This window comes from Embiotoca jacksoni, unplaced genomic scaffold (genome assembly GCF_022577435.1).
Source record: "Embiotoca jacksoni isolate LCO1_2020_lvr unplaced genomic scaffold, fEmbJac1.0.p SCAF_5, whole genome shotgun sequence".
NCBI lineage: Eukaryota > Metazoa > Chordata > Actinopteri > Embiotocidae > Embiotoca > Embiotoca jacksoni.
Window position 1 is genome coordinate 6,286,376 of NW_027185403.1, and position 64,050 is coordinate 6,350,425.

Consider the following 64,050-nt stretch of genomic DNA (forward strand, 5'->3'; position numbering starts at 1 on the left):
CTATTCCCACTCTACGGCAGACACACACACACACACATACACACATACACATGCACACACAGCCAAGATACTAAAATGGCGCCTTAATCAGTGTCAAGTTCAAGTGACTCCTACTAGTCTGATACAAACAGCATGGCAAACAGTGTCAGCTGTATGCGTAACATGCAGGGTGCAGAACAACATGGTGATAATAATCAACGTCGCAGTCTGAAAGTCGCTTTTCATAATGTTTTTTTAATTTCAGTCAAAATTTCCGTTCACATTTCTTCATAAATAGTTGGTAAAACAAATCAACCAACATACAGTAGCCTAAAAAGTACAAGGAACGTTTGACTCTGGTAGCTAAATAGGCTATAACGCATAGGCCTGCTGTTGTAACATGGTTTGCCTCGATGTGGCACAGTGACACAGTTCATCAGTAAAACAGTTTTGCTCTTCAGGAATAACTTGGAGTGTGACCCATTTCTCCCAGAAAGTGTTACAACATCACATTCTAGCTGTGTTTATACATCAGATATTTTTCTCTGACCTCTGGACATGGGGCAGAAAGGTGGTGGGAATAAGAAAAAGTACTTCTTTTAAATTAAGGTATAGAAAATAGCATATAAAACATATATTCCTTAAATTATTTAAATAAACTTATTTCATATATCACTGTCAAGAGGTACCGTTTTTTTACATTTTATTTTAAAAGTAGTGCTGGTGGTCTGAAATTGTTCTCATATGAGTACAATATACTTTGTGTATGCATAATATTTAATTCTTGAGAATAGGTTACAATGCAATGCTGTAACTCTTTTTGCCACTGAACGTATTCTCCCCCCAACCCACATAGATCTAGAATTCCTTCCACTAAATTTTGTTAAACACAAAAATGTCATCTTGACAAGTTATTCACACAAAACAAGCAAATGTGTAATCAAACTGCTCTATATGCAACACCACAACAAATAACACGCTTAGTTTCACAGAAGAATTACATTTAAAACAATGCAAGCTGACAGACAAAAAACTTTTTTTTATTTTTGAAGATACTGTGTTGTGACAGTTCCATTGTTGCCGATGCACACATTTAAAACATACTTGCACAAAGACATTGCTGGAACTATAAAGGTTGCCATACTGGCGCATATATTTGGGTGCTTGACCCCAATTTGAAATACTCAAAATACTGTCACCTTGATTTGGAAATCATGAACTTCGCACACTCGTCTATGACCTGTATAGGAGTGCAGTAGGCTGATGGGTGTATTATTTTTTTCCAATACTGAGTTTATGCTAAGAATTGACATCTATTTCTGATTCTAGAAAAGTAAAATACACAAAAAGTTTAAATTTAACCAAAAATAAAGATATCAACAGAACCGTTTTATAGCTTCTCAGCTCAACTGAACTCAGTTCTACAAAGTCAATGATTTTACATGTCAATGGTCTCATAAACAAAATAAAAGTGACGGAAATATCTGCATTATATATAGACAAATCCATAATATTCATATAGATGATTTCTTCGATCCAAATAAGACACATGTAGGCCTATTGGTTAAAAAGGAGAAAAAAAACAGAAGGATACAATCGCGATGTTGGAGCTTTAGAGTTTATCATTTGTTCAATGTTAAGCTGGTTATGACCAAAACTGTACAGTTCTTGTTAAAAAAACATTTCCATAAATATCATTTAAGTTTCAGAACTTATACCCATAATTAAATTACAAATTGATAAATATGGCATCATGGATATGTATTTACAACGGTATTAACAAAAGGCAACGTTATATTCAACGGTAACAATCGTAACCTAATACCACATTTCTCCACCTGAAAACGGACGTTGACAACAGATTCGACCCCATCAAACAAGGAAATACATTCACGAGTATAATATTTATTTATGAGTTTTTTTTTTTTTCTGTGTTCAAGTTCATGACAAAGACTTTGGCACGTTTCTTAAGACTGTTTGAAGTTTCAACAATCAATTGAAGAGGCGACAATAGCGCGTCACCCTCATATAAAACAGCGTGAAATAATCTTCCTTTTTTATGCTTTTTTTTAAATAAAAATTTGAGAAAATACATAAAATGAAAAATAAAACAATTTTTTTTCTGAAATCTGTAAACTAAAAGATAAAAAAACATTTATTTATACTGAGAAAGTATTACGTTTATTTATTCGTGATTTATTTGATTCCCTCAAAACTGCGGAATAAAAGTCAAATTTCGTGATCCTGAGAACGGACGTGGCCTGCTTGGTGCTGGCTTTTGCTCTCATCTCCTGTTGTTGTTGTCGTCCCAATCCCATTTGTGTGTATGTGTTTGAATGCGTGTCTGACAGTGTGTGTGTGTGTGTGTGTGTGTGTGTGTGTGTGTGTGTGTGTGTGTATGAAGTGAGGGAATAGTTATTTAAGGTTTTATCCTCGTCCCCGTGGTCCACATTGAGAGAAGGTTTGTTCCTCTGACTTCAAACGTACCATTCATTAAAGTTGGGTGCCAGTCCTTCGCTATGGCCAGACGTGTTTTGTACGGCTGACGGCGGTGTTTTTGTCGGGTCCTCGGTGCTGGCTGAGACCAGCACCGGTGGCGTGGACGACTCGTATCCAGAGCTTGCTGCTGGAGACGATTCAGATCCTTGAGACTCGTGTACCTGACCAAAAAAAAAAAAAAAAAAAAAAAAAAAAAAAATGAAGACATGAGCAGTGAGTTTCTGCGTCTGACGTATAATATTCATTAACGCTCTCACAGTGCACTTCAAGTTTCTGTACTTAAGAATTTTGAATTTAAATGCGGATTAACTCTGGGATTTACAACAGTAAACATAAAGCAAACTTGAAACAGGCAAGCTAACTTCTATGCTGCAAAAAAAAAAAAACGTCAGCCTCTACACGTCATTAATCTGCATCTAAAAATGTAGTTTTTCCTCAAAAGTATAGGTTTAAAAAAAACAAAACCCAACAACAACAATTAATAGCTAGGAGGCAGGTAATGCCACAGCTACTTTAAAACAGGTTACTATACTTTAAACAATTAATAAAGGCAGAGAATGAATTATCAAACAATAACAAACAAGTGAAATTTTCACGTCTCCTTTACTATTACGATTGAAGTGTCACATACAGACTAATTAGCATCCTATAATTTTCTAACAATACAAACATTTAATATGTGCTGTAACAGCCTAAGAAATGCTCGAAGTTGTGATCGTCCCTGTCTGTGGCAGAGGAGGAAAGGGAGGGGGTTAGAGGAGTGTGTGTGTGTGTGTGTGTGTGTGTGTGTGTGTGTGTGTGTGTGTGTGTGTTAATGTGTTTAAGGAGTAATGAAGACGTTAATTACCTTCATGTGTTTCCTGAGAGAGCTGGGGTGTGTGTATGACTTGTCGCACACTTTGCAGATGTATGGCTTGTCTGATGTGTGCACATGCATGTGCTTTTTCCTGTCGCTGCTGTTGGCGAAGCGTCTGTCACAGCCATCAAATTCACACTTAAACGGCTTCTCACCTGCAGGATTAAACACACACACCGTGAATTACTCCGATGGCCCGCACAAACAAACTTCACACTTGTAACGCCACCTATGAGCGCCGCGCCCGGAGATGTAAATTGTCTGCAGCCTTATTATATAATAAGAGTAACCTACATTTTCGGGGCAGCATGGATACAGCTCGACTACTACACACTGCTCAGTCAGGCTTTATTTATTCAAGAGGCCTGCTCCGTCATGCTACTACTGGCCTGCTCTTTCATAGTAAACACTGAATCAACAGGGCATTCTGCAACATGCAATGGCTGAAACAGAGAATTATAAACATAGACAGAAATTGATGAGTTGTAATGGTGTTCAGAGAGCATGCGAGTCCCATGTTACTCTAAAACTTTGTCAAGTGGCTTTATAAGTCACAAACAAGCTTCTCAGCACAAAGTTAGAAGAAATAACGAGGCTTAACACCACCTCAGAGTTGGTCAGTGTAGTTTGTGCATTACCGAGTCAACATTAATTCACCAGTTTACTTAGAAATAATTCAGAACTTACTAACAACAATTTGGGAGCTGTTCAACATAATAAACGTGGGCCCGAGCTGTTAAATGATTCTTGTAAACAACAAAAACATTCTTGTATTTTGAAGAATTCAAGACACCATTTCTATCCAGAGTAGCCTCACTTTTCAAATGTTCTTTTACGCCACGATATTCTTAATGCTTACCTGTATGTGTTCTTTTGTGAATTTTCAAATTCTCCGACCTGGCGAATATTTTCCCACATCCGGGGAACGGGCATGGGAAAGGTTTCTCGCCTGTGTGCACACGGATGTGGTTGACGAGTTTGTACTTGGCCTTAAAAGATTTCCCCTCTCTCGGGCAGTCCTCCCAGTAGCAGACGTGGTTGCTCTGCTCGGGGCCGCCGACGTGCTCCATGGACACATGAGTGACCATCTCGTGCATGGTGCTGAAAGTCCTTTCGCAAGTCTTTTTGGGTCTGTTCATCTGGTTCTCGTCTATCCATTTGCAGGATAATTCTTGTTTAATCGGTTGCCTCATGTATCTAAAGAAGGCCCCTGGACCGTGATGTGTCGGCACATTCATCCCCATGTTCATATTGATAGGGTGGTTGTAGTTGTGGAGCTGAGCCCCGTAGGGGTCCGTCCGAGGGCTTGCCACCGGACGATACGGATCAGGTCTGCCGAAAATGTCCCCGCGTAAGCCAAGATGCATTTGGCTGTTGACTACATGTCCACTTGATGAAGCGTGGCTCACTCCCTGGTCGTGAAGTCCTGGAAACAACAAATGTCCGGGGTTATCGGTGATCCCGGGCGGCCCGTGGAGGCTCCCCGCCGAAGCTGCAAAGATCCCATGCTGGGCGCTCGGCGCTGAGGACTCAACACTCCGGTTCCGGAAGAGAAAGTCCCGCGTTGAATTGAACGCTCCTCCGCCGTACGAGCCCACCTGCCCGCCGTGCGAGTGTCCCAGGGCAGCTGCATATCCAGTGGCTTGCGGGGTGAACGCTGATGTCTGGCTGGAAGCGATATCGTGAGCCACGGGGCTGATTTTAAAAGCAGCGGAGTGGGAGGAATCAGTGAAGGGATTCAGTCCCAGACTCGGGTCTCTGTTCCCTATTTCGTGGTGCCGTGGTGTCCCGAAACCCCCCACTCCTAGCGATGCAAACTGCGGACCGCTATCAAGAAGCATAGTCATGAGCTTGAAGTAAATTTAGGATTTCGGGAGGAAAACAGAAAATAAAATTAAAATCCAGTTTAGCGGAGCGCGCAAGCTGCAGACACCGCGCCGAGATTTACCACGTTGTGCGAAAAAAAAAATCCTAAAATAAAAACCAAACCAAGCCAAGACGGGGAAAAAAAATCCTATGTAAAGAGTTGGGAGAAAAAACTCCCGTTGACTGCGATCCGTGAGAAAGAGGATCAAACTTCCCCCCCTTACCAGGCGGATGATGTCCTTGGACTGATAAAGTCAATCACTCACTCCCAGAACATAAATGAACTCGGGAGGCAGTGCTACGACAGCCAATCAGCGCTCGGCTACCCCTCTAACACGTGACTGCGATGAAGGGTGTTAATTGGCTAGATTTCTGGTGATTGGCACAGTTTGGTATTGAAGATGGCAGGTCGTCTCAATTGGTTTCATTTGATTGGTTCTTGTAGGCATTATTTTGCAGGTATAACGGAACACTCCAGTGCAGATCCTACATGTGTTACGTGGAGCGCCCGTGTATGCAGCCGTACACCATGCTCATCAAGAAACTCCCAAATAGTTTCATAAATTAAAAAAAATAAGGCAGTCTATAAAACCCTCTGCAGATTTTAAACTTTTAGTGGACCACTTTACTTGACTGAAATTGGTTTTAATGAAGTGATTCTGCAGCGGGAAATGTATTAAATTTGATTTCGTTTAAAAAAAAAAAACGTTTCAATACATTTGAATCTATCTATCTATCTATCTATCTATCTATCTATCTATCTATCTATCTATCTATCTATCTATCTATCTATCTATCTATCTATCTAATACAATCGTTATATCATATACTTATTTGTTATTTTTCTCTTTCATCTCACCAGTTTGGCTCTTATTAACTGAAAACTTGAATGTACTTGGCGCAGTTCCAAAATGTGGCTTTCTTGAAGCCGCTTGAAAGGGGAGGGGGTATTTTTTTTTTTTTTTTTTTTTTTTTTTTTTTTTAAAGCAAAAGCTCTATAGGGTGTAAGACGGAGGAATAAAAGACAGAAAGAAAGATGGCAGTAATTGTAATATCCTGAGATTTTTTTCGCTCAGCCAAAAATTCGTGCCATTGAGCAAGTTTCACAGGGCTGCCGCTGACTCGCTGCAGGACACATAAAATCTGATCAAGTTCAGAGACGCGCTGAGTGCTTCAAGCGGCGCTTTTTAACTCCAAGCCTTTCACATCCTTTCCCCCCTCAATCTGTCCCAGGAAGGAGCTCACATTCTTTATTTTAGGGGATCTGGACTCAAAAAAAAAAAAAAAAAAAAAAAAAAAAAAAAATCAAATCAGTCCTTCATTCTGCTCTCACCCTCAGCCCACCGCATTCACCAGAACATTTCGTCGAGAAAGAGTTATAGATTGAAAAGGTGAGTTTTCCTACTTATCCGTCGTCTCTGTGCTGGGAAGAGGGGGAGGCCTGTGTGAGCTGCATGCTGGGGAAGTGTGCAAATCTACAGTTTATTGGAGCGTTTAGCCATTGGAGATTGCATGGGATTTAGTTTTCTTAAAGTGAACCATGGCTGCTTAGTATTTAGGCCTGTTACTCATATGTTGATATAATTGTTGCAAGGACCCGCATACCTCTGTTTTTTTATGACCATCGTGCAAAGTAGCACAACACTTGCGCTTTTGTTGTTGTTGGACATAACAGCAGAAATCAACAACTTATCTGGAAGCAAAACGACGAATAAGATTCACTTCATCTTTTACCGTAAGCTTCTCTCTCTCTCTCTCTCTCTCTCTCTCTCTGCCTCTCCCTCCCTCCCTCCCTCTCTTTCTCCCTCTCTCACCACCGAGGCATAGCCTGTCACAGTTTACTCCCCCCTTCACTCTCACACACTCGTCTTCTCACAGTGTGCGCGTGCACGAGCACACACAAAAACACTTAGCCTATAGCGACACGCACGCACACACACACACACGCACACGCACGCACACACGCACGGAGGAGATTTATTGCGACCTTTGCGAACTTTAACAAGTGACAAGCAGACTGTTGAGTTTTCTTATATTGCCTCCATATTTGATTGGCTTGTTGAAGGCTCCATCCGCCACTTAAGGTTACGTGCCGTGTATTTGCAGCCATATTGCCACTATGAAATAATTAAGTGACATGGTTTAGATGAGTCACAAATGTTTGTGAGCGGCAGAGCAGCAGCGCAGGCACTGAGCTGTTGCTGAGAACAGGGTGGGGGGGGGGAGCTGTCATCAACGAGGCCTAACGTAAAGCAACTGTTGCTTCAGAGTTAAACTTAAAACTGCTGCTGAAGTCTTCTGGCAGTATAGCCCACTGGAATATATTGAAACATTTTATTATTTAATTAATTCTACAAATGTGGCATTTGACAAATGGGGAGTTCAAACACGCATTTTGCATTTCTTTCTGCTCTCATCAAAACAAACCAGGACAGTCGGTTTTTGTTTGCTTATTTATTTTTAAGTTCGGTTTTTGTTGTTATTCTTTTGTTTCTGTTTTTTGTTTTTGTTTTTTTTAATCTACCTGTTCTTGTCTGAAAGGAGCAGATGTACCTTGGCGCGTTAATAGCACTTTTTTTTAATTTATTTTTTTTACTGGACATTATAAAATGGGGGAAAACTTTAAAACACGGTGAAATACAACGTTTTAGACATTATTGGGCTGCAGTTTTGTTAACCGTCACTCGTCGAGCACGTCGACCTCCGCTCAATTACATTTTCACCTCAGTTTTTTTTACATATCCATTTAATTTGTATACATTTTGATAAAATTGCCAGACAGGTTTTGCGATCCCATTTTTTTTGTTTTTGTGTGTGTGTAATTTAATCTTTGGAGATGTTAATTTTAACTGCATAAAATAATGAAATGAACATACATACATGTGATTAGGTCTTTATTTCTTTCTGCAAAAGTTTAAAATCTTTAATCATAATTTTAATTTACTCAACAGGATGAATTATGGCAGGTTATTCTGCAAGACTGCAGTATACAATTTAATTATTTAGTTATATCTGCTGGGATTACCTCATTGGGCGTTGGGATACCCCATTGGTTATAACATAATCTTCTTCTAACTGAGCATGCGCATTACCTTAAAATATCAGAATATTTTGGTGTGCATACCTCTGTGACAGTAGACCCATGCTGTTGGAAAAGAGCAGAACATAACCATCAGCCTAAATGGTAAACAACTCACATTTATATGTTTATTCTAAGTAGATGTGATAGTCAGCAACTATAAAGGTTATTTCATTTGATAAATGACCTAGATGCATGAAAATTATTTTCTTATATAAACAAAGTGGCATATAGAAGCCCAGTGTTATTTTTTTCCTTGCAGCTAAGTTGAATAATTTTTTTAGTCCATGTTGTCTGGCCTGTAGCCCACTCTATGCTTGGCTGGCTCAGGCTGCTAGTGCTATAGACAAGTTTGTGGACTTGAAGTTAACTCAATAGTGACCAAACAAAAGGGAAATCTTGATTTTCCTGAAAAAACGGAAAAACCATAGCTTGATATAACTTTAATTTCTCAACTACCAATATATACGACTGTTTTCTGTATTTAAGTTTAAAATAGACAGAAAATGATCAACGTATCCCAGAGGCACAGTTACACGAATGATACTGTGATTCATTGTTTTGCTTAAATGGACGTTGTGCTCAATGAACTTGGAGCATTTGCTGTGGTTTAATGTGTTTCTTAATTTAATAAGAAAATGAATTGTTGTGCTCTTTGTGCTGAATGGGTTGCATTCTCACGTTCTTCAGTTCTCCTACATTCTGCAGAGCCCACAACAGTATAAAGGCTCAGGTTCTGGTCTCCATTCAAACCATCATCCAGTAGATTTCATGCACTCTCAGAATAAAGCCAGTCACCATTTCGTTTCATATTTGTTTCAGTAATAATGTTTATGCATGTAACACGTGCAACCGCTCATTTTCAAAATGCTAGTGTTTTCACAAAGCAACCATTATGCTTTGCGTTTCCAAATGGATGTAGCATATCAAACTATATTTTCGTTGTCTTTGCAAGTGTAGCTGCTGAGAATGGCCAGGGTTATTTCACCGCAGTGCTTTACATGACAAATGACAATTTAATTGCCTTTTAATTTAAAATTTCTAATGCTTGGCTGTATTGCATCGCTACTGGTCATATGTTTGTGCTGTGTGTGTTTTGTTATTTTGTTTATCATCCGATAAATGTTTTCTCGTTCCATATTTGCGTATTTAAAACAGGTTCTGAACTGTATATGGTTCAATAATAGCTGGACAGATCGCTATACATATTTCATAGATTATGTGGTCATTGGGCCTTGAGTGACTGCAGCACTTGGAGTTTGCATTCACATGGCTGATGGAGAGGACTAATTGACTTGCTGTGATTTACTGGAGCATCTGTCTCCAAATGGACTCATCCCAAACCTGTTAATTCATCTAAATTTCATAAAGTCATTGGAAGACTGTGCACTGCCATCCCTCGTCAATTATAATATCTCAGCACACTCCACTCTAATGCATACACTTGTTTAAACATACACACACACACACACACACACACACACACACACACACACACACACACACACACACACACACACACACACACATATTTAGGCAAACTGCAGGAAAACGTGAATACACATAACTCTGACATATAAATTTGGATTCTTAAAATAATTTTGTGCTTCCATATCTTCTTTCTTTATTATTATTATTACCATTTCTTTTCATAATGTCATGTGTTACACTGACAGTAACCCCCAGTAGTAACACCTGTGATTCTTAAACAGACTCAGTAGTTTATTATCGATAAACGTGTATTTTTACATGCACATTTAGATGTGTGTACAGATGTGTGCACTAATAAATTGTCATTTGCCATTGTGCGAATATAGTTTTCCTGAAAAGGGTTGTTATTTTAAATACATTCTTCATCCATATCCAAGGTTAAAGAAATTGAATTTGCTGATTTCACTTCCATTTTATCGCTTCATTGCACCTTTTGTAATTCATTCGGTGCACATTCACTGTACAAGGAGAGACTTGGACCCGATGGACGTAAAGAGTACTCCTTGACATGAATGTTTTGATTGTTGGGAATTATATTTTTATGCAACAGTCACTAAGATTCCCGTCTGGCTTGTCAAGCAACCAACATAAATGACCTGACTCATAAAGCTGCAGGATTGGAGATTTCAGATGTCAGGATTCTAAAATTTCTTACAACGCAGATATTTGAAACAAAGTCGTACACATTTATGTGTAGCTTCCAAATTTAAAATACTACTCGGTTTAACAAAATTTTGCTCAATTTATTTGGCAAATTTTAAGCATGTGAATTTACCAAATACAATACTTAATACTAGCTCATCATGCTTTTTTTTTTTTATTTATTTTTTTAAGCAGACATGTAGGGAAATGAGCTTGTAAAAGCGTATTAGGCCAAACTCTAATTAAGCACTAATTGAGCACATCAAGGGTCATTTCAACATTTTAGCAAATTCAGCTGCTGTTAGCATTTTATAATCTCAGTCCAGTATAACGTTGCTGTACAGGTGAGATTCATATAAAATCATCATAAAAGTGCAGCTATTCTAAACTGTCGTCTTCTTTTGCCTTTTTTTTGTTGCTCATGCGGACCTGAAATGTTTTTGGGCCACAGGTCTGTCACTCCTTTATGCTCTCTGAATGACAGATTGAAAACTTTCGGTTTATTGGCCTTCAACCCTCAATCATTTTCGGAAATGCATCAGGTTAAAGGTTGACAAACATGAGCGTCCATTACAATCATGACGGAATTAGGCCAGTTCTGGGCCTGTCTGCTATTTTGCAGCACTTAATGTCAAGTGGGCCCCTTGCTTTGTCTCTGCCTAGCACCCACTGCAGGTGACGTCAGCATATCAATGTAGAAAAGGATTTATTTTTTTATTTTTTTAAATTTATTTTCTGAAAAAATGTTGAAAAATCCGCCAATTGCAGTCTTTGGAAATAAAAGGGGGTTTCACCTTAAATCTATATAAAGTGCAGTCCGGAGTCCACGGCGCGTCCTGTAGATTTAAATAAAAGTAACGAGATAAAAAGAATAGTGCCTAAACTGGTCAAGGTAGAAGAAAGTGCGCTGATAAAGCCAGAGCCACGTCAAAGCGAGGAGACGTGCAGGGATATGTGCTGCACTAATACAGCGTGGAGAGCTGGGAGCTGCTGTCCTCACAGTACCCCAAAGTTGATCTGAGTTTCCAAGGAACAGTGAAGCCCCTCCACTGCTGTTTGTCACGTTTCATCATTTCCATTTTACGTAACTATTTTTTACATTTGTGCCAGCCTGCAAGACGCATATGGTGCACGTTTGAAGATTAATAATTTATTTCGGCTTAATGAGAAATGGTAAATGGTTTACATTAGGCTCAAAGTTAAAGTAGTACACTGTCATGCTGCACTCCTCCCTATGACTGTGCTGGAAAATGTCTGTTTGAAACAACATATTCTCTTTTTTTTTCTTCCCCCCATTAACTCGAGGTGGTTTATGAAAATGTGGTCCTGTGCCTCGCTACTTGTTGCTTTATTGAAACTTGTATTGTTCTTAGTCCAGGCCAGCAGAGAACGGTTCGTCCTTATCAAAATGGATACTCTAAATTAAAAGTGTAAGGCATTACTTTTACCTCTGTAGGAGTACAGTAACCTTTATATTATATACAATGCTGTTTTAACAGACAGATTAATGATATACAAAGGCTTTATTCGTATTTTTTTTTAGTTATTTTTTACAACCGGATTTAATTGTTAGAATTAGTTTCCTGTAACTTTCACAGTTTTCTAATGTGGAGTTCCACTCAAAATGCAATTCTTGACATTAATTGTCCCGGACACGCAGGGACCGGTCTCTCTATTATTCCTTCAAGGCAGGGGGACATTTGCTTCGGCAAAATCGCAGTGAAACAAAAGACATCTGTGATTGTGTTGTGCATTGCTCATATCTGCATTGAATCACTCGTCTTCTACATATGATTAGTTTTACACATTAACCTCCGCGTTTTTCCTTTGCGGAGATTTAGAGATAGGGACTTACAAGAAGGCGCCTCAAGTTAAAGTGGCAGCAATGTTTGAGAGTATCGCGGCACATTTCAAAGCATTTTCTCTGCGATATTTGAAAACGGAGTCGTGCAGTGAACGCCTGCGTGTCCCTTTTAAAACAAACCCAGCGCCTGTCAATCACAGCGCATTCCAACCAATCCCAAAGCTCCCTTTTTAAAAGCAGGTTTGCCTGCTGTGCTTTTATATTGCACCATGGCCTGTTTCGAAGCATTTTTACTACCACGGTTATTGCCACAAATCAAGAGGGCAAAGTGAACGGCATGGGACTCACACCAACTTTAACGAAATTGAGTCTGGTTCCTACTTCTGCGAAGTTCACGGCCAAGAATTTCACATGCAGATGATATACAACAAGGAAAATGGAAACAGAATTTCTAGGTGTATCCTGAGTGCTGAATTCGTTGATTTTGCAAACGCATAGCCAAACTCACAACAAAAACATGACAAGCCTTTCGAGGTTTAGTGGCTGCCCTCTCTCTTGCGTCAACCCCGGGGAGAGCAATACTGAACACAGCGTGGTGCTGCCACCTTTGGCAGGAGAGCACATGGGACACCCCACTGGCAGTTCCTTAAAACTCTGCCCCTCGCACAATTTGCGAGACTACCCCGAGACGAGGTCCAGTGCATATGTTGACCATTCGGTTCCCAATTTTTCAGACTCTGGATACCCCAGTCACCGGTTACAGCACAGCCCTAGGGGCATTATCATTGGAGCCAATCTTTCTGGAGCCGGCATGCCACCCGTCACTGATCAACTGGCATCAAGAGCTAACCAACATGGCGGGATTGGAAGGTATCGTGACTTTCATGGCTGCAGAGACAGCAGAAGCCATACTTTTTTTACAAGTTATCAGGAGCAGGCCCACGCCTCCACCGACGCATCTCGAGACCTCGGCAGCCAGATGATGCTGGGTCTACCTGGCGACCTCCTCACCCGGACGCACCCTTATGGCCAAACTATCAGCCCCAAGGGAAACAGCCAGCAGCTTGTCACACAATTCCTGGGTCTCTACAAACCGCTGAACATGGCAATTCAGCGTGGAGGAGGCGACGCTTTCCTCAGGTGCTCTAAGCAAATAGTGAAGCACGAGCTGGTGTGCAAGTGGAGTGACGGCCAAGAGGGGGCTGGGAAGCTGCCCTGCTCCAGAGCCTTCGGGACCATGTATGAACTTGTCACCCATGTGACAGTGGAGCACGTCGGAGGACCAGAGCACTCTGAATATGTGTGTCACTGGGAGAATTGTGCGCGAGACAGGAAGCCTTTCAAAGCCAAATACAAGCTGGTGAACCACGTCAGAGTCCACACGGGGGAAAAGCCCTTTCCCTGCCCATTTCACGGCTGTGAGAAAGTTTTTGCAAGATCAGAAAATCTAAAGATCCACAAGAGGACTCACACAGGTTAGTTAATAATCATCATACAATATTTGATTTATTAATGATAATAATAATAATCATAATCATAAATGTAAGGTGTTCATAAAATGTGGCCAGTATTGTCAACTTCATTTTTCTTCGTTAATGAATATTTATAAGTTTTGCAGTTTTCGCCAGTGTAAACATCATTTTTATTTTTCAGTATTTAATTTGTTTTTAATTCTGTAATTATTATTGTTATTATTATTAATATTAACATAATACGGTGCTGGTGTTATTTAAGTCTACACTGTTATACAAATGTTGTTGCAAAGCTTTTCGTGCTGCTGTCTTGCCGTCCTGGTTCTTGCAGGACAGAAGCACGTGTATAGTCTCCATGCAGGGAGATCAGATGAAAATAGTAAGACGGTTGCAAACGAGTACAGTCAGCAGGCCCGGTGGTTTGGGTGCCTCTCTCACTTCATTCAGTGAAATTATTAAATAAAGGCCGGGACACCGGAGAGTTGTGACGTAGCCGTTACGCTGTCTCTGCCTCCCAGGGACTCGTCTCCTGCGCTCAGGAACCCTTGCAGAGCACATCACACAGTGATGTAGCATGTAGTAGGACATATAAACGAGAGGGAAGAGATGACCTCAGTCAATGTAAATGAAATGAGTCATAGTTAAAAAACAACAACAACAACAACTGAGTTAGGCTATTTGTTGCCTTACGCTCGTTTGACTTCCATCACTTTGATAGGCCTGTTACTTGTCACAAATGACTGTGAAATAGTGCTATAAAATGCATTTTACTTCGACTTTCCGTTGTTTTTTATGCACAACTATTATGAGTACAGACTCAAATTTCCTCTATCAAAAGGATTGCATGCAGTCTTGTTTTAGTCTTTTTTTTTACAAGTTCGGAATTCTATTATAGGCCTACAAAACGTGATCTAACGAGGTGCAGCGTATTTACGGTGAAATATAGGAATTTAAATTTAAATTGGACCGATGAAGTGAATGGGCCACAATAAAAAGGACAGGCTGAACCAAACAGATTTATTGGGCACTCCCTTTTACCTTTTGTGTAAATTGTTTTTACTCATGAAAGCAGCGGGAAAAGACAGAACAGAGACGCTTGGTGACATGTGTTAAGCCACAACTGCACATGCGTAGTGTGTTTCTTAATTCGACAAATTATGTCAAAAATGTAGGACCATTTTGGTAATTCCAAATTACAGATATAACATGCAAGAATGCAAAATGATAATTTACCAGACATTGTTCAAGTTTTATTTATGAGTCCAGCTTCATGGATATCCCACTACGTCAGTGTGTGCGTGCAGGAGGGACAGGCACACGCAGCTGTAGGCAATTTTGTGCTAGAAGATCAATTAGCATCTTGATAGCTATAATTCATTGTATGCATGATAACTGAATTTAAACAAATCCTTGCAATTGCTGTCGGAGGTTAATCTAATACATGCCTAACTGCAGCCATGTTGATTTATTCTGCAGATAAAGTGCGTCACTTGTTGCAATAGGACCACACCAAGTTTCAGCAACTAGTTTTGACTGTTTTTGAAGGACTCACAGCAAGTTTTTACAGATTAGTAACAATTTAGCCTGCTTTAAAAAAAAAAAAAAGTGGCATTATTATACTTTTATGATCAAGCTGACATGGCTTCTTGGGTTTACCGAATCACTGATTGAAAGCTGGAGATCAGATTGCACATTGTTGAGTGAAACCTGGGTGTACATATTAAAACAAATGTAGGGTCACCTTTTATATAACATAACCCTGTGGGGTGTGCACCCCCCATTGACTTAGGCTACATCAACATTAGTTTATAGGGCCAGGCAGACCATACACAGGCCTGTAAGTGTGTTCGTAACTCGCCGTCATCTCTCTCTTTGCACATTTAGGTGAAAAACCTTTTAAATGCGAGTTCGAGGGCTGCAACCGGAGGTTTGCGAACAGCAGTGACCGCAAGAAGCATTCTCATGTGCACTCCAGTGATAAACCCTACATGTGCAAGGTCAGGGGCTGCGACAAGTGTTACACCCACCCAAGTTCCCTGCGAAAGCATATGAAGCTGCACTGCAACAAGGCCCAAATTGCCAAAGGCGGCGATGCGCGTCCTGGTGACGGGGGTCACGTTCCGGAGGGCAGGTCAACCCGAGTCTCTGATGGAGCCCAGATCAGCCCCCCTCATCCACCCACTTCAACTCAAGATGTCCCCCTGTCCCCAGAGAGTCGAGACGAGTCGACCCAGAGGTCACGTTTCCATCACACGTTTGACAGCAGTTTGGACTACTCCACACACAGGTCACAGCCCCTCTTGGACCCTTTGTTGCTACAGAGAGGCAGCTACAGGTCCCAGTCCTCCCAGTACCCCTGCAGCCAGACAGGTCACACTTTTGCCCAGAGCCCAAGGACTTTCTCCTCCACCTCTCCCTTTCAGAAAAGTATCGTCAATGGATGGTACACATGCCACAACGGCGTGGACTCTTTCCCACCAAAGCAATGTAACAACATCCCATCTCTCTGAGTTTTTGTTGGGACACAATTTTTTTGGCCCTCATTTTTCATGTTGTGGCTTTAAACTTAAAGCTGTATCTCTATTACTCTCTGTACTTTTGTGAATGTTCTATCAAATATTTTGTGAGACGTCTTAAGTCATCATATTGAATCTTGCATTGCGAAATGTGCCGAGCTTTATTTGTTGTTGTGAGCCCTGTTTGGTTGAGTTTTGGCTTGTGGCCTACACATCTCCCCCACAGTGGGTTATAGGAACAAAGTGTATATGCCTAATTGTTTGCCGTGTTGCATAATTATTAAAGATATCTATCTTAAGTGAGACAAAAAAAGGGAAAAGATTTTATGGAAATCTGCGTGTTGAGTCTTCTGAACTTAGAATCTATTGCTGGAAAGTAAAAGGAAACGTCTTGCTGAATGTAGCCCTAATTGTAGGGGTCTTTGTTGAATGTAAACTATGTGTAATGTTTGTCGGGATAAATAGAAATATTATTCATGACTTATGTATGCGGCAAGATTAAATAAATATCTGAAATATCTTTTCTCAAGTTAAATTTTGAGATCTAACAAGCCTGCGTTTTGGGCCAGGAGCATGGCTTGTCTGTGATTAAAATGCCGTGAGGCGCAGTGTAGTTTTTATTCTGCCCTCGATTAACTTCCATTTTTCAGTACACATTCCTACTCCTGTACTCTGTATTAGGCTATATGTATATTTCACATTTCTGTGCAAAGTAAGACCAGTGTGAGTGTAAACCACGGTGTTCGTGTTACTATTAAAACGTTTAATTAGCATACAGTTCTACTGTAGCCTACATAAGCCTACTGTATAATTAATTATGTATCCTATATTTTATTAAAGTGTCTATATTCTCTTTGATCAGAAGTGTGTGGTTAAAACCAATCAATGCATTTTCATCATGAACCCGAACTTTGTTCTTCATCTGAAAAAAAATTAATTAATTAAAAAAAATTGCAGGTTTGCAATTTTGTGCAAGCTAGTCCAGGCCTACCGCCTGGGTACAAGGTGTTCCCACGGCAAGAAGAATATTCTGTGGTTTGATTGAGGTAAAAATCACGTGAGTGAATTCTGGCCTGATGAGCCAAAATTTGCTAAAAAAAAAACCGAAAAGTGATCTCTGAATTGTATTTTCTTAACCTCGCTATAAATGCTTGTGTTTTTGGGGATTCAAGTGTATTTACCACAAGGAAACGAAAGCTTTCTTACAATGTTCTCTCATTTCTTTTGACTTCCTTTTCAAACCAGTCTTGCTGATTTTACAACCTGCTGACCAATTTTTACATTTTCTTTGGTTTCTGTCGCTCTCTCTCTCACACACACTCACACACATGCACACACACTTTAAAATGTCCTACCGTCAAGGTCAACATGCTGCAAACACAAAAAATTACCCAAATTGCCTCAAAATATTGCACTGTCCAAATACTAATGACTCAGCAGTCCATTATAATTCTTACTTTTATTTCATTTATACCACAAACAAACAAATTATTTACTTTATAAAGATTTTGCATTCAAAGAATTTCGGGCTCCTCACCTCGAGTCTGAATTTGCAGGGTTTCGCTGCTGCTAATGTTTCTCATGCCAGACAGATACAGAATGTGTTGTTCTGTTTCATTTGATAAAAGTTGAAAAAGTTTGAAAAAAGCTTTTCGCTGACATATTTGTTCATGTTTGCTGTTTATTTTTTTTAAATATTTTTTTGCACCTTCTGGAATTTCAACAAACACCTCATTATGTTGAAGGAATAAGCTGCGGAGATTTACGTTTGAAGCCTGTCTTTTTGCTTGAATTCAGTTTCACTACTGATCCTGGTGCATTGGGTAAACTCATCTTTAGTGAGATATTGTTGTTATACGGCTCATTCCTAGTTTACACCCCCTGTTTTTTATTGTCAGAAACTACACTTGTCTCTAACACGCTTTGCTTAAAAAGGGAGAATGACTGGAAAAGTAACCAGGTTGAAGGACAGTTAATGGTATGTAACTCGGATAATGTACACAGTGATGTCTTTGTCCTGCTCAGGAAAGTACTGCAATAGCCAGATTACTGTGGAGGTTAAAGGGGTCAGAGTTATAAAGAAAGTAATGTAAAAAAAAAATTATATATATATATACCAGTAGCAAAGCTTTATTCTTTGTACCTATATGTATGGATGTCAGCATTTTATAACATGAAACATGTGGATGTTGAATGTCATTAAAAATACCAGTTTTCTTCACACATATTAAAAGGAAATCAGGTTAAAGGTTCACTATTTTTACATTTCTTTGAAACGCATGGTGATATTGATCTGACAGCTAACTATCTGTATTGTATGTAGGTGATTTATTCCTGTGAGGGGACAGTATATAGGCTAAATGGTCCAAGACGGCATTAGATGAAGTTTTACTTTTAGTGACGACCATATTACCTTCCACTTCAGGCTCCTTAAAAGTTCAGGATACTTTGCTGCAATGGTGCTCTAAAAACTATGTTATTTGTAAGGCAAAATACAGGCAGCACGGGAATCTTCCTATGTTTATAAAAATGTAAAAAAATAGACAAAAGTGCTTTATTCCTCACATATTTCTGAGTGAAACAAAGTACATGCACAGATCGTATATAGTGTAATTGTTCTTGAGATGGTGATGCTTGGAGTCTGTGATGAACTTGTTTTTGCATTCTGGTTCTAGTGTTGCACATGTTACTCATGGGGATACATCTTCTGGGAGAGTCAGATATTTTTGATGATGCATTTTGCAAATCCCTTCTGAGTTTGACCGCAGTTAATTTTCATTTTAATCTTTTCATCGAGAATGTTTGTGGGAGACTTCTGCACGTTTCTGAAATTCAATTTTAGGAAGACAACAAACTGCACAACTCTTTTTTTCTTTTTTTACTTAGATTGATCAAAAATAATATTCATGGGACTGTGGTTTTTGCGGTGGGTCTTATGATGTGGCCCAAGATAGATCATTTAAAGTGGTTGGTGTAAAATATTTAAATTGTGAAGTGCTCCTTTCTTCAAGCAAATTAAGGCAAACCTGGTTGGCTTTGATCAGTGTACTTTCATGATGTGATGACGGAAAAGGTCACTTTAACTTGTATTGCAACCTTATCAATAACTTGCATCAAATTTTGTAGGTGTTGCTGTCGTATCTAGTACCAGTGCTTTTAAAGAAATCTTACGACATCCTGCATTTCAATCTTAGAGCTCTTCTTCTAAACCCCAACTGTTGTATGCACTGTCACTTTCTGCCCTTTTCGCCTCTGTTTCTAAAAATAATACATCTCTCCACAGAAAACATAATAGAGGTGATCAAACATTATTTTGAGCTCAAAGAAGCCTCTGTATTTGTATAAGCAAAACAGTTCTTCTGTTGTGTGAGGACATGTACCGTATGAAGCCAAAAGGCAACAACCTAAATTCAGATTTTTGCTGCTTTCAGTATGTAAACATCTTGTCGTATACTCTAACCAGGCCATGGTAATATTCCATAAACATTGAACCCATGCCACACCCTCCCCCCCGTGATCACAACTGATTAGACCTCCGCTTCCCAGTTTGCCACTTGTCTGCCGCCATCTTTATTTTTTCGCTGTCTGCCTAGCAACAAGCGCAGGTGCCATTTTGGACAGGGTATATGTCAATTTAATGTAAATAAATCCGTTTCACCTTGGGTCCGATCCACTGAATTATCATCTTGCACCCCCGGGCTGCTGTTATGCCATGCTTGGGTTGAGCCCCAGCTGTGTACCAGGGGGTGGGCTGCGTTTTCACACCAGGTCTTTGGTTTTTATGCATCATCATAACCATATATGACATCTTGCGTAACTGACACCATGCGGCTCCCATACTTTTCTAAGTGCGGTTTAGGCGCTCTGCTGTGGCCACAGAGTCTGGAGAGGCTGGAGAGGCTGCATCAGCGTTGACTCTTACTGACCAAGTGTGTTTTTAATTGGATCTCTGGCTTTTTCCCCATCCTCCTTAGGTCAAGCCAGTGGTGCTGTTGCTTCCCAACTTGCTTTCTTTTCATCCACCCATCAGTGCCCCCCCCCCTTCCTTTTTTTTTTTTTTTTTTTTTCTCTCCGCCAGATCCTCTTGTTCCTCTGTCTCATCTATCTCTATCCTTGCAGCTCCTGGCTACCTTCACCCTCAATGGCTCCTTCATGATGGCCCCCTAATCTCTGCCCGTGTGGGTCCATGGTAAGTAGGTATCCTCCGCCAGATTTCCCCCCAGAAATGCGTAGAACTTAACTCATGCATTTGCCTTTTTCTGTACACTATCCCTCTCTCAATGGAAAATTGCAACACCACATGGTGAACTGGTTGCAGCTGCGCTGCTGCGTTATTTTTTTTTTTTTTTTTCGACATTCCCTTCCAGTTGAAGAATGGTCGCTACAGAGGGGTTTGGCATCAGTGATGCTAATGCATAATGAGGGCAATTGTAACACTGAATACAGATTGATTCTTAAGTAAAAGACTGAACAATGTATAATACAACTGTCAAAAAGATGAAATAGTGGAGTGAAATGAATGTGAAGCTCATGTCACTTGTTCCTATCTGAGAACATTAGTAAGGTAATCTGTTTCATGTCTAAGCCTGTGTTAATTTGACAGCTTGACAATTAATAAGCTTATAAAACACACACAGGGCTCTTATGTAAGACAATGCAATCATTACAATTATATGCACATGTTGGGTGATGTGTTTACAAACCATAAAATGATAAATAGAAGTGTGGAGTCCCAGCGCTGTGCTCTTATGATTTAACCACAGATCCTTTCGATTTCTGTCTCATCTACATCTGCACTGCAGTTTTCTGATTTCAGCGGTGCCAACCCCCTGTGTAGTCCAGTCTGTCGCAGGGCTTATTAAACTAGGCCCCTTTTCACTGTTCCCATCGGTCGCTCTGCTGTCAACTTAAGCCCAAGCCCCTGAATTACTCAGCTCTCCGACTATTGTTGGGGAATTTACCAAAAATTGGTGTAACTAACTAGAGTATTGCTGAACAGCCAATATACTGCAGGATGGAGAGAAGGCTCCGCCTATCCTCATATCTAATGCATATTTGTCTTTTGATGCATTGCAATTTACCCCTGTGGATGGTTCTTAAAAAGATATCTTTTTTTTTCTTTCTCTCCTCATTTATTATCCATGCCTTACATAACGGATATTTTGACAGTTTCTGATGAGACAGTTTTTGAGATATTTTCATAGTCTCCTATGAGCCGGTAAGCTCAGGAGATAACCATATGACTGACAATGAGAATCTCACACGAAGAAGAAACAACAAACTCAAAGCTAAAGTTTTTTTTTTTTTTTTTTTACCTACGGCCTGCAGCATTTGTTGTGGCCTGTCGCAAACCAAAAGGGGAAAAAAAATATATATATTTTAAAAATCCACATCTCTCAAAATTCATACTTTCAAGGTTTTTTTGGGAGTTAGCGTAGGTTGTGTGGGGTGAGCAGACCTTTGAAGATCTTTCAACTCCTGCAAGCTCCAGGCCTATGAGATGCACTGCCATCCTTTTAAGGGAATGACCATAACTTTGGTCCCTGTGCTTCTAATCCCTCCTCCAGACCCTTGTCATCAGAGATCAACCAGTCTGAGCCTTAATGTCCTCCACTGGCTGGCAAGGGCAGCTGGTCGCTTTCATGTATGTGAAGAGCCACATGAATATGCTTAAATGTGCATATCGGAGTAGGAATTGATGCCTTTATCTTCATCTATCTTTTTGAACAGCTCTACAGCATATGATCTTTGAGAAGTTATCATTTGGTCTCTAATGATTCATATTTTACAGAATGATTTTGAAGTGTTTGTTAGAAAATGTTGAAAAGGCTTTGATCGTGAAACCTAAAGAGCACACTGCCTTAGATTTGACAAAAACTGTGCAAAGAGATCCTAAATGCCTGTGTCTCTGCCGTCTCTCAAAACGATCACCTTTCATTAGCAACAATTCAGCTCTGTTGTAAGATTTTTGTACGATTTCTCAAATCTCTGTCGTTTGAGGTTGAACTTAAAAAAGGGATCACATTGATCACGGTCCAGGGTGTTTCAAAGCGGTGAGTAATCGTGAGTGTTTAATTTTATCTGTTGCAGTATGCATTGCATGGCGGCTGCGTAATCAAGCCTGTGAACTCGACATCTGAAGGAAGGATTCTGTTTCTGATCACATCCCTATTGAAGTCCATCCATTCGCTGAACATGGATGTGTTGACACGCTCAAGCTTGCACTCGTTGGTACGTGGCCGTCAAACTGACATGTGCTGGACATGATGCTGTGTGTAGTTTTCCACCGGTACCCAGTGTTTGCTGCAGCAGCGGGGGCCCACGAGGCCACATTTTTAGAACGCAGTAAGTGAGGGTGCGTGGCAATCTCGTTGTTAACCTTAAGCGCTACAAGATCACCCCAGGGCCTAGCGCCACAATGATGGATGGGTGGCAGGGAATAGGGGGCCCCACACACACAACCCAGGAATTCCCCTCGGGCCTTTTCAATTACAGTTAGACCAAGCTTTGCGCTGTGATGATATGTTGCATTAACGCTGTGACATTAATGAAGGAGACAAATGTGATTTGGTGTGGTGTTGACCCTTGAGTGCATGACTCAGGCAGAAACACGTATCACGGCACTGAGGCAACAGACAGGAATGCAAAGCAACCTGTTGTTGCTTTAGTTTTTTACTGCCATCAATGAAAATAATCCTAACTGACCAAAGTGTCACTTAGGTCCCTCTGAAGTAAAAGACCAATTGATGGAAATAGTTTATCATTAGCCACATGCTAAAGGGAGCCCAGGGGGCATGGGAGAGAGGAATTAGCCACCAGTGCAGCTTTGAAGATGCCAGGTAACGGATTTAGGATTTAGGAGTAGCACAGGGAAAGTGATGGACTGTCCCTTCATCTTTTTATTAATCAATAAGGCAACCTAACCTTGCATTGGGCGTACTCTATGATATGGTAATTAGATGTACAATGCGTGTCCGTGTAGGTGTGTTTGTAAGCAAACGTAATATCAAAAACAGCTGCAGTAATTTTCGTCCCAGGATCAGTATACGCCACGATCGCTGTGAAGTTTGCACCTTTCCACTGATGACTTTCAAAAAGAGCAAGGCAGAACTGATGGCATTTATTTCAGTCTGCAGGGAATAATCCTGTTTTCAAGGTATCTGAAAGAGGCGCGGGATCAAAAATCCATCTCCTATGCAACAAAAGCGTCAAGTAGTTCCTTCGGGTCCATTATTAAAGTTGGATATGGCCGAGATAATTAGCACTTGTCCTCAGCTCCACTCCTGTAGCTTACATTATCTGCACTGCTACTGTTGTTAATGCCGTAGTACTTATACAGTTATGTAATTGGCAGAATTATGCAATCAGGCTGTGTAGCTGGGGTGTGTCCCGGGAAAAAATAATCTGCAACAAAAAGAACATTCCTGTGGAAATGCAATGCCTTAAGTGTAACAAATACAAAATCCCAAACCTGCTCTGAAAGATATCGAGTCAGTAATATCCTAACAAAGTGCGACTTCTGAAAAAACGTTGTGTGTGGAACAGAAGAGAAAGGTTTACTGTAGAAACAGTGTTTGAAACTGTATATTATTTCAAACTTTTAACAGCACCTGCAAAAAAACCCACATAAATTAACCGCTACAAACTCTGCATGAACTGTATTTCACTGGTATTGTCAGCACTTGATCAAACACATCATTACCTATGCTCTGTACATTAACTTAATTCAGATAATACCAGAGGGGCCATGAATAATGCCAAGGAGCCTCAGAGAGAGAAAAGCAAAGACGCCACTACCTCTGCCGCTCATTACCACGCCGCTGCACTGTAAGTACCAAACTGTGCTGTTTTTCTTCCTGTGTTTTGAAATGCTGTAAATTTTACTTTTTTGAGTCAACACATTAAGTAAAGATACCAGCCAGTTATAGAAAAAACTGTGTCAACATTTCAGGAGCCAGCGTGGGTTGTTGGTAATACACACATGTGAACAAGACGCCACGGGCAACGCACAGTCGGTGATATAATTATCTGCACCGACTTTATTTTGAATTTCTATTATTTAACGGCCTTTGCTGTCATACAGACATTACCCATGATGCCTTAGATACCTGTAGGTCATATGATACAGGATATTATATCCTATGGTGCGGTATCATATCGTCTCTGTATGAATTGATGTTGTTATTGTCGTTAAATTTGTTTAATTTGTGGGCTTTTTGAGGAAATATTAGGGCTAATCAATGTCTTTTATTGTCTCCTGGGAAAGCCAGATGTTGGGGGTGGAGTCATTGTGGCGCCTGTATCTCCTCCCAAGTTAAAATGAAACCTAGGCCACAGCAGCGTGGACGACTGAAGTCCCCGTGTATTCTAGCTCACAGATCACAGAAGTTATAAAAGACGTCTCTTTGATCATTTCCATTTCTAAAATAATTTCCTTTGAACATTTCGAGTCACTCATGCTTTTATTTATAAAGCCTATTTAGACAATCTAGGAGTTGGAAATAATTAGGCTCACGCGCACATGAGTGTGGACATGTGTTCCCTTTCAATCAGTTAAAACCAGCTCTGTTAATTAAAGTTCTGAGCTGTTACTCTGCCCAAATAATTTTCTTATTAGCGACTGCATTCCTTAGATCTGTTGTCAGCAGAGCATATTTTCTTTTGGTTGCGCCTTTCTGTTTTTTTCAGGCAGAAATCCCACTGACCCATATAGTTGATCTCATTTTTGAAGCGTATAGTATAGATTCCAAGTTAAGAGAACGGAGGCTCTATTATTAGTCCCATTTGAGGTGCGCAGCCTCCGTCTAGGTACTCTGTGTTGTTGAATTCCCTGAGTGAAGGCATTACCATCTCATTTGGATAAGGGTGAGATTACCTCATGCAGCCAAACTGTTTTATCACAGGAAATGTAGGGGAGCTGAGCTGTCGCTGCTGACTGTTTATACAGGCGGCTGAAGGTAGAGACATTCCTGATACATTTCACAAACATCACACATGACAACTTGTGATGCCACCTCACTGATGTTTCCCTTGAAAGGTCTCTCACTAACAACAACATCCTATTGATCCTCAGCACCATTTTAACAACCTCCTCACACCCTCTAACACATACACACCTGAGTGGGTATGGATTGAAAATGTTAGCAGTTAGCGGCTAACTTTGCCAACACATACTTTTTTGATTTTTGGTGTGGTTGTCAATTAAGCCCAGTCATTGTCGGGATGGTCCCGAGAGGAGTTCTGTCTAAGCCGGGAGGGAGTGATCAAAATCAGAAGAGTAAATAACGACTTATTCTTCAGCGCAGAATTAACATGCAATACTTACATTTTTTTGGTCCTGATTAAAAAGCTGTGGCACATGATGAGCAACCAAAACAAGAAATAAACTTCTTGGATTAAAATTCTGCTTTTAATTGGATAGATGAAAGGAGCAATTAGTTGCATTTGAGTTGAGTGCTTTTTTCAAGTCAGCTCGTCCTCATTTAATAAAAAAAAAGGGGGGGGAAACAATAATGTATTTAACCATACTTCAGTTTCTTTGTTCATTTTTAGCATTTTTAGGGTAAAATATCACTTATCATTGCAATTCAGTTTAATATTTCTGCCATAAATATGACTTTTTTGACCACAGAATTGTATAAATTCAGTTATATATTTATTACTGGGGTCATAATTAGGAGGGGTTGTACTGGACGACATTATATTGACACTTGTTTTGAATTTGTTCTCCTCCTTATTTACACAGGAGGTCGCAGACCTCCATATCACCTCAGTGTTAAAACATTGTTCAATAAACAGCTTGATGACCGTGTCGTCGACAACAAAAAAACCTGAGTATCATAGGCATCATATAATTGACTTTATGGCAGGACGGTTTCATTGGATTGAAGTATACTTCATAAAGTGGCTATTGTGTGTATTTCTGTTCAGTGCAATGATGGTTTCCCTGGGGTTGTGCTATATAAAGATGCTACAGTGATCAGTCCAGCATTTAAAGTGATATGCACTTAGTTGCAAGTTTGTTCGGTACTACTTGGTAGAACTAATGCAGTAAACGAATGCAACTGTCAGACTTCACCTTAAGTCCATCTACTTAGCATTTATACAGTATAGCCACATTAATACACATTTTATGACGGTATTAAGTAGCTATAAGAACAAGTTTTAAGTGTTAATTAATGTGCACTGTTTGCCAGCAATCATAACATCCCATGACATTTGTTTATGACCTCAGTTACCCTCAATAACTGTTTCACTATAGTCTCATTTATTGTGTGTTCAGACATGGGGCCTGCAGGAGGAGGTGTAGTTGTTGGCAAATGCATTAATAAACACATATCTGCTTGTGTGTATGTTTATGCTTATGAATGCTAAATAGAGGGACATAAAGTTGTACTAGTGTAACTATATGGTCATTGCGGTGCTGTTAAACTACGTTCTAGGCCGAGTGGTGTTTCTAATACTTAGTTTATCCTCCTTGATATGAATGTGGTTGGTGAAATATAGTTGTCATTTTAATGCAGTACAACTCAACAGCACCACAACCTGCAACCTCTCAAATTACCATAAACATTAAGTCAATGCTTCTTTAAAACATTTGTATCAAGACACCGAACATTAACCTTCCTCAAGGTAGAATTTATTGTAAGACTGTTGTTTTGAAGATTTTGTCAGCTACACAGGCAGCAGATTCAGCCTGATTTTTTGACGCAGGTCTATTATTGTGTTATGGGACTTTAGGGGTGAAACATTTTCCCCTCCAATACACAGAAGCATCTTCTCTGCTGGGCTATTAAAAGGGTCAGTTCATCCAAATTAACCTCCTATTAAATAAAATGACTATCTAGCTATCCATCCGGTCTGATTAATAAATGTGTTCTTTAAATGTGAAACAGGAGCTGTTTGTTTTCGGTATTTAGCCTTCTTGAGGCAATGGCATGGATAAATCAGTGAATAGTATTTGATCATTAAAACAGCAAAATTGTACTTTGGAAATTAGGTGACGTATATGGTGGTACATGGTCTGAAAAATGTGTGACTCTCTGTGTTAGACTGAAGTTTAGACAATGTTTTAGTTAATAAAATAACTGCATTGCTCTGTTTATATTCTTCTTCTGAAATAATAACAAAAATACAGGTTTAGTGAAAGTTCTTTTGAGATCTATTGGAGAGTTAAACACCTGTGCAGTCAATACATATTAGATCTATAATCGTACACATTTATAAGGACTTGGCACTCATTTTGTAGATATACAATTCCAAACGAACGATGTGCCTGGCTGTTGGACTCTGAGGAGCAGGGCTGCATCGTGGTGTTGAAGGATACATTTCCTGTTGTGGAAACTGGGCCAGATGACCAGTAGTGTCACTCTGTTATTGCACCGACCTTACTCATCAATCAGAAATCAAAGCTTTGACAGTCGCCAACATTAAAGGGCTGCTGCTGGCGTGTCTTCTGCCAAGAGGTGTTTTTCTGCTGTGCATATTAATATACCGTAGGTCGCATGCAGGCTCATCACTGATCATGCGGGGGGAGAATGGATACTCCTGAGCCACACCAGGCACAGTGCAATATTCATGCTGGGCAAACACAGTGCAGTAGTGGATCACTGAAATGACTGAAGTGGTATGACACTTTTTTTTTTTTTTTTTTTAAATCAACCTGGAATTTATAGTCAAATTTCATGAAAACAAGACACAGAAAGTAAAGTTTAATTAAAAGAGCAATTGCTGCAAATAACAAATAAAAGAATAATTCTTCCTCACATTGTTATGTTTCCTTGTACATTTTTGTTTCAAAAGTAAAGCTTTACTCATTCTCAGTAGACAGTTTGCATGTTGCCTAAAGGCCTTCACACATTTTTATTCCAGGCTGATTTGGAGTTTCAGCTTCAGAAAAAAAAAGCTTCAGAAAAAAAGAGCAAAATCCAATAAAAGTAACCAAAATGTCACAGCTGCCAGTTGCAGGCTGCGTCAAAAAAAAAAAGAAAAAGAAGACTTTTCATCCTCATTCCACTCATCTGCATTTAGGTGTGTGCACTATGTTTTTCTCCGCCCCTTTTGGGATTTTGACTCAGGCAAGATGTCTGTTTATCATCTGAACAACCAGCAGAACTTCAACTGAGCCTTTTTTTCTTTTTTGCATTCAAATTGTGTTTTTTAAAATCTCAAAGAAGTCAAAGTTAACAATCAAGCTAACTGCTGTAACTCTTTGATCTGCTGCTTTTAGCCACACATGAATAATCACATTAAGCTTAATATAACTGCGACTAACATTACTTAATTATTACCTGTTTTTACCTTTTTGTTGCAGACTCGGGTGCCTGCTTATCATTTTTTTTTTCTAAATTAGAGTCCATTTTTAAGGTAGTTAAGCATTAAACACTCACACTCTAGTATAAAATTTGAAATGCTTAAAGTGTTTTTTAATTCGAATTTTTGTTCTAAGATTGCTGCTTGTACAATGAGCCTGTCTGTAACTGTTACTACTTCTTATCTGAACTGAACTAGCGAAATCCATTCATCCTCTCTTGAAACATGTGCACCAGAAAATCTGACACACACTGCTGCTTCACAGTATATCCAGCGACCAGCGCTGTTTTGCAAGGGGCGGCGTCTCTCAGAATTGAGATGGAACCACATAACAACTCCCCAGTTAGACAAAATATGTGCAACATAACATGCATGTTTCATGACGGCAGTGACAAGGCACTCTGAGTTGGCACCATGTCTTGAGCAATGTAGTTTGTGCCTTTACCACAGTATCTTAATTCCTGCGCAGAGACTGTGATTTAGTCTTTTTTGTGTGTACCAGGACATGTTTATGGGCTAATAGGCCTTTGTTAGTAGTACTCTATTTATTTAATACAATTGTAGTGTGAACAGAAGGAATAATAAACAGGCTGACTAAACATACGATTCTTCTTTTGGGCTGAGAAAACCCTGTGTAAGGATACAAAAGGGGGACGTTTCCACCACGGAAAGTAAATTCTTTTGAAGTGGAACTAATCATCTGAGGGATGGTTCTCGTTGTCCTAACAACGCAGCTGAATTGGAATGAGCCTCCTTTTTTGTGGAAGATATGTTTTCTTTTTTTCATTCAGAACTGATGATGATAGTAGTTTCACGCCCTGTCCACCCACATTGTCCGTCCAAACTTCTTTGCAGATAAGTCTTTACTCGGAGACGCCGAACACACGGCGGGTGACTCTTGGACTGTGACGTCAGCCTCACTCCTCTGTCTCCCCGTCTTTCTCTCTTTTTAATACTGTTAGAATGAAAAGAGTATCTCAAAGCAAATCCTCGCCAATCACAGTCCTTTCTTCGTGTGAAAAGATCAAGACTCGAAACTAGCCCTATATCATAATGTACCTTCTTAAGATAATGCTCTAATGTTCAGAGTCTTGGTAGCTTTTAACAAAATATTTAGATATTTACATTTTATGTTCATTAAAAAAAAATATGGCTGTCTTTAAAGTAAACAAACACGTAAACATTTTCCATCTTAAAATGCTCAAATAGGTTTTCTTAATGTAGAAATTTGTTGGGATTTAAGTAAAAATAGTCCAAGTGTTCTGTAATAAGTGACTTTAATGCTCTTGATTCATTATTTGTTTTATGTTTGAATTTTTTGGATACAGCATTAAAAGCAACCATTTGAGTGCGACAGTATACACAGATGTTTCTGCTCAACTTACATTTCTCTAGAGAAAAAGACAGAACTTTATTACTTGTGCATTTTTAAAGTTAATTTCCTCTTATAAATGAAAATCTGAATTATTGTCTTGTTGTTTTTTAATGGACTGAACAAGGCTGAAGGTGTAAAGGACATTTTTTCAAATATAAATTAAAAACATGAAAAGAAGAGAAAACTAAATCAATGACTTCTTCACATTTGCATGCTTTTTACTTTCAAGTGTCAATCAAATGATTTAGTTCTTAATTAAATCAATGCAGGGCATATTAACTTTTTCAGTGCGAGGAATTAGCTGGTCATTTATGTACTTATCCATATTACTGGTTGTGTTAGATGGTGAAATGTTGCATCAAAGTGAGACTGACTATAATGCTTCTCTTCTTAAAGGTAGTACATGTTCTTTACACACAAAGTAAGCAATTATTGACTGGGTTGAGATCTCGCAGGGATTCACTGAGACATCTCCTTTGTCTAAAGCCGAAGGGATGGAGCTGTGGGCTCCAGTTCGTGTCCAGGGTCTCTTAATTTGCCTTCAGGGAATTGAAAAAGGTAACTTTGGCCTTCTGACCCCACTGAGAGAATTCCAATCTCTTACCGAAGCTGTATAGCTTCGCCTCTCCTGAGTTATAAACTACTGGCCTTTCTGCTCGTCCTATAGTCGTCCAGCCGTTTTATTGTCTCAGTGGGGGTACAGAGTTCAGGCAGCAGTCATCCACCAAAACAGAGGTGAACTGTTTGTGGAAGCATCGCGGCCACTGCTCGTACTTATCAGTCAGACCTGCTGAGGCTTTTAGGGAGCATACAACAAACGCGTGGTGGATTGTTCATTGTAGAAAACAAAGAAAACTCTTGTTGAAAGCTTTTAATGTCCACCTCTTGATCTCAAATAAACTGATAATCTATAGTTTGAAACATTTTATTCATGGTGTAAAGATGAATGAAAATATTCTCAGCAATTATCAGTTAAATCTAAATGAACCATGAATTAAGATACTTTTGTTAAAACGTATGACCCTTACTTTAACTACTTTTACTTTTCATAGCCCTATTCAAATTGTCCCTTGTGTGTTTTCATGCTCATTATATATTCGGACTTTTGAGGGCTATAGTAGTGCACATTATTCATAATCTTTCTCATAGATGATTTATTAATTGCAACATTGCACTTCACATGTAAGGAAACCCACAGAACAACTGTTTTCTGATTTAAATCATGTTGAAAAATAGTTTTCAATCCCTCTACAGGAGCAGCCTGTTAGCGATGAAGTCATGAATGTAGCCACAGACTTGGCAAATAAACCAGACCCACTGTGAGTCTGTGTTGATAACTACAGTTGAAGTATTTGTATTGGTGAGAAGCAGGTGGCAGCCAAATGAACAAAGTTCTTCTCAATCAAAAACTAATTCAAGCTCAGCGCAGATTTTTATTCAGCAGTCATAAATCGACATGATGTTCAGTTGATGCGGCAGCTATTCACACACCGATTAAAGTGAATTTAGGCTGCTGATTTGAGATTTGCCAGCCGTGTGTTCACTGTGATGTCACGCAGAGGTGGATCCCTGGTCGTGGTGAGAGAGAAGACAACTCTTTCTTCCATCTGAGCACAATAACAGCAGGATTAGCCTTGACTTTTTTTTCTTTTTTTTTTTCTTCTTTTTTTTAAAGGTTGGAACAAACGTTGGGAAGATGAATCTGTTTTCATCCTGTCACTGCTTTCCCGCTGTAGCTTGCACGTTCTCTGCTCAAACCTCACTAGCACACTCACAGACTGGAGCGGGTTAAGGCAGGACACAACCGATTAGCTCGTGACACATTTGAATGTAGGCCATTTGCTTCGAAGAAATTCAGCCCTTTAGAGGATACAAACTTAGAATTCTCAAAGAACCTTGTTTCTTCTTCTTCTTCCAGCCAGAAATTAGCACTCCTAAAGAAAATTGAAAGCACATTGTATTATAAACATGGGAAAAGAGGCTAGACAATTCAAAATAGTCTGCAACAGCAGTGCCCGGGATTACATTTGCTTGACGGAGTGGTTGATCAGTTATGTTGCATTACCTCCAGATCTTCCAAATACCCCTTGGCGTGCTGGTATTTTTGTCATTTTTACATGCCATGCGGTAGCTGGTTGCCATTGTCATCACGGCAGACTGGGAGCCGGGGAGAGGACGCCAGCGCCGTGCCAGTTGGCCCGAGTAGTGAAAACACAAGGCAGACACAGCACAATTCGAATTTTCATCATTCCAGACACGAAGGTCACTTTTTTGGCGACTGCAGTTTTTAATGTGTCTGTTAGTCAAAGATTGCTTCCTCATACAGTGTCCATAAAACTACTTACAGTAGACTATGACTCTAACTGCATTTTTTTCACATCTACATTTAACTCAGTTAAGTGCAAGATTTTGTCTATATGAAATATCAAAGTGTTGATTTTATTTTTTTTAATCAAGCAAAGCAAAATAGATTGAGGTCACATTATTCATACACAGTTATGTAATACGATGAGCCAGGGCCAATCCAATGATCAAATAAACAGGAATAGCTCAACTCTATTATTAGGATGTAAGCCACCATCAGAAATGGTAACTAGATAATTGCAAATCTCGTAATATTTATCTTTTTTCTACAAATATATGTACAGAAAGAAGAAATGTTGATTCACAAGAGGCTCGTCATTATTGTTTATTTAAAGAGTGAGCCTGCATGCCCCAATTCTGTAAAGAAATAAAAACGGATAAATCCTCCTTTGGTCTCTGCTCTGCTGCACTAACTGTAGCTCCCAACAAATAAAAAACTGTGTACCATGGGTTATTGTATAGCTTTATCAGGTTTCATGCAGCTTCTAAGCCTGTGGATCTATTCTCCTGGTGGTGCTCTGCTTAGTAGACAATAGTCCTGCAAATATCAGGGGCCAAGTCATTATCTTCTGCTCAGCAGGTGTAGACATTATTGGAGTGTTGAACTAATGATATGTAATGAGCTCTCTGTGACACATGTCTAGCCACCCTTACTATCATGGGGCCCATTAATGGATAACAGCATCGTAATTAGCTTCTTTGGGAAGCCAAACCTAAGCTTATAAATATATCAAACAATATTCAAGTTGTGTTTATACACTGTGTGCAGTTTTTCGTTCTGTGTGTTCCTGATGTGGGCCCCAAAAAATGTATTTCGTACTAGCAAAGCAATGATACGATGCATAGTGTGCACACTATTGACAAGTGCCCTTTTAAAGTGTGCACATGTGCAATTGTCTGTGACTACTTTTTTTTTTTTTTTTTAAACAAACATTATTCCATGACTAACAGTAGCATGAATCATTATAGTTAGTGTTTTCAGTACACTCAGTAAATTGAAAGCCCGCGACACAAATACATGGCTGTCTTAAAAATTTATATTGGAAATGGTTTTGATGTTGTACCCCACCGCAAACACTTTCAGCCTTCTGCAGGTCTCCTAGCAACAGCAAACAAAGGCAGGACCCATCTCAAGTTTCCTGTGGAGCGGCCAGTCCGGCGTGCCTTTGATCTTGACTGGGAAAATAGCTGAGTGGGCACTACTCGCATTTGTCTTTCATTTACTCCGGCACCCCCACCCCCTCCCAAAATGTTCACTGAAACAGCCAAATCTTCATCTGGCCCCAGCAACCAATACCCCTCTCGGATAATCAACCATAGCAAGGGAAGTCATTGATGCACTGTTTAGTTCAAATTGGGCATTTTTGTTTTGGAGCATAGTTGCTGCCTTTAGTAGGCTATCATTTGTGGTCCCTCAGTGCAGGAAAGCGAGAGTGTAAACCAAGATGGTGTTTTATCCTTTGTTTCCATTGTCTCAAAGGGGTCCTACTGCAGAATTTATCAACCTGTGTCCCAGGACTTTGAAATCAAAGCCTTAATGAACACACGAAACATCCGTAACTTTGCCTTTGCAAGTGTTTTCAACTTTATGATCTTGGGCCAAACTGAAAGTACCATTTGTATTCCATAAAAAAGCCCAAAGCAATCAGAAAACTGGGCACACATCGGCGCTAACGTGGATTTTGAAACTGATAGTGAAGCCACAGGAGCACTGCTATTTAGGTTCAAGACTGAAGATCTACACTGCGCGGGAAAAAAAATATTCATTTCTTAGTGTTTAATAATGCTTTCGAAGGAAGTCCTGGGAATCCAAATATAAATAACTCCCTCATTCTATGCATAAACATGACCAAGGGTAGATAGTGCAATGCATCTTAGGGCTATTGAATGTTATCTTTCTCGCCTCTGCTTTGCTTTCATCCAAAACAGCTCAGACAGCTTGGGAGATTAAACAAATTGAAGTGTTACACACTGTTTTGGTGTAATTTACTGTAATTGATGTTTCTATCCAGTGCTGAGGCCTTCTAAAGCGATTGCTTGTGTTTGTAAGAAGGCATGCAACCCAGTGGGGTGTATTGACTGAGGCTGTTGACTAATATTGCTGTATTGGCATGTTTTAATGCTCTCCCATTGTTTGACTAACAGACTCCTCAGGAAAGCTAAAGGCACACCATGCCCACTGCAGAAGTTGGAGATCGGAGTATGTTTTATACTATTTCTCACCTTGAGGCCTCAACCTGGAAATAAAAAAGTATTCTCTTGGTGTGCCAAAAGGTCAGCATGGTTTGTCTATCCTGGCTCTGTATGATATATGTCAACCCGTTCTCATCCGAGGGCATCAAATACTGCCGTTTTGTCACAGCCCACTTATGTCTCAAAGATGCGCATAAGGTGTCCACCAAAAACGAAGATCACAGTTTGGGCTGAACGTGACAAAGTTGCGTTTCGGTTTGGGTTAGGTACCAATGCGAGCTGGTTAGGGTTAGAAAAATATCATAATTTGGGTTAAAATAACAAATCTTATGTAAGTAATGTCACATAGCTACTTAACATGTTTCATAAGTTATATGTTATATTACATAAGTAACTGGCAGGACACTGGTGAACGCCTTATGTTTGTATCATCCAACCACTCTCGACTTCCTGCCCTTGCAGACTTTGTCGGTCTTTTTACTGCATCACATGACCTCCTTCTTTGACCCGGGTGGTAATGGTGCCGATGCCAAAGGGCACCTTGTACAGGGCACCTCTGATGCCAACAACTTTGACAAAACAGCACTATTTGGCGTCCTGGGATGTGAGCCGGCTGTCCATGTTTAAGGCACATCTCGCACTGCTCTGTAAATTGTTCCTCCTTGGCCCATAAACTCTTCTGTGGTTGACCTCTGACTGTTGCTCCACCCTGAAAAGCTATCATCTGGTGCAGCAGTAGGATGTACAAAACTGTCGTGACAAACACTTTTTTCTTTTAACAACCCAGTATTTACTAATAATAGTAACCTGGTGTTGGTGCTCCAGAAAACGTTGATTACGTATTCACAGAGGTGGAGGAAGATGTTTTACTTAAAGCGATCATAGCAGATATTTTACAATAACAATGTATCCAATGGCAATGTAAAAACAATGTAACAATGTTAAAGTGGTCATTCAGAGTGATGAACGTGCAGAGAATTATCCCCTGCAGCTCTCTTCAGCTTTATAGACCTTTACAGGGAGTTTCGGCTCATTGTTCAGCTGTCTGGTCCATAAATTTACAGGGTTTTTTTGTTCACTCTCACCACTAACATAGCATCAGTTTTGGTTGAAACAGGCAGCAGTTTTCAGTGAAAAATCTCTACAAACACTGTAGACTAGAGTGCTACTAACTGTAACAAATTAAGTAAAAGTACAAAATATACCCAAATATGCAGTCGTGTAGAAGTCTACATGGGAATTTCGCACATCAAAAGAAAAATTTGAAGAAATTCAATATTTTTTGTGATGAAATAGTTTTTGATAGAAAACTAAGATGTATTTTAATAGTTCAGGTAAAAGCAAGTAAACAGACTTTTAGTTAAGATTATTTTGTTAAACTACTGTTGACAAGTTCGAGAATAGACAATCACATTTCAAATGTTCAGTGACGAGAACAAAGTTTACAAGTGCTTTGTATTTGTTGCTCCTGCCTCAGTACTTTTTCCCAAAATGTCAGCTATAATTTAACAGATATATTGCTTTTCTGTAAAAGGGCATGAAAACACACAACTTGCAATTAATCTAAAGGCTAAAAAGCGTTTTACCTGACAGTGTTTTGTTAGCTACATTCTCTACCACTGCTGTTTGTGTATTTTTCAGTAGTCTTTAGAGAGTGAAAGAAAAAAAAACATTTCATCTGTTTTAGATGCTTGTTTGTGAGGAACACTAGCTGGTTCCTATTTTGGTTTGTCAAAGCAAAGAAGCTGCAGAAGAGGAGGGTTTTTTTTTTACATTCCTTCAAGATCCTTTTATGGAAGCAATGAAGGTTTTACATGTAAGAATTGTGGAAAAAAACAAAACAGTGCCAGCTCTGCGTTCAGCTGCCTGTATCCTCCTCTGCAAACATGTTACACAGAATCACAATATTTAATGGCACTCTGTCACATTGCTTTTCACTAGAACTGGTGCAGAAGGGAACCTGTTACAAGATGAAGAAAACACTAAAGGTTGTGATATACCACTATCTTCTGACCTGGAAAGGCCAAAATAAGGTTTTCTTTTATGTTTCACCTTCAAGAACTCCTTACCAAGTAACATATTTCTAGGTGAAAAAGGAATATATTTGAAGCAGATCTTTCTTCTCCCTCTTTCTTTCTCCCCCCAAAAAACATTTGAACCCGTTTTAGCACATTTATATATAGCACCTTTCTGATTCAGAATCCTCCTCAAAAACACTGTTATGGCATCAGGTATCATCACATTACCCCTGACGAAAAATAAAGCATGCCTTCATGCCTGTCTGTGCCGAACCCCACAGTTGTACCCTTCTGATAACTGCATGTGCCATCTGACAATAATGTTGGGTGGAGAGTATTAATATCCTCCTGAGCCCTAAGCACGCACATTTACTGTCACCTTAATTCATCCGTTTATATGCTTACCAAATATAGGTGTCCTGTGAGGCACTTTATGCTGGAGCAATTTCACTGTTTAGCCGCACTACAGCAAGAAGGTGGGGCATGTCAACATTTGTTCATTGAGATAAATTTACCAATTTGCTTTCTTAGGTTTTTATTTACAGTGGAATTTCAAGCAAGTTCTACCTTAAGGAGGACTTTAATGATGAGCTCAGAACTGCCTTAATAGACTGTTAGGATGACAGACCCTCTCTAGCGAACTAGAACTGGAACATGATAACAAAAACATGACTCGGCAGTATTAGATACAGCGTGCACTCGCGAGTGCTGAAGGCAATGACACAGATCATCACTGCAAGCAGTCAATACAAGTTTTACACAGAACTTTAGATTTCACTGCTACTGTTTAATACACCTCTCTTTAATTTTTGTCACTGTTACTTGCGATCTAAAATTATTTAAACTTGTTCTTGATTTAGGATGAGGTGCTTCTTGAGCTCTTGTGTTAGTTCCCCACATAATGCATAATGCAGGATCTGCATAGGACTGAATTATGTCTTCAAGAGTCAGTTCAACACAATTATTTGACAGAAATGATGCTCTGTTAAACTGGATCCACTCTGTGAACACTCCAACTGCTTTAAATTTGAGAAATAGCCTTGTATAGGGGTGGAGACATATATCTCAAAACACCAAAAAATAAAACCACAGCTATCTGTATGTCTAAATATGTTGAGTGAGAAAATATATTTTTGTAATTTGGTTGAACTGTTTCTTTTACTCAAAGTCACTTGTCGCATTTTGACTGGCGAATATTCAAAATTTTCAGTTTCAAAGTAATAATCTTCATTTCAAATTTTTATTTAAATAAATGTTTAAGTCACTATCTGTCGCTGTGGCCCACTAATGGCAGCTTTTGCAATAGAGTTGTGTCTGTGGTGACATTCCCGGGAAAAATCGCTAATGCTGCAAAGTTAGTGATGCATTTTCCATCACCCAGCAGTAGGCGGAGCTGAGCAACAGACATGGTGTGGCAAGTCACCGTGATGTCACCCATTGGTTTATGAACTGCTATTTTGAAACCTCGAGTTGTCACAATCTAGTTTTTTTGGAGCGAAAAATGACCATATTTGGATGAGCTGGGTAGGATTGAGGGGTGGATCTGACTGAGAACCAGATGACAATAAGCCAGTCCACTTTTACCGCAACCTGACTACGCCCCCAGGCATGTCAATCAAATCAGTCACGCCCCCAAACATACCTCTTTTTGAGACCTAATATCTAATTAATGATAGAATTATTTTTAGTAGGATCACAAGGACACTGATCAGAAGGAGTGAATTTAGCGAATGAAACCATAATGATTTGTGGAAAAAAAAATCTTACGACGTTGTATTTCATGAGAGAAGTTAACACTTTTTGAACTGGTGTCCATTGGAGCAGGACGTTTTTGAAGTCCGCCCCTGGTGGCCCTCCGAAGTATTGCACCATAAGTCTCTTCAGAATTGGTGTCACTTTTCAGACCCTGAGATTAAGTCCATTTTTATATGCAGTCTATGCTGAGAAGACAGCATGTTTTGTTGGACAGTCATGTGACGTGGCCAATAGAAAAGAACAGGCCAAGAAAAACGTTGACATCTCACAATTTGTGAGCCGTTATTGTAAAACTAATAAGTTTTTGCAGACAAACGTAACTATTACACATCTTGATGTAAGACTGGGTTGATTTTCCTTCACCCAGCAGTATTTGTTCTGCCAGAGAGGGTAGGCAGAGTGGTTCAACTCCCAACTGACTGACGTCACACGAGATAGTGTTTAGATCTCTGGGAAGTGAATACCAAAAACCAGTTTAAATTCCCGCTTATCACCATAAGTACTGCCAAAAAGAACAAATTAAAGATCTCTGAGACCGAAAATGTAAGTAAATCTTGAGCTCATGCATTCATTTTTACCCTGCTGTGAAAGACCGTGTTGTTCATGTGGTTGGCTTTCTGCAGTCCCGTAAGCTACTTATAGGTTTCTGCTCATTTGCTGATAATTTGGCCCCGTTGACTGCCAGCCTGCCAAAAACCATGGCTTAATTTTTATCTGTGAAAGAGGATGTTTCAATGTGGAGGTGCTTAAGAATAATTTTGCTTATTTAAGAGATAACCCCCCCTTCCAATATTCTTACAATTCATCGGTAAATCATTGAAGCAGCAGCTACAATTACGTTTTAAATTTCAAGTTTAACCCTGAAAAAGAGCTCTCAAACACGCTAAATTCAGATTGAGTCTATGACATGACAAACCGGAAAGAGTCTAATCAAGCTGTTGGAGGAAAAAATGCATCGTAATATTTATTCAAATTTACATCAGCAGTTTTTTCAAAATATGCACTTATCACATGATCTGTGGTCTGTTGCTCTTATCACACCGAATGCTAACACCAACCCACGGTGGGTTTAGTGTGCTGTTTATCAATGCAGTTATTTCAGGCTGCAGGTACACAGAAACAAGAGTACTATTGGTTTTCACGCAACACTGAGGTCGGCATCATTTTTAACCTCTGCATAAAGTTGTCTTTTCCATTTCAAAGTGTTTCCGCTGGAATCTCAGGGTATATAAAGCTTGCATGCTTATTTAGAGTGATGCAAAGACATGTTACACCATCTCAATCTGTCAGCCTATATGCTATGTACACTTGGAAGAAGTCAGTGTCTGTTTGTGCCATATAGAATTATCACCTCTTAACTATATGACATTTCTGGAGAGAAAAAACAATCATGGCACAGACGGAGTGGGGGTGGGGTGGCATTTGCCAGTGCTCTCATTGGGGTTCAAAAGTAGAATGAAAAATGTCTGTCTTTGTCTAATCCAACACATTTTATTTTTGTAACTGAGAAATCTGTTCAGGGACCCCAACATTTTTTCCAACTGTCAGGGTGTCATTTATCAGGGAAAAAAAAAAAATGTAAACTGTCTTCCCACCCCCAGTCCTTCTGTATGTTGTGAGGTTATAGCCATTTTGAACATGCCAGGTGGGTGTATGTATGTGATGCTCATGTAAACACCCTGACCTGCCACCTCAAATAAACACCCTACATGCTCATCCTGCAGGGTAGAGCGCTTTCTCCGCTCTCCTGACTGCCTCTTTGACACCGCTATGCCCTGTAACTTCATCCTCCATCAGTGACCGATGACTTTTAAGAAGCCGGAGCTGTTAGACTGGAGAGTATTGTCCCTCGTGATTGAGATGTTAACCTTCAAGGCAACCCCTTTGGTCTTTCGTGGCTCATTTTTTTCCCCCCTTCTCTTACCCGTTCTCCTCCTCTTGCTTCTTCTTCTTCTTCTTTTCCTTTTCCCCCTGGTTCCTCTTTGCCAGCAGCTCGCGCAGTGTGGCCGTCAAGCCATTAGTGAGTCCCAGCACCGATAATGAAGCCGCAGAGGTGATCTGAGCCAGTGTGGCACAGAAGCTGGAGCATGGGAAGAAGGTAGATTAGGATAATTACCTGGCCATGGGGGCATGATGGAAAAAAAAAATGTCTCACTTCCTGCAGGCCTTGATTGGCAAAGGAGCAGAGTACAATCAGGTGCGACACCCTTTTCTCCAAAAGGAAAGAATAAAGAAAAATTGAAAGATTAGTTCCAATTATTTTAATGATCAAAATGTGACATGATATATATATAGGGTTTCATTGTGATAGTAATTTCTTCTCTGTTTTTGCAGGTTTTCTCCACACATATGTATGTTTATGTGTTGTTTACGCAGCTGTGGGTTTTGGTCTCTCACATACTGTAAGGACACCCTAAATATCCGCGCTAACGGAGACTTTGAAGAGCCTATGAGGTCAGGTTTTAAATTATGGTCTGAACCCACACCAGGCTTTCTCTCCCCACTCCTGTAAATCCATTTTCCACACAATGCATTTCAAATCAAAGAAGCGTCACCATAACATGCCTTAGGAAACATTAAGCCATAGTGCGTTACTTTCATGTATGATAGCATAGCCCCCTGTATGCTTTGATGTGCTCACTTTTTTTTAATGGTTTATTAATAATAACACATTGGCTCCTTCTCACACCACCATCAGCTTCTAGTGCTCCTTTCTCTCCTCCTGAACTACATCCCTCACTCTTTCCATGCCGCAGCTGGTTCATCCCTCCCAGAGCCCCTGAGCTTTGTCTCAGGATTGGCCTGTTTGTGTTTGGGAGGGGGATTAGAGGGAGTGACATGGGCCTCGAGATGAAGAGAGCCACAAAGACCTATCAGAGGGCAGAGAGTCCAGAGCGCTGCGACGCCATTGGTTGCTGAGGAAATCAGACACATCTTCATTTCTTCTAGCCATCCTCTCCGAGTGCCTAGCTTTCATTTCCTCACCCGGGGAGGCGGGAACGGGGGGATACGGAGGAGGAGGGGAGGGCATGGATTTGAGTTTCTGTTTGTGAATTTAAGTGTGTGTGCACATGTGTGTTTGCTTGCATGTTGTGTGCAGTAAACACAGAAATACAGAGGGATGAGCATGTAGACACCGATAGCACTCACCTCCTCCAAAGCTGGCCAAAATACAAAGCAGCCCGCGTCCTTCTAATGTTGTCCGAGCTGAGCACTGTGAATAGGATGCCTGATTCAGTTATTTCAGCTTCATAACTGGATGTTTTACAGCAGTGTTCCTGGCAAAAGTATCCTAAAACATACAAAGGCTGTTCAGTATATTTGCTGATAATTCAGTGTAATGCTGGCAGTTTGGATCACTTAGCACCTCACCACACACGCACACAAACATCTGCTGGTTTAATTTTCTGCTTTTTGTTTGTGTGCCCTTTTTGATGATTCTTCTCTTTGTGTGATGCGTTAAATCTTGTATCTGTTGTTTGGTGAATTATCATGTCCATCCACAACTTCTACAGCACAGGTTGCCAAGTCATCTGTGGCTTTATTCTGTAGAAAATAAATATATTAATACACTGAATTAACTCATTTGTCCCTGGTTCTTCCTAAATATGCCCTATCAGCTACATTTCCAGTAGATGTTTATCAACCTGCATGTATTTGATCTGTCAGATGTACTATGCCACCATAATTCAGAGTTATGTAATGTTTTATATACAGATTTGACAGCATTCTGCAGGGGAGACACTCCCTACAGCTTTCAGTATGGAAATTGTGTCTGTTGAGTTTGTTGTACACCAAACTGCTCTCAGTATTTGCCTGCTTATTAGGATGAAGCCAGATGACTTTGTGCACAGTGAAATGCCTGGGAGCAATGGGGATGAGCTCTACTCCTCGCCCATTATAGATCTGCGCGGTCTGAGGGCCCTCTGGGGCCACCTGGCTCCCCTCCCTGCCATCTCTGGCTGAATCAATCGACGAGGCCATCCCATCGCAGCGACCAGGGGTCAGCTTCAAAGGCCTCCTGCCCACTTCCTGCCACCTGGTGTTCCATTTTGGACGAAGGGTACATTTCCTTTCCATTCCCCTCCACCCTCCGTTGCCCTTCTACGAACAGGTTAAGGACATGGAGCCGGTACAGCTCCTCCCTGTGATCTCCTCCAGCCTCCTCCCTTGCTGCCCACATGCGGAGACAGGGTGAGAGATCAGTCCCACCCAAACACCACACAATCACACCACCGTTTGATGTGAAAATCTGCTTTTGATTTAATTATGGCCTGAGAATGCACACCTCTCTACATAGAGGGGATTTGGTAATTTTCGGTTTGGGTGATTTTTATGGTCTGGCAGGGAATGAATTTACATCTCTAATCTAGGTTTTCATTTCATGTACTGTGGTGCATCCATAAAATGTTCTCAATTCAGTCACTGACAAAAAAAAAAATCACGTCAACAACAAATATTATTTGCATATATTTTAATCAGATTATATTACAATGTGCACATTTTTCCCACATTTTCACAAGTTAATGAAGGTAACGGCTTGTTTATAATGGAGCATTAAATTAAGGGAACTTTTTGGCTCTCACTTGAAACATGTTTCATTATTAACTGATCAACAGATCTGCTATGGTATGAATAACTCTCTCTCTCTCTCTCTCTCCCTGTTGGTCAAGTAACAAATGGCAGGGCTATCGAACACACATTTTTATCTCCATCAGGGCTGTCGGACAATTAGCTCCAAGAATACATATTAATCAATCGCGATTTTTGAATCCGTTTACTGAGCCCAGGCATTTTTTTTTCCCTCCAATACATTAGCAGATCTCAGTATGTCCGCTACTCTTGTGAACAGGGATGAGAAGGAGAAAGAGGGAGAGGAAATAAAGGTCTGATGAGATTGGCAAAGAAAGGATGGAGGCTGAGACAGATGGCATGAAGTCTGCAGCACTCTGGCGTGGCTCGCCTGGTGCTAAAATCCTCCTCTCTCACATTCCAACAAATCCTACCAGGAGGCTGGGGAGTCTGTCACACCACTCCAAGGATCCACACGGCTCTCTTCACCCCCCCATCTCCCCCCCACACCCCCACCGTTAACCCCCTCCCCTCGAGCCTCTGACCAATCTGTATCACATTTCTGTTTTATCCTCATGTGTGTATGTATGTATACATTCACACTATAGCATGTTCAGAGTTGGGTCACTCAGGCCTTCACAGACCTGGGGAGATCAGCAGCACCAGGGGGCGCAGATAAGAAGAGAGGCCGACTGACTGCTCTTACAGAAAATGGGGGCATCATTGAGAGAGGTGGCCTTTACTGTCATTCCAGTGTAAAAATCTTATTCAGTCAACACTGAGCCAAATCATGAGGGGAAAGACTGTACAATCCATTTATATCAGAGGAAGACGACATAAGAAGCTTTCTGATTAGTCTCACCACAGCCTGCATCAGCCCAGAAACTTGAACAGAAACAGTGTAACCCAATCTCAGTCCAAACATACACCGCTCACACCCATATTTCAAGGCTTCCTGTGGGTCTTAAAATCCAAAGTGGACATTAAGTGTGACTGTGATTACACACAGAGCACAAACCCAACAACTGGATCAACGGGCACAACGCGGCATCTTCATCTCCAAATACTACACTTTTGGATACCCTTTTGAATTTCTGATGCATGCTTTCTTTTACCATCTCAAAGTGGTTCATCTAACAAGAACAATCTAATTTATTTTACACTATGCTCTGCCTCCCCATGGCTCTTTCTCCCTGTCTTTCTGCCTGCCTTCTGTTTGTTCTAATGAATGACTTCTGAGATAAAGTGCTGCTGTGAGGAGGTCACAGAGGGCTTCAGAATCACATTACTGTTAATGATAATAAAAAGAACAATCTGTGCTAAACCTCTTGGATGTTCTCTTTTTCCCCTCCCCATATGGAATGATTGTTTTATCTGCTATTTTTCTGAATGTGTTTGAAAGTCTACGCAATTAAAATTCATACTAAATATTGTTTTGCACTTTTCTTATGCGAACACTGTCTATTGACAAATAAAAAGGGGTGTTCTGATAAAAGGTATACAGTGGTGTGCCATCTGGGTTACAAAGCACACCACCAAGCACAACATCAGGCATAACTAAGCAACATGGTGCGGCATGACAATATATATTCCCTCCGGTAACATTTTAAAGGCACGACGAATGCCAAAAACATTTAAATTGCAAACACAACTTCTAACATTTGACAGAGGGTTTTGTAGGAGTTGGGATTTATTGATGTAACTTCTCTTTTTCACAGACAAAAGGTTATGTTCTCAGCTTTTGGGCCAATTGTATTCAACATCAAGACATTTAATGGAACCCATTTTTAAAACAATGCTGTCAAAGCAAGGGTGGCAACTTTTCTTGTGTTTATATAACATGTAGCTTAAACTGCAATCCTTATTAGCACTACTTTTTGGCAACTCAGTATAATCGCAGTGGAAAAACTTAAATTGAGCTTCTGAAAAAAGTTTTGACCCAAAGATATTTCAGCATCTCCAGACGACTTAGTTTCTTCTTGCAGGTTTTCATCAGTGGTGCAGGTCGCTGTATTAAAATCTCCTCCACATCAAAGTGTTTGCTGGGGTTGTTTACATGGGTGTGACATTCACGAGCAGATCATTTGTGACTTTCCCTCCCGTCACCGCAGAAACAGAGTAGCTGGCTGTCCTTCCTGCATGGCAGGGCAGCGTGGTGTCCCCCAGGCTCATTGGCAGTGCAGCTGTCACCCACAGGATGGGAGAGTGGCAGGGTCGATGGCTCCGCGGCGTGGCTTCTGGCAGCATCCTTCCCTTCCTGGCCTGGTGAAAGGGCAGAGACAGGGAGCCCAGTCTCTGGGTGCATTGATCGAGGGCCAGCACTCCATTAGCCACCGTCAGAGCTAAAGGTCAGCGAAGGCCAACGGATGGGTCCTGCGTGCGCATCCTATGGAGTGACTCATTCTCACATCCAGGGAGTGAGTCCTTGTCACTTTGGTCTGCGCTGCCCACTGCTCCCTACTGCCACATGAGGACGGCCATGCCCTCCCAGAATAGCTGACCCCTACCTGATGAGCTGATGCATCCCGCTGAATCACACTTCCCTTTTATTGGTTTGATGTCAGCCTCATTATGCGTTATTGTTGCTTTTAGAGATACTACTATCTCCTGCCAAATTAAAAGAGCCTTCCTTCTAATTTTCCCCAACAAAAATTGCTTAATAAATGAGCAGGCCCTGATTTGCACTGATGATCACACAGCAACACAATTGCATCAAATTGCTCACCCAGAGATGGAGCACTACATCGTGCTCATCACTGAGTGGCAACTACTGCCTGGTGTGGTTTACATTAATGCAGCCAGGCTGTGAAAGGGGATAATTGGGGTGCTAAATGCTGTCGAGTCTGACAGGATCCATTTCTTGACTTGTCAAGGGCAGTAGCGATAGAATGGGTCATGCCGGGGTCTGTGCGCACACAAGCCGACGAACTTGCACCGACATACATGCACACATGTGGGCACATCAACACACAGACAAAATCAGCCACACTCCACATAGAGATGATTGTCTCTTGCTTCTGTCAGGTTGTGTTTTTTTCTCTCGCCATAGAGACCTCATCCTGGGAAATTGAGCAATTTCTGATTGAAAATAGTGCCGGTAATTAGAGCACTCACTATTTGTAACCACTTGGCATTGCATTAGTATGCAAAGCTGGCAGCCAGCTTATCTTGGGGAAAACGTTTGTTTCCTTAATTGCCCTCTTAGGACAAAAGTGAACGGGGTGGGTGGGAAGGGAAGAGAGTAAAATGTTAACGTGCTGCAGTAAGAATGGAGCCTGGTGTGTTGAGGGGATGTGACTCCCTGAACACAGGGGTTAAACTCCACTAATAGGCTGCATACAACACACATAGGCACACGCGCACACACACACACACACACACACACACACACACACACACACACACACACACACACACACACACACACACACACACACACACACACACACAGTAACAGTGGAGCACTCATACACCCACATATGGGCACACACTTGCATTGGCACACGGGCACACGGAGGCACAGACAACAAGACGACTATGACGAGCCCACACATTCCAGGACACACACTATTAGGCACAATTAACTCCGTAGACATACTGTACAGTGTAAAATTAGACATGTAAAAATAACTATTCACTACGCTAATGAATTAAATGACCCTGTCTTTAAATAAAGAATCCATTGATATGGAAAGCAGGAAATGCGCTTTCTTCATGTCACTCTTTCATACCAGAATACTCACTTTCATCTGTATATGAAATGTATATGAAATTATTCATCATCCCTCGTTGTCTATTAAATGTAAAGCTTAGCTTGCATTTTCCACATCTTCCTCGTCATCTGTAAACTTTAAAATTTTAAATCTGATATTAGCAGATTCATAAATTGGCTGCCATATTTCTCATGCAGAGGTGAGTCTATCAGGTCAAATCCATTATTTTGCTCGTCATCTTGCACATGGGAAACTCTAAAAATTCTACATCCCCACACAAAACTGTTAATTCTTTTAATAATAATAAAACTTTTTTTTTTTTTTAAAAGTGATGTAAATTGTTCTTTGTTTTTGCACCAGTGACTCTAGAGGCATATTGCTTTGAAGTAGTTGCATGATTTCCCCTGATTGTTGGACAGGAGTATCTATAGCTCAGAGGACTAGGGAGTGAGACATTTATTCTCCCTTTCAGAAAACACAGAGGAAATGCTGTATAATTACAACTTTGCAAAAAATAGCCATCTGTGCACAGTCTGTTTCCAGGATACTCAGGAAAACTGTACGATTGTACATTAATCAGGGACAATGAGGAGGGCTCCTGGATGTAGATTTTGCTATTTAGAAAATCCAAGTTTACTCACAAACTGTTCCTCCATTTAGAAAAACTAACTTTGATGCAAAGCTTGATGACTTCTGATAAACTAATACCGCAATTATAAAGGATGTAATGTTATTTGTTTGTTGGAAACAATTAGCTTTTAACTCGACCTTATAAAGGGGCTGGTGACATGTTTATATGTCCTTAAAAAACATGAATGAAATTCATGAAATATAAGAATCTGTGATAACCCGCTGTAATGTTCTCCTCTTTGAAGAGGTTATCTGCACATGTTAAAACTCTTCTTTCCAAGTCTAATCTGCTTCCTCACAAACAGACGCAAGGACGCAAAATCATTTCATATTAAGCAAAATCAAAGACAGCGCGAGGTTCTAAAGTGGAACACAAACTGGATTTTCTTCAACGGGACAACATCTGAGTGATGAAAAATCAAAACCTCTGCGAGCGCAAATAATTCTAAATGTTTTTTTTTTTTTAAATCATAATTATGACATTATTTTCTTCTGCTTTAAAGTGAAAAAGAGACATTTCTTTACATCGAGAAATGACAGGTGCGGCTTGGAAGAAATTATTATAATTGTATTTTTTTCCTGCGTAACATGGTCATCAGCCAAACTAAAAGGTATATTAATAAAATAAAACATCGGAAGGATTTTGACGTCAATATTGAGCTTCTGGAAGCACGTTTTAGGCTACTTTTAGTTAATAATTCATAGGTTTTCTCCACTTTCATTAAGATGCAACAAACACTATCAAAATTATAGTCCATATATATTAAGAAAACTTAAGAAGTGAGGTAGTTTTTTGCAAATCACTCGTTTTGACTTCTGAATCGTCAATCAACAGAAGCGTGAAAGCTACAGGTGGATGAATCATGATTAAACGTCACTGTGGGCCGACAGGCCTTCTGATGTGCTCTTAACTAGTCTCCAATCTGCTTTATTTGAGCCACCAAAGGGCCATAATGTTAGATACAGGTCAATTCGACATGAAATGGAGCCCGATCAAATAACGTTTCCTCTTTCTTCTCAGACTGTTGATTCTCAATCAGGACTCAGAAGGCAATAAATAAAACTTTTTAAGGAGATGAACAGGTGGGAAAAAAATTAACTGTTTCTTCCCCGCTTATAAAGTTTGCACAAAATGAAAGCAGGATCTAAGATAACATCAAAATAATATATCCCTTTCAAACCACAAGACGCGCACGAGGGACGTGAGCCGATCACAACCTCCTTTAAAAATATATTTGAAAGAAATCGTAGTTTGGCTGATATAAAGCTAAAATGGTTGTGGGGACGTTTTAATTAGCCAGCGCTGATAAATCAGACCTTCAATTGTTTTGTTTAATTGGTCCAAATACTTGAATTATGAAGACATATGTGTTTGTATACACTTTGAAATATAGGACGCGAGCACGAGCGTGCACGCGCTGCGGGTGGGTGATGATGCGTGTGTGAGGAGGGTAGAATTTCCTGATTAATTTCACATCATCAGAATCGTCCATCAATCAACCCAAATTATTTTAGTTTCGATAGTAAAAGGTCTTCATCGCTGTCAGTGTTCAAGAGTGTATTGTAAGAATTCTGAGCTCCGTCTGATGAGCTGAAGACACCAACAGGACGTTTTCTATTCGTCTTTGGAAACTATAATAGAGACTTCGACTGAATTCAACGTTTTTGCATTTCGCCCAACAAAACGTGAACTAACACAATGCTGAAAGCTGTGTTGCTTCAAAAGGAGTCCCCCTTTAGCTCATCTCCGGATGGAGGTTTGGGAATGTAAGACTTCCTTAAAGTTGTCAGGGCCAAAATGGCTTTAGGAGAGTTGAATCGGTGTCCGTGTGTACACACCATGTCCAACAAAAGCAGGGGCTAATCCACCTAATTTACACAATGCACAGGGCCCTGTTTACACGGGATATACCCACTGAGGGCCTCCGTCTCGTCCTCCCTGCGTTACAGAGGACAGAGGGACGGATTCTCTCCTCTCCATCATACGATGAAAGGAAAAATGAATGATCATCGGTGCAATCTGCAGACAAGTCTAAACACAGAATATGGCGCTGCACAGATATCATTTTCATTTTTTTTAGGGCATCTTTCACCTATTACTTATTTTGTTCTGCTTACATCAGTTTCATAAAGTTACGAAAAATCATGAAAGTTTTGGATTTTATGTAGACAGGCCTATGTATGCCAGAAAGTTTGAAAACATCACACAGAAAAATGGGCAAAGTTTACGGATTATATTAAAAAACAAAACAAATAGGCTTTATAGTTAAGCATTAAAATTTACGACGGTAAAACAACAGTAACGAATATCAAGGCATAACAACCATAATGTGTTCAGGTCTTAAAAAAAAAAAAAAAAAAAAAGTTAATTGTCAGAACTCTCCGTATAGCACCTAAACACATCAGAGGCGAATAAAAACAGATTTAATCTGACGGATTACGTTACACGAGCACATAAAACTCAAGACAAAACCATATGGGTCAAAACAGAATAAATTACAAAAAAACAAATGTAATCTATTTTGGACCTAAAATGTGCAAATAATGTAAATGTAGGCTTATCCATAATATCTACAGCCACAAACTCAGTCTAATGTCAGTAACAGAGTTGCGTAATATTAATTACATGGTCATTGATTTTAAAAAAATAACCAAAACGGTCGGACAGTTTGTCCCTTACATTCTGAAAATTCAGAAAATGACTTTTACCGGAAACGAAATAAAACTAGGATATAGAAATGAATGACCCTGTCTTCCTTTTTTCTGTGTGGTCTTGCAGCACACACATGAAGTGTGGCAAACGCAATTTCCCTGCGATAATAATTTCATACTCAAGATAGATATTTCAGATTCCTTTTTGTATTCCTTGAACACATCCAAATTGCATCTGCCCCTACACCTATAAAACCTCATGTAATGTAACCTACAAAAAGAAGCCTTTTTGCGTTTAAAAAAAAAAAAAAAAAAAAAAAAAAATCCTATTTCCGTTATAAAGACACTTCATCTTTAAAGAGCCGTTTCAAATGTGTTCTTTTTAAAAGTGTAGGCTTATTCAATGTAAAAATAATATGAATGAAATACGGAAAATAAAGGGTTAAGCGCGTAGTTAAGGGGACATGGACTAACAGTGAATGGAGCATTGTCTTATTTTCTGTCTTTTCAATTTGATCACGTATTGACAAGGCTATTTAATAAATTAAGAGTTCTGGCAGCTGTGACATTTTTCCTTTTTAATTACTTTTATTACCCTCCTAGATTTCCTCTTTATTCGCCTTATCTTCCTCGTCTGTAGGTGTGTTTCACTGTTTCCATAATTGCATTTTTTTCCAGAAGGGGTAGGTAATTACTTTGGCACAGCTAGGTAAATTCCGGCGCTAAATTGAAATCTTCTGCTTTAATCCTCACTAAATCCCAATTCTCAGGACACGGAGATGTAGGCAGCAGCAGCAGCAGCAGCAGCAGCAGCAAAGGAGACGTGCGTACGTGTGTGGATCTCTGGTTGCTTCTTCAGGTGAGCGCCGCGTCGCAGGGGGGCGGAGGATCTCCTCTCGCCGCCATAAGCATAAAACAAGATTACTAGATCTTTATCATCGAGCGAGAACCCCCCCCCCCCCCCCCCCCCCCCCCCCCCTCACAGAGCTGCAACTTCACAACCCGCAGGTTGGGACAGGGAATATGTTGCATAATGAGCAGGAAATGAATAGTAAGTTGTTTTAGGGGAGGTATTTTCGAATTTAAATGAATGAGTCATATAAATAAACTTTTATTCCTCTAACAGAAGAGCTGGTGAGCTTGTTTATGTAAATGAATCCAGAGATATGCAACTAAATCTGTGCTTGATATCTTTGTTTTGCATGTTATTTGAAGGGGAAGAGGCTCCTAACATTTACCAGACATTAAAAATACATCTTTGTCTTCTTATAAACAAAAATATATATTTATCACAGATCAAAACTAAAGACTAGACTCCAGGATTTTAAATGTAGTCTCTCTTGTAGGAGTAAATACTGGTAGAAGTTTGTACGTTCTGCTTGTCATGGTGCTGCCTGAATTTACCTTCCCCGTATCTTTAATTTGTAGTCACCAGGAATGAAAGGCTGAATCTCAGCTCTGGCAGCTCCCATGTCAGTCTTTGCTGGAGTGGGTGACAGAGAACAGCAGAGGCAGATAGCATGCTAAAATCGCATCACTAGAGACCCCACATCAAAGTAGACCAAACCTCATATTGAGTGAACTTTTAAGCCAGAAAGACTGTGTGACATCAGAGCACCTAAAATGTGACTGTCATGTTTTTCAAACTTCGCTGAGCACCAGCTCAAAGACTTGAGAAGTATTCAGCGGCAAGCGCTGTTCAAACACAAACACTAAGATTAGCAGTCTTTGTCTTACAGGAGCCTCAAAGACCAATTAGATTGAGAGATGGGTGTGACGAATTTGTCAAAAATAAGATGATAGATATCACTTTGGCAGCGAGCAAACATGGCTGGGGATTTCACTCAAGCACAGTCATTGACAAGGCACTGTCAGAAAATGTGTCAACTTCAGCAGACCTGCCAGTTGACAAAGATGCAGCTTGGGATTGAGACTGATCAATTCCCAAACTGCCAACAAGACGCTGCCATGATAGCAGCGCTTTATTTTGTGAAGTAAAAAAAAAAAAAGAAGTACCGTTTGCTTGGATATATTGTCAACTTTTTTTTATTTGCATCACAAGCCAGCACCGTCCCAAGATACAGAAGCAAGAAAAAGAAAAAAAAACACAGTTTGTCGTTTATTTGTGGTTTCAAAACTTTAACAGAAGCATTTTGACCTTCCCATATTTCTGTTTGGACATTCTCACAAAAGGGGGCGTACAGTGCACATGTTGTTTAATGTACACCAATTCAACACATCTAATGGTTGAATTCGTCTTCGGCCACTATTTCTGAAGTGAAATCCAATACTCAAAGCGTTTTCCCCTTCAAAGTAGACTCCTGTTGTGCTTTGTGACCACAATAGTGTCAATCTCATACTTTCAAAGCCTCATCTCTGTGTCAGCTTTGAGTAGCTGTCTATACATGCCTCCGAATAGAGTTGAGGCTTTGATGGGCTGGTCTGAAAACAGTTTGGAACATTATGTCAAAATCGAGAGTGAAAAAAAAAAAAAAAAAAAACTATTTCTTTTGATTCGGCTGCGTGTGAAATTTGACCTGTGATTTTTGAAATTGCTTTCATAAGCACAAACTGTGTGGTTACTACAGCTCAAAACAAAAAAAATTAGTGCGCTCGGAAGCATTGTGCCAACTGTAAAAAGGAAACTCCCAACCAGCTGAAAATTACAGACTTCAACTACGTCTGTAGCCTCTGTAGTGCTCAGTGATAAGGAGAGATAATCTATAAATCCATGCATAGCAGCAAGAAATTTGGCTCAAAGTAAAAATTGACCCACTTAGAGTTCGAAGCATGTTGTGTCATGTTCCTGATCGACACACTGATTTGCTTCAGTTAGTGCTGAAAAGATTAGATCAAGCAGTCAAGTGACAGAAAATCGTCAATTTAAATGAAATAATCATTCAAATTGATAAACTGCTAAACCAAAGCTGGTACAAGAGTATTCTGCTCTTCTGAGTTCAAATGATTTAAACCAAATACCTTTTAGTTTTGGTCTGTTGGGTGGACAACACAAGCAAAGTGAAGATGCCAACTTGTCTTATATAAACTTAGCATTTTTCACCATTTTCAATCAATAGTTGCAGCCCTATCATCAATAGTAATGTGTTCCACTCTATCTGTTTGTGATGAATGCCACGAATCCTACCTTCTTATTTTTACTGCGATAACAGTTGGAAATATGATGTTGTTGGACATAAAAAAAAAAAAAAAAAAGCTCTCAGAGTGGTACCAAGCAAAAGCCATTTGAAAAGGCTGCGTTTGAAGCCATGCCAAGTGATTGGGAATAATCAAATGACAATAATCAGAAGAAAAGAGAGGCAATCTCAATAAACTTTGTCATTCACCCATTCAAGGTTCAATCATATCAAAGGTGTTTTGCATAACTATGAGACACTGGTTCTAATCCTCAAAGGGGTTTTGGGGCTACTTGGCTTTGCACTGTAGTCATTCAAGGTCGCAACCCGGTAGGAAATATGGGCTGCCATAGCAACACAAAGATGGCCTCTAAAGGCTTAGCATAATTCTTCTCTAATAGAAAAATAACAGCGGCAAATCCTGTCCTTAGTGAACTAGCTTATTTGACAGAGGCAGACTCCCACCTGTGAAGCACATAGTCGCCACACCAACGCGCTAAGACTACGATAAGATGAAAAAGAGCCCATCTCTGGATGGGGATGGGCGGCCTAAGCTCAAGCCAAATTCTTTCTCTTCTCTGAAGCTGAAAACAGCCCACAGTGTGTCTCTGGCTAGCTTTAGGTTTTTGAAGCTGGACAATACAAGCTGCCAAATGAATCATGCTCTCTATATAGTACCTAACTTTGAAGTGCTTAAGCCACATTCTGAGGGAAACTTTTGGCAGGAGAAGTTGGCTTATATAGGATCAAATCAGTGAACTGTTTTTAAAAAAAAAAAAATTTATCGTCGCTCCCGAAATTATTTAAACTTAGAAAGACTTGTTGAACCCTTGTGCATATATATCTGTTAAAATCAGAGGAGGATTTTGTAGTGGGAGTAACCCACAATCGCTTCTGATTGTGATCACAATAAATATAAAATATGCGATTCCCCACCCTTCACCCCTCCCCCCACTTCGTTGCCAGGTACCACCGAGATGGATTCTTGTCACTGTGTGAGTTGCATCAGGATGATGAGCACTGGGGAGAGAATAAATTACCGCCACACTTTGGAGTGGGAGGCATGTAAGTATCAGCCGCTACAACAGTGCATTGCTCTCTGCTTATGGAATCGCTAATGAGGAGCGATATCCAGCAATGTTGCAGCCATGGTGATCGAGCTTAAAATCAAAGGCTTTATGAAATCATTACTGTCAAAGCTGGCGATGAAAATCAAATGACTGCCCAACATGGATTTCTGTTAAAAGTATACGGTGCTGCTTTGTCACATGCGAAAGGATGAGAGAGAGTCGAGAGATGCGATGCTATCTCCGCTGTGCACCTGAGTCAGCCATTTTTAGCTCGCCGGGATTTTTGTTTATTCACTATATTCAACAGCTCGAGCCTTGTCGTCTGGCTCTTCCTGTCAGTGCTCTACTGTAGATGCCAGCCACTTGTCTTGTTCAGCTGCATCTTAAAGGGTATTTCAGCCCGCCGAGATGAGTCCTGCTACCTCATTCCTGACTGCGTATAATCTCATCACTGTCAGCGATGTTTTTCTGTTTCATGGCGTACAAGGCAGCTGAGATGACAGAGCAGAACTAAAAGGAAGATTATCATTACATCAGGATGTCCTTTCAGCTCAGAAAGAAGCTACTTGGTGCTTACCTTGCTGCTCTATCAATATAAAAATCATCAAATCTTAAATGGCTCTCAGCTTAATGTCTTAATTTCACTGAGGATGAGTCCTCCCTACCTTAACATCTGGTACTTGTGGTTCTTATAACTATGAGGGTGATGTATTAGTTCTCTAAAGGGACTTTTTTGTCATGCAAATGAGAGTTCACCAGCTTTCTTTTCTTATCAATTCATCTTTTTGCTGTTGGGCAAATATGCAAAATTCATATATTAATATTCGATTTCCCCCACTATATTAAGGCATATCCATTGTAATGTATTACCATTAAAAACAATATCTTTTTCTTTGCCCTTTACACCTTGAAATTCTGCTATTGCTACCTTTTGACAATGAAATTGGATTCTCTACATTCCTGCGGCTTGCCTTTATGATGCAGTGATTCACAGTGGTGTCGTCACATTAAATGGGCAGTGACATATATAATGCCCATTTGAGGGACTGAATCTGTTTTATCCCAGCGCAGCCTCAGTGGATGAATGAACAGCAGAATAGAGTAATTAAATCAAAACGGTATGGATGACTGTCCAACGAGAGGCCAGGTTCTCCTCCCTGAAGGGAATCCCACTGAATACTGTCCTGAAAGCCTCCTGTTTCAGAATCTTGCGCTGAGCACCTTTCTACATCAAAGCTTGCTCAGCACCATATCTCAAAGATTCACATCTCCAGGAAAGAATGGCCTCTGCTGAGATATGGGCACCTCTGGCCTCATTTAACGTGCATGGTCCCCTCCCCCTCTCCAGGCCTGAATCCGAGGATAGAGTGGCTATCTGACGAGATCACACAGAGAGGCGCGGGAACTTAAAGGCAAAGAGTTACTGAGCATCCTACCAGGAGTCTCAAAAGGGTTCTATTAAAGCATGTTCAATATGCCGGTCAGAGCTTTCAAAGTGCTACACACCCTCTAGCCCCGGCAAACTCAAAGGGCATCAGTGCACATTCAGTAAGAGGAATCTGGCCCCCATTAATTTAATGAGTCCAGGTTATTAGTATGCCATAGCCAGCTGTGAAGTCTCCCTTTTTTCATCTCTGGCGGAGTTTTAAGGAAAGATCTACCAACTCGGGTGTGACAAAGGAGAGCCAGGAACAAGGTGCACTCATCTAATCTGAGATCAATTTCTAGCTGTCAGTCCTCAGAGGGCAATTTCCAGTGGTTAGGATGTCTTTGTGCAAGCTGGAAATCCAGATAAAGAATGCAGAGTGGCACTTTTACTGTCACCAGGAGAACTTTGCTGTCTCCTTATCATGATTGCATCCATAGAAAACAGGCTTGTAGAAAATAATAGGCAGAGATTGGCACTTGGAGACATATTTGCATAAGATATTTGGAAACATGCTGTGGTCATTACAGCACTGTGAGCCCTTTTTTTCAATCAAATCTCATCTAGTCACTTCACAGTTAATTGGTAAACAGCGATGCTGCTTTCTAAAGTTGTAACACCTGACCTAAAGGAGAACAAACGTCACGTCACTATACAACGAGCTGACGTGCCACTGACAGTCACCTGTAAGAGATTATAGAGACATCACAGTTTGCCAGGGCCCGTCAACCAGGAAGTGGCGGCTCCTGGAGCTAATTAAAGGCGTAGTAACATAGTCCAGCTCGGGGCCACATCAAACACTCCTCCTCATGCCAGTCTGGAGTCTCATCTCTGGGATGTTGAGGCCTTCTGTGACCTGTGCTGGGAACCTGCTGGGCCCTGAGCCTGACCTGAGAGCTGTAGGGGGAACCAGAGTGGGGCAGGATCACTGTGGGGTGCACCTGGGCCAGACTTACCTGCGTCTGTGTATCTGCATACCAAAATGTGGCCATGTGGCTGCGTAGGCGCGAGTGCGTGGACTCTGACCTGAACAACAAAGGAGAGGAGAGAGCCCGGGTGAGAGGTCAGGAGGAGAGATGAGGCTTAGAGAAAACACACATAGGACGCATTGGCTAAACATGATCAGAGGGACACATATGGCTCGGCAGAGGTAGAACCAGATGCCCTCAGATGTCCTGATGAAACCCGAGCGCAATGTAAACATGTCAGTTCAGTAAGGATTGTGCTATACACAATTTAGAGATAAGATTCAATTAAGAGCCAATAACACAGTTTATCTACTTATCTAGTGGTTAAAAAAAAAAATACTTACATTTGCCCAGTTACAAATTAAAAAGCCGTTTCAGATTGCTGTCTCTCAAAATAACACTGAGCTCAATCGTAATGAGCACTCTCACTGAACAAAAGTACCTGGAGCCCACTGAGGAAAAGGTTGTTCCAGCCAATATTTATAGACATGTGATAAAAGAAAAAAAGATAAAAGAACAGATAGTTGACTCTCTCCGGTCCGTCTGTTTCTTCTCTGAGTCTGTGTCAGGCTGTGTGTAACTAACCAGAGAGACATATCCAAACAAATCTCTCCTGAAACTTTTTCTCGGATGCACTTGCAATGATAAAATACCAGATAAAAGCTGTATAAATAGTTTTTCTCACATAATAGACCATATTTTTTTCCCGAACAGAAATTGTATTCCTTTCATGTTTTTATTTGTTTTGAATGTTTATGCTTAAATAAGTTCCAACATTTCTTTTTTATTTATTTCCAAGAGAACCTTTTAAGATACATAACGGCTTGACAGGATTGATGAGAAAATCCCATAGGTGGCAGTTGTAGCACTGATCCAATATTGAATCTAAAAGGAGCATGGCAGACGGGTGTAGGCGTCGCCTCCGTGTGGGGATCTGGCCCTGTAGGGTGACAGGTTCTCAGCACTGTGTCGGAGCGCTGAGGGCCGGTCGTCCCGCCATATGCAGGAAGACATCTGCAGCAAGTCACCGTGGCACTCCTCTCTGGGGAGCCCCGGCTGCAGCACATGGGCCACCTGAAGCAGGTCTCAGCCTCCACCTGCAACACAGAGCGCTGACACAGCGTCACGCAGGGATGCATGTAGGCAGACCTGTCTGCAGGCATGTCACTGTCAACCCAGACAGACACCAATTTGCCACCGTCTTGGGAAGGTGAGCACAGCACATCTGACGTATGCAGAGAACATGTTCAAAACTGCACCATCAGAATAGCGATTTTTTTTTTTTTTTTTTCCTCCCTTTTTCTTGCAATCACTTCACAAAAGCAGTGACAAATTCTTTCCAGCCTGGGTTGGGTATTTTGTGCGCCTGCCAAGCAGTAGGCCTGAACAAAATGAGAAAGCCCTTGACTGGATTTTGGTGGCCTGATATTATTCTGCCACCCTGGGCAGCCCAGGTTCTGTTGTTGTGTAAAATAGAGTGAAGGCAACTTTCCGCTTCACATCTTTATGGCTTTATGCTTGCAGTGACTGCCTGTGAAGGTCTGAGTGCTGTGTTCTTTCAGCAGTTGTCGTGTGGTCTCAATCTCTTTACACGTTTCACTGCCAGGCTTTTCTCTACCAGGCCTCCCCAAACTGTGTAATCAGCAGATGTCTTTATAGAGCAGCCCACTGCCACGTGCACACCCTGCATTCTTTGCCAATTTCATTTTGGCAATATATAATTTTTTTCTTTTAGATTATTATTATTCTTTCAAGCCCAGCAGCCATGTTGATTTGGTACTTAATGTGGCCTGAGGTTGCAAATACCGCCTCACTCAGCAGTTTGTATTCAAATGCCCGAATGATATATCTTCAGTGTACTTAAGTGATTCCATTCTATTATACCACAGACTTGCTGATTTAAACAAACTTAAAGTAATACATCCGAATCCTTTTGACCTTCATAAATCCAAAGTCAAACCACCTGAGCAGGTTTAAGGGCTCACCATCACGGAGTGGGAATATTTTCACTTGCATAACAGTCTAAGGAAAAAGATCAAGGACTCTCTTCTTAATAACATTTTAGAAAAAGAGTTGCCCCAATTACTTTAGGAGGCCCCCCCCCTTTAACACAAAATTATGAATTCTAGTGAATTCTGTCACATGTTTTATTATAAAGAAGAGGCATATATTTTAGAAATGTGTCACCAGCACATTGTGTTAACTAAGATTTGTGGTTTTGGTTCTTTTCATCACATCGCAACAAAACTATGATACAAAACATACAATAACTTGCACATTGTTAACAGTGACATAATTGATATTGCCCTAGAATCATAATTGCACTATGCACTATAATTATTAAAATTCCTAGTACCGACTAAAATACCAGGTATACAGTATGATGCCTTACTTAAACTATAATCAAGTTGACATCAAGCTGACACGCACACGGTTTGAAAGATAAGTCATAATAACAGCACTTGAAGAACTACGTTATACTTCTATCCCACAACATTTAAGAAGGATATTTTGTGCTTTTTGCACCACAATATTTATCAGACAGCTGGAGGGGCTGGTTATTTGTCTGATAAACATTTTACAATTTATGTTTACAAAATGATACGCTGCTAAGGATTAAGCTCCCTGACAGTATTTAAAGAAGTTTAAATTGTGACAAGCTGCAGCATTTAAACGCTGCCAGTCATAATGATCCTATAATATAGTGTGTGATGCGACAATGCAAGCAAGCAAAGCTTTCTTTTGTAACAGTATATCTACTGTGTGTTGCTGCTACTTTTACTCAAGTACAGGACCAGATTATTTCTTCCACCACGTGTCAAAAACTGTTGGCAAAACCACATTTTTATGGACTAGAAGCAGAAGCCATCCATCCATTACAGGCGCATGGCAGCATGCATTTTCAGAGCCATGCATGAGCACCACCTGGGCACCATCAGGGGGCCGCCACGCCAGGGTCTCTTGTCTGTCACCAACTTCAATATTGCTGCAGAAGGTGGCAGACTTGTTCAGGGTTGGGTACCCGTGAACTGAGCTGTCAAAATTAGCAACGTTTCTGGTTTGTTTAAAAAAAAAAAAAAAAAAAAGGCAAAATGGGTCACGCGATGAGGCAACAACTGAGACCCAAGAGGGATGCCATAATTTTCATTGCTGAGAAATTATTCATTACTGTATGTTATCACAGCGACAAAATATTTTCACATTTTTCCTCATTACCGTCTGAAATAACCTGGCAGTTACGGGAACTAATTATTTCTCATAATTATGTCATATTAAGTCACATAATAGTGTTGATACTTCTGTCACTTACTGCCTAATGTCTAACCTGACCTTTGATAGCGATCGTGTTAATGGCAACTCCATGAATTCACTTTTTCTTTTTTTTAATTGCCGATTTTGCCATAATGACATGGAGACAAGGAGGTGTGTGTGTGTCTGTGTGTGTGTTTGTGTGTGTGGGAGTGTGTGCGTCTCAGAAGTGGTGATGTTAGATTTGTGCACTTGGCAAGCGTGTTTTTTTTTCACTCCATTTGGTGACAGATTGGGTTTAAATAACATTATATCTTCACAGTTGTGACTCACAAGCCTCAGCGTTACAAAGTCAGGGTGAGGTTTAGCACTTCAGATGAGGACGAAGGAGGACCAGGTCGCATCACTTCGTCTTTTAGTTTATCACTTTCTGCTGGGCCGAGTGTGGAACTCCATGAACCAAGCTTTCAGCACTGTTTCACTGTCTCAATCAATCCACACTTCTCCAACAAAACCCATTCTTTCCCCTCCTTGCCACTTCATAGCTCGAGTTTCGAGTGCTAACATGGGCAGATGGACAGACACGGAAATGGATTGAAACTGCTTGCAACGCTCTGCTAAAGACACTTTGCTGAAATTGCCTGAACTGTTTAAAAAAATATGAATACAAGTAACCAGCTGACATTTCAAGTGAAGAAAGCATTTGCAAAAGTTGTGACATAAATTCAACAATACTTGTGTCCAGTGAGTTCCTCGAAAAAGTTTCACATTGATTGCGACATGTTGCACTGTTGGGTGCTAAGCGTTGCTGAATGCTTCTGCTATCTTGCTAACAACAGCACTGCGATTTTGACTTTGACTATTTCAGCTGAGGTCATAGCCGGGTGCATCTCTTCTCTCTGAGCCCCAGGTAGGAGGGCATGCAGGGATATCTTTTTTTTTTTTAATATTGATGCTCCGAGCTCAAAAAGCTCCTCAAACATTAAAGTTGTATTAACTCTCTTAACCAGTATACGTTACTGTTGGCCCTGACCCCCCTTGTCAGCCATGTTTGTTTTTGCTGATGTTGTGCTATCAAAGGCTAACAGCTTTACAGCACCTCCTGGTGCACCCCGCGAGGAAACTTCTTCTTTTGGAATAAAGAATTCAGCCTACAGATTTAAAGGTAATAACGGTGTCTGTTTCGTTATGCGATTTTATTTTTTTTCATATTTTGTTCTTTCATAATTTACAAAATATTGTGGACTTGAAATGATTTAGCTGAAGGGAGTCATGGTCTGTCTTATGGAGGCTTTAAAACAACATGTGAGGATTTGGGCCGATTTTTTGTGTGCATTTGTTCAAAGATTGACTTCACACACTCCACAGGTAACTTCCTGCTCACTATTATTGCCCTTTAACTTTTTCTAAGCTAAAACCTGACTGCGTGGCAGATGAGGCGTCAACTGTGACATGCCTTTTTTAAGCAGCAAGTGTGGTGTGCTTGTTGTCCAAGAAAGATACACTGGAGTGTGGCCTTATGTTCTGAAGCTTTGCTTACGCTCTGCTTTGGCACACTTGTTCTGTCCTGAGCTGCCTGTCCTTCAAATCCAAGGCTTAGTATGAGGTGGGGTGCAGAGGAGGGATAAGGGCTGTCACTGCTGCTGCAGGGGAGTGCACGCCAGCAGTGCATAGAAATTAATAAAGACGCACACTGGCAGGACCCCATTGACGAAGCAATGAGATGTCACCATAAACAAGCTGCAGGACGTTGGCAGTCAACTTCATGGTTATATAATGCTGAACAAATCTTAATTCTAAAAACACCAAATGTTTTTTTATTTCTGAATTTTCTAAATAAAGATATTACCACCATTATTTCTACTATTTTGTTTAATACTCTCCACTGTTTTACATTCAGGCAATTTTACCATTCACTCTCTATGCCAGCTGCAGTCCTAAGTTTTTAGTAGCTGAAGCTTAATAAACCCCCTGACTTCAGACTTGCATTTCAGAGTTCTTCAAATGGGCATCAGCTCTGGCAGTAACATGTGCGCAGGTCACATATCATGGATGTCATCTTTGTAAATACTAAGTGACATGCAGCAGATATTCCCTGAACAAAAAGAAATGTGATTTGAAAGATGTGAAGTGTTGTGATTTGTCCAGTAGGTAACACCATAGATAACAAAATGTGTTATTAGGCATTATAAGGAGCAGAAAAGACAAGCCAAACTGTCAATCCATCAATATTCAAGTAAAAGTGCCGGCTATATTGTTGATAATTAGTCTAATAACAGTCATTAACAGTTAATTATTTATTTACTTTACATAAATATGCATATCAATTAGATTAATTTAACTCCAAAATATTATCCATCAGATTGCCTAAATTATAACTATGTCAAAGAAAAAGCCTGAAGTCCAAAAAGCAGAAATATTACTCATGAGCCTAACATTCAGGGTTCTTTAATTTGATGGTGTGAAATTGGAGTTCCTTTGAAGAACATCCACAAAACCCTTTTCCCTATTTATTTCTCATCAATTGTGAGACTCTGACACGTCTCTTTTGTACCCTAGAATTATGGTCGGGCTCATTTAAGGTACATTCAAAGAAATATGTGACCAGAACCTTCAGGTGAATCAATTTAACTCGACAAAATGAAAATGGGGCCTCTGTGGTAAAAGCAGGCCTCCTATTTTATTCAATGCAAACTCTTCGGAGATACTGATGCTGTGTTCACGACACTCTCGGTCATCATCATTATTATCATCATCATCATCATTATCTCACCAAAACCGTGTATATTGCAGCACAAAATAAAACAAAACATCACAAAACAAAAAGTCTGTAAATTAAAAACCTAGGTATAAATAAATCAGTTGCAGAAACACACTCTTTAACTGTTAATTACTAACTTCATGAATGTGTTTTCAGTTGACTGAAATTTTATCGTTCCCTTTTACTCAAGGATTGATGCTGTAAATGATTATTTTGGTTTTCAAGTTCCTGGTATTTCACTGAAAATGAAGACATAAAAATAAGAGACCAGCGTATTAAAATGTAGAGTAAAATGTTTAAACTATTATTGTTTATTTAAAAACTTTCCCGATTTCAAAATTTGCATTATTCCGTAATCGATGATTTTATAATTTGTGAAATTGAAGTAAGGCAAGGCAAGGCAACGCAAGGCAAGGCAAGTTTATTTGCATAGCACATTTCAACAACAAGGCAATTCAAAGTGCTTAGTAAGACAAATAACAATTAATTAAATATTAATGCTGGAATTTTAAATATCTGAATGTGTTTTTTATTTTCTTGAATTTTAGTTTTGTAAGAAATAAACCTGAAAATGAATACATTTATGAAAAAAATTATCTTATCTGTATAGACGTAAATTTAAGATAAACATCTATTTTAAGGTGAAGCGATAATTTGAAAAATTTATATTTGCGGTGTTTTTGTTATAATAGTGAGACATTTAAATATAAAATCAGCTTCACAAGACAACAGGGCTCGTTAGTAAAAATGTAATTGTAAAAATGATTGCTTTTAAAAAAACAAGTTTCGTACAACTTGATTTTGACCTCTAATACACACCCGAATACTTTATACCGCAGAGACGCAGTCATAAATTAATAGTAAGGAATTTATTGTCATTCCAGCCGATGGAGAAAAGGAAGTTATTCAAGAACTGTTGAAAAGTTTTTCAGTTTATGTCAGACAAATATTATCTGCAAGAACAAGCAGAAAGTAATTATGCACACTTTTTATTAGTTTAGCTGTTTGTTGATGAAGCCATCTGTTTATAAGTTTCTTTGTAATTCTTTTCCATTGTTTTTCCATTTGCAAAACTTAATACGCAGCATCAAAAGACAATGAAATTCATTAACTCTCTGCTTCAAGGTTGTATCTAATTGGCAAGATTCTCTTATTTCAAGTCTTTTCATTTCTTCAAGGGACATTGTCTCGAACGGGAGGCTCTCATCATAATCAAATAATATGCAATGATAAATAAGAACCAGAGTTTTTGATCAAAAATTCAAATCAGATGTTTCTCTTAGACGGAAATGTGAAACTTCTCAGTTTGCAAAATAAAAGGCCACCATCTGTTTTGTGTATTTGCCTGTAGAGAGGACAATTGTCAACTGTCAGCAGTGTCCCTCCTACTTATCAGGACACTTCCACATCCCCGCAACACAAATCTTCACTTCTTTACCGATCTTTTGTCATCGATAGGTCAACTGTAGTCAAAGTGCAAACAATAAACATTTGCTAATTGATGGAGAATGAGTTCATATCAGTCGTTTTATTTAAGATATCTGCTGTTATGTCACTGTAAAATTTGTGATTACATCATTGAGACAAAGCAATGCTTTTTACAGATAAAATGTTAACTTTGAGTTACATTAGATTTTAAAGTTCTTTCTCTTTC

The 64,050-nt window shown here is 40.1% G+C and overlaps 2 protein-coding genes and 1 long non-coding RNA gene across 3 annotated transcripts; 2 read left to right on the plus strand and 1 right to left on the minus strand.

The window, feature by feature from the left end:
* Positions 1-214: 214 nt before the first annotated feature.
* Positions 215-5,435, minus strand: zic3 (zic family member 3 heterotaxy 1 (odd-paired homolog, Drosophila)). Its single transcript, XM_069171071.1, has 3 exons — positions 4,194-5,435; positions 3,326-3,489; positions 215-2,639 (listed from the first exon to the last, which is right to left on the minus strand). The coding sequence occupies exons 1-3, from the start codon at positions 5,179-5,181 to the stop codon at positions 2,457-2,459; spliced, it is 1,335 nt and encodes a 444-aa protein (XP_069027172.1). The 5' UTR covers positions 5,182-5,435; the 3' UTR covers positions 215-2,456.
* Positions 5,436-6,508: 1,073 nt separating this feature from the next.
* On the plus strand, positions 6,509-44,204 carry LOC138211784 (uncharacterized). Its single transcript, XR_011179354.1, has 6 exons — positions 6,509-6,591; positions 20,324-20,393; positions 22,295-22,435; positions 23,935-24,031; positions 40,211-40,418; positions 40,556-44,204. It is a non-coding gene; the product is annotated as an uncharacterized lncRNA (long non-coding RNA).
* Positions 12,497-17,062, plus strand: zic6 (zic family member 6). The gene is made up of 2 exons (XM_069171908.1): positions 12,497-13,691; positions 15,573-17,062. Exons 1-2 carry the CDS (start codon positions 12,734-12,736, stop codon positions 16,196-16,198), a joined length of 1,584 nt encoding a protein of 527 aa, XP_069028009.1. The 5' UTR covers positions 12,497-12,733; the 3' UTR covers positions 16,199-17,062.
* Positions 44,205-64,050: the final 19,846 nt, after the last annotated feature.

Coding starts and splice junctions, on each gene's coding strand:
- zic6 (XM_069171908.1), top strand. CDS start 12,734: ATGACAAGCCTTTCGAGGTTTAGTGGCTGCCCTCTCTCTTGCGTCAAC. Junction 13,692..15,572: donor CCACAAGAGGACTCACACAG/GTTAGTTAATAA, acceptor TTGCACATTTAG/GTGAAAAACCTTTTAAATGC.
- zic3 (XM_069171071.1), bottom strand. CDS start 5,181: ATGACTATGCTTCTTGATAGCGGTCCGCAGTTTGCATCGCTAGGAGTG. Junction 3,490..4,193: donor TCACAAAAGAACACATACAG/GTAAGCATTAAG, acceptor TTAATCCTGCAG/GTGAGAAGCCGTTTAAGTGT. Junction 2,640..3,325: donor CTCTCAGGAAACACATGAAG/GTAATTAACGTC, acceptor TTTTTTGGTCAG/GTACACGAGTCTCAAGGATC.